This window comes from Ochotona curzoniae, unplaced genomic scaffold, assembly GCF_017591425.1.
Source record: "Ochotona curzoniae isolate NIBS_2020 unplaced genomic scaffold, NIBS_Ocur_1.0 contig_64, whole genome shotgun sequence".
In the NCBI taxonomy this organism is placed as follows: domain Eukaryota; kingdom Metazoa; phylum Chordata; class Mammalia; order Lagomorpha; family Ochotonidae; genus Ochotona; species Ochotona curzoniae.
The window spans coordinates 37,198,230-37,270,318 of NW_024466502.1; positions in this window are offsets into that span (position 1 = coordinate 37,198,230).

Consider the following 72,089-nt stretch of genomic DNA (forward strand, 5'->3'; position numbering starts at 1 on the left):
ATCTAATAATCAAACCTTGGTAGTATGAAAACACCTAATATTTTGTGCCACTTCTCTTTTCGTGCTAAAGTTAACATTGGCCATAGTAAACGACGTCTCTGTTGGACCTTCAAGCTGAAAGACAATTGAATCCAACTATCACAAGCTGAAAACATCATTCTAAAAACAGCTGGGACTTCTAGAGCAGTATTGCAATATTCCTAAATACTAAGCACTACTTGCCCTTTCAAAATTAGTTCATTTTACATTCGATTTTTTTTTCAGTGTATCAGGAGTCAGCTCAGAACATGCTACTCCTAAAATGACACTTCATCTTATTTTTTTGAGGTAGAAATTGAGAAACTATAAGCAACAGGAAGGTCCCTCTTTCCTCCTACTATTTTTCCTGAAACAGGTTTTAAAGCCTAGAAAGGATTGTCTTACTATCTATAAGAGTAAGTTATTAGATTCTAATGTGACAGGGCCACACTATTATCTATCCTTAAAAATACAAGGGCACAACAACAATTTTTTTAAGATTTATTTATTTTTATTGCAAAGTCAGATACAGAGAGAGGAGAGACAGAGAGGAAGGTCTTCCATCCGATGATTCACTCCCCAAGCAGCCGTAATGGCTGAAACTGAGTCAATCTGAAGCCAAGAGACAGGAACTTGCTTCAGGTCTCCCACATAGGTGCAGGGTCCCAAAGCTTTGAGCTGTCCTTGACTGTTTTCCCAGACCACAAGCAGGGAGCTGGATGGGAAGTGGAGCTCCTGGGATTAAATCCTGTGGTTATATGGGATCCTGGAGCATTCAAGGTGAGGACTTTAGCCACTAGCCCACTGCACCGGACCCACAATAGTCAATGTTAACCAATAGGCTAGGCTAAGCCTCACTCTGATTGGTATGAGATTGATAGGCAATCACATTTCCTCACAGTGTGATTAGATATCATTGTTTCTTAGTGAATCTCTATAGGAAAACACAACTTACTTTTCTTTTAGGTCTCTACTTCCTCATGAAGATCTCATACCATATAAAATATGTAATAAAATTGTAACTTGCATGCTTCTATTTCCTAGGTAGATCTTTGTTTTACAGTTTAATTTTTTCTTAACATGCCCACTGGTTCCAGGAAGTTGAGGAAAACTGTCTCCTACACAAACACTGATAGGAAACAGTGAAAATAAATGCAAAACAGTATATTGACCCTGGTTTAGCACAGTCACTAGCAACTTTTCAAATTGATTGTGTAGAAAAGAATGTTATAAACTTAAAGGGGAAATAGTTTATATCATCATGCATTAAGTATTAATAATATTCAGTGTCTCTAATTCAGACATGCTGTTTGAGAGTGAAAATATTGTTTATCTGACCTCACAGGACAATGTTAGAATAAAATCATAACACAAGAAATATTTCTTAACTATAGGCACATCAAGAATGTTTATTACACACAATTAAAAAGTATAATGAATTACATAATAAAATGATACTGTGTATTAACACATACATATGTTAACAGACTTAGTATAGTTAAAGGAAAAGGCTCTTAAATTACCAATTAGAAATGTGTTTTTTTTTTTCCTTTTGTTCACTTAAAAATTCTAACTCTTGGGCCCGGCGCGGTGGCGCAAGTGGTTAAAGGTCCTCGCCTTGCATGCCCGGGATCCCATATGGGCGCCGGTTCTAATCCCGGCAGCCCCGCTTCCCATCCAGCTCCCTGCCTGTGGCCTGGGAAAGCAGTTGAGGACGGCCCAAAGCTTTGGGAACCTGCACCCGCGTGGGAGACCCGGAAGAGGCTCCTGGCTTCGGACCGGCATAGTATCGGCCCGTTGCGCTCACTTGGGGAGTGAATCATCGGACGGAAGATCTTCCTCTCTGTCTCTCCTCTCTGTATATCTGCCTTTCCAATGAAAAAATAATAAAAATAAATCTTTAAAAAAAATTCTAACTCTTCTATATTCTCTGACTTTTCTGAGTTTTAGGTGAGTCAAGTTTAAGGCAGGATTTAAGGCACAAAGGTGAAGATGCTGCTTATGGTACAGACCTTGCATATGAGAATGGCCTTCTTCCATTGATGATTTCTGCTTCTTGTCATACAGGTTGTGGGTAGCAGCAGATGAAGTCCAACTTTCATGTAGGAATGCAAGATTGGGTTCTGGGTCAAGACTTGGGCTGACTCAGCACTGAGTCTCACAGACATCTGATGAATGAACACTAGACTGAAGATTTTCTCTCTCTCTCTCTCACATACACACACACATAATTATAATAAATACATATCTAAATTATCTGCAAAATTAATTCAAGGTCATCACAACACACCATGGAATACTCTTCAGCGATTAAAACAAATGAAATGCATTACTTTGTGGCCAAATGGCCAAACTAGAGACCATAATGCTAAAGGAAATGAGCCAATCCTAAAAGGTTAGATATCATATGTATGTGCTAATATCATATAATATGATGTCAAATGTAGAGGTATCATATGTAAATCTTACTCTGTGTTAAACAGTGTTACTTTATACTTACTTGTACCTAATGTAATAAGAACATGTGATATAACCCATTAATTAACCATCCACAAGAGGTGGATTGTTTATAACCACCTGAGATAGTCAGTGTCCACATATAACTGTTATTGGTATGGCCCATAAACAGCAAAGGCCTAATCCTCACTGTACCTATATTAGGATCCATGATACAAAAATAAACCTACAAAAAAAGTTATTCTTCTACATGTCTGGGAGATACTCCAGGTAAAGCATGATGGATTTGTGAAAATTCACGATGGGCACACATTATGTGTCACAAGTAATATGTTTGTAACATTCCAATTGTTCACATTAAATAGTTGCTCATCTCTGCTTAATCCTGACCACTTATGAAGGTCACTTCAACTGTGTCACTGGAAACTAACTTAGAGCTGAGATCATCATATAAAGTGAATAAATATTTCTTGAATTAATGATTGGAAATGTCACAGAAACCTCTCTTACAAGTACAAAAGTAACTAAATTATGTTGATATCGATATACAGAAATGGAAGAATGGCATAATTCATTATTTTTGTTCATTAATTTTTAGGCTAATTTTCTAAAGAATAATGAGCACTGAAGTCTCCAAACATGACCTGATGATTCAGCGTATACCTGGACTCGCATAATGCGTACTCTAAAACTGATTTCAGGTGTGAAAAATGTGAAAAACCATAAGATGTATTTGTTACATGAATATATATTAACTGTATGAAAAGATAAATGTGACATGAAAAGAAAAATACACCTTTCAGATAACTATTGCTTTGAGAAGATAAAAAGTGAAATCAGAATTAAAAAATAAAATATTTGAGCAGCAGCTAAAGCGTAGCCAGGGATTGTGACAACTGGGGTTTTAAATAGATTGGTTCATTGTACCTGACGGTGATGAAAACATAAGACGTGTTCTAAGAAATTTCTTCACTATATATCAAAACTCATAGAAAAAATACTTCAAACCAAACTACTTGGAGAGCTGCTTTTCCAGAACAATAAAGGTATTTAATGTGGAATATAAAACATGTAAGTCAAAGGGAAATCTACAATGAAAATTGACTAGAAACCTGACAGAGGCAGACAGAAATATTCTACAAGAGCTATTGGAAAAAAAATCTCTGATATTTTTCTTCATAGAATTCAGAAATACAAAGTAAAATTTCTAGGATTCTAAAATGACAAGACAATGTTGCCTTTGTCGTTTTTCTTTCATTTTCGATTGAATTTCTACACAGATCATTGTGTTTTATTCTGGGTTTCACAGGTATCCTAGTGAAAACTGAATATATTCATTAATTCAAATAAATGGATTACACAAAATTAGAACGATTTACTCACAAAGTTAAAGTCTTGTCTCTATATGTAATTTTAGTGATCTTTAATTATTTAATGTGAACAATTAGAATGTTACAAACATATTACTTGTGACACACTGTCCATCACAGGTATTGAACTGGTGGCAAAACTGAGATCTGAATATAGCACTCACAATTTCTATGTCAATGAAATTTATGTTATACTATTTTGCCTGCACCTTATAGGAAAACACAATGAGTAATAGAAACAAAATACAAAGTTTTTTTTTGTGAACAGAACATTTCAAATGATTATAACATTTCACAATGTTTTAAAAATCTAGGGAGGTTTCAAAAAGTTTTCAAAATTGTATTTTCTGGAAATAAGAGCTCTGTTTCAAAAAGTTTGGCACCAAATTAAACACATACTATTTTGTTATAATATTCTGACAGAATCTGGGTTAAAGTGCCAAGAAAGCGAAGACATCATGTAGAAAAAGAATCTATCAATGCAGCACACACTATGCTAAAATGGAACAAAGAACAAACATATGTCTGGTGTGTCTTAACATTATTGGTGCTTTACAAAATTTTTGTGAGAACAATACCAAGAAGAAACCTATAGTTGGAAAATACTTAATTTTAGTAAATATTGAGACAGTATTAAAAATGAATCTCGTAGTGGCAAGCTATCTCAATCTGTGAATAAATAAAACTAATCGTATTTAATTCTTAATTCAAGCAGACCAATGTAGTAACAGAGTGGCCAATACTGTGACCACCTCAACCAAGCGTGGCGACACTTTCATGGTTGTGATGGTGACCGTGATGTTTTCAGACCAATAATAGACACTGACAGGAGCCATGTGTTTACTCTTCAACTTTCTATAAGAATCAAGCCTTGGACAGACTTATGTGAGGAACTATGATTTTAGTCTGATCGTAGCTAATGTGTAGAAGAGACCAAACTGCCTGAGCTTTCCCTTGTTCCCTCTGCAGCCAGTGTGTATTAGAACCTGGCAGGACCAAGGACAGCACAAAGAGGTGCACTCAGGCTCCCAAATTGAATGCGTGCATCCGAAGCAGCGTCTTAAGCACCGTTCGAAACGTGTCTCATTGTGCATAGAAAAACTAAAGTCGAGCTAACTTCCTTCCAAATTGGAGCCCAAACTGTTGCAGGCTATAGACAAAAATCAGAGCTTTCAACAGAAATTGCTCACAAGTGGCATCAAAATTCTAAAGTATCTCTTCAAAAGATTGTAACGAAAAGCTGGAACATGATTTTACCAATATTATTCTGTAGACAAAGAATAATCAAAGCATAGACCATCAGGAGATGGAAGTGGTGCAGCCGAACCAAAATTGGTCAGGACAAAGGGTCATAATCACAGCTTTTTGGATGTTCAAGGCATTTTATTTGTTGACTTGTAGAGGGGCTAATATTTGCTACTTAGGTGAATATTTTGAGAAAAATAGTTAGTTTTAAGGAATAAAGAAAAACAATCTCAGAAATGTCCCACCAGAGATTCCTTGTCTGCCACCACAATGCTTCCACTTAACAATGACAACTCTGAAAGCTACAGTGGAAAATCAATAGATCTCCAAATGGCCGCTCTGATTTAGTTCCTTTTCATTCTTCTTAGAAGTTTTTGAAAATAAAATACTTATTTTATTTTTACCTAATTTGAACGGCAGAACAAGTAATAGAAGGCTGAGATAAATCTCACATTTCCTGTTTCATTCAACAAATACACATACTAGTCGAGGCTGAGCCATACTGAACCCAGCAGTTTTAAGCTCCATGTCACTTCCACACATGGGTGGGGAGACCCAAACATTTGATCCATCATCTGATGCCTTTCGGTATGATGTATCAGGAAGCTGAACTCTATTCAGAGGAGTCAGCACACATCTCACACTCTCAGATGAGCACCAGGCACTGCAAGAGGTTTACTCATTGCACTGACATGCTCCTTCCTTTTTTTAAATGCCTATTTAACTGTTTTTTTTCCTATCTACTTTAAATAAAGATGAAAGAGCAGCAGGGAAAACATTAATTGTTACAATTTCTTTAATGACTAGAATGTGGTGCAGCAGAATATACCATTGCTTGTGATGCCTACATCTGGAAGCAGAACCGTGGTTCTTGCCCTGGCTCCCAGTTAAAAATTTAACTCCCTTTTAGTGTACAAAGAAGAATAATAGAAGATAGCTTAAATGCATGGGGCCCTTTCAACTGTATGGGAATCCTGCATCGTGTTCTGTGCTGCATCCTGCTCCAGGCTCAGCTGCCATTTAGAAGTAAATCTACATGTACAAAACTCCATAGATTTCTCTGTGCATGTATGTGTGTCAGGGTGTGCATGTGTGGTTCTACTGCCATTCAAATACATCTGTAAAGAGCTAAATTTTGGGGAAAAATCCAAGTTGTTCTCTTAATAAAGCAAAAACAAACAAACAAAAATCACTCCTTTTACATTAAATTCTTAGGACTCATCATCAGGAATAGACTGGATGTTTGGTATTGCTTACACAAGTGACTTCAACTCAATAAAAGCTATATTGAGAAAAAAAAAAGATCACATTTTAGTTTATATGAGGAATGGAGGAAACAAATAAGGAGAGAAATTTCATCGCTCCTGTATCAAGAGGTCTGCAGTTACATTAATCTCAGGGTTTAAACCTGTCAGCAGACCACATATGAGGGGACAGTGTCCTTCAGACAATGAGAAGAGCTGCTGAGGAATGGCTGTCTTATTATGCATAAGTTACAAGATATAAAGGTTAAAGAAGGGGAGGGCAGAAGGACACCTTCAGCCAGTTCCCCCACCCACCTAAGGTGCTGTAGTTGGCAATAAGGCAGGTCTACTTCCCTTGATTTTCCAGTAATGTCAGAGGTCATGCTTCACATGTAGAGCTGGAAGCTGTGTCTCAGGTGATGGGCAGGTGAGCCCTAAGTCATGCCCGCCAGGTAGTAGGCAAAGACCCAGGAGCAATTGCCCACAATTTAATGTATCTAAGAATGTAGTACAACCTCTAAAATTGCTCTATCATCCAAAAAGTAGGTAAGAATGGTATTCTGATTCTCATCATTTGCCATTAAATCTCAAGTCACTTGCATTTCGGTAAAGGTTAGAATTTATAGAGTAATAATCACAATGCTGAAAATTCAGTCAAGAAATGACTGAAGATTCTGGGAGTGAACCAGTCCATGAAAGACTCTGTGTGTGAGTGTGTATGTGTGTGTGTGTGTGTGTGTGAGTGTGAGTGAGTGTGTGTGTGTGTGTATTTAATTATGAGCTTCAAATGAACCAATAAATATTTTTGTAATTCATGTTAATAGTCATTACAGTTAAATTTCTGAAAACTTGGGCCAGCACCGTGGAGTAGTAAGCTAACTATGCCTGGGGTGTCCACATTCTGTAGATGCCCGTTCATGTCCTAGTTGTTCCACTTCTGAACCCAACTCTCTATTTATGGCCTAGGAAAGCATCATGGGATGGCCCAAGGCGTTGGTCCCCTGCACTCATGTGGGAAACCTGGAAGAAGCTTGTGTCTTCCAGTTTCAGATTAGCACAGCTCTGTCCATGATGACCATTATGAGCTCAGAAATGAAAAACTGCTCTCTCCTTCTCTTCAAAATCAGCCTTCATTGACTTGACTGACTGACCACCAACGTCAAATGCCACATCCACTTTGGGTGCCAGTTTTTGTTCCAGCTCCTTGACTTCCCATGTAGATTCCTAATTATGACCCGGGAGGGCAAAAGAGGATGGACCAAAGGCTTGGGATACTGCACATTCAAGGGAGACATGGAGGAGACTTCTTGTTTCTGTCTTTGGATTGGCTCAGCTCTGGCTATTGTGGCCATTGAGTGAATGGACTAGCAGATGGAGAATCTCTCTGTCTTGTATTCTCTGTAAATATCCCTTTCTAATGAAAAATAAAAATAAATGTTAAAATAAAATAAAATTATGAAAACCAAATAAAAAGTGATTTTAAAAAAAGGTGTAGGCTTAGATTCTTGATTCATTTAAAGCCATTTTTTTTACTTAAAAAAAAACATTTATTGATTTTTATTGGAATGTCAGATCCACAGAGAGAGAGATAGAGATAAAGATTTTCTGTCCTCTGATTCACTTCCCAAGTAAAGCCATTCGTTTTTACGAGGTAATAGATAAGGGTCTCACTTCTTACTTCTACAAGCAGCTGTTCAAATATCCCAACAGGATTTGTTGAAAAGACCAATTTTTCCCTTTGGATTATTTTCATATCTTTTGTATATTAATTGGTTGTACATGTCTGGGCTCATTTCTGAGGTTTCTATTCTGTTCCTGTAACAGTACCAGAACCAGAACATTTAAATCACCACCGTCTTGTATTTTGTCTTGAGGTTTGTAATTGTGATTCTTCTGGCTATATTTTTATTCCTCAGGATTGCTTTGTTCTTTGTGGTCTGTTTGTTTCAGATGAACTTTTGTATCATCCTTCCTGTTTTGTGAGAAGGATGTTGCTGGTATTTGAGTGAGAACACACGGAATCTGTGCATTACGTTCAGTAATCTGGACATTTTGATAATGTTGAGTCTACTGGTGCAGGAACATTGTAAATTTCTCCATCTTTTAATGTCTCCCTCCAGTTCCTTTTGTTTTTAATGTGTTGTAATTTTTATTATAAAGGCCTCCCATGCCTTTGATTAGGTTTGTTCCAGATATTGAAGATTCTTATCTGCTATTTTAAAGGAGGCTGTATTTAGGAATTCGTTCTTATCCAAGGAGTTGTTTGTGTATACTATGGCATTCTATCTGCATTCGTTAATTTTGTACCCTGTTACTTTGCCAAACCCTCTTATGAGTTCTGGTGAACTCTTGATGGAGTCGTTTGGTCCAAACTTATGCACACAATTGTTTCATCTATATGATTTTAATTCCTTGTTTCTGATTTGAATTTCTGTAATTTCTTTGACTTGCCTAGTAGCTCTAGCAAAGACTTCCGATCCTATGTTGAATAGCAGTGGTGAAAGTAGACATTCTTGTCCAGTTCCAAAACTTAGTGAAAAAGCTTCCAGTATTTCTCCATTTAGTATGATGTTGGAAACGAATTTTGTATGCTGTATTGAGTGTGTTGTGAAATGTTCCTTTTTGTGCCTATTTTGCTTAGAATTTTCATCCTGAAGTGGTGTTGGCTTTTATCAAATAATTTTGCTGTATCTGTTGAGATGATCACATCATTTTTATTCTTCAGTATGTTGATGTATTGTTTCACATTTGTTGGATTTGTTTGTTTCAAGCCAACCTGCCTGCCTGGGATAAATCCCATCTGGTTTTGTTGAATGATGTATTTTGGGAGCATTTTGGCTACTACTTTTAAAGGATTTTTGCATCTGTGTTTATCAGGGTTATTGACCTCTAGTTCTCCTCTGTTGTGTCTCTATTTGGCTTTAGTTCTGTACTGATGTTGGCTTCATAGAAAGGGGTTAGAAGAATTGCCTTTGTTTCTACTGTTTGGGATAGATTGTAGAGGATTGGGATACATTCTTCTTGAAACATTTGATAGAAGTAAACAGCCATATATTCCAGGATATTTCTTTGGGCAGATTTAGTTACTGATTCAATACCAGTCCTAGTTTTAGAGATATTTAGGTTATTAATTGCTTCATGATTCAATTTTTTTGTGGATTGTATATGTCCAGATATCTATGTATTTCTTCTATGTATTCTTGCTAAAGACTTCTCAAAAATGTCATGAAAAGCACAATCACAATTAATGCACAGGGGACAACTCAAACTAAGAAGCTTATATACAGCAAAGAAATGGATGAACAAAGAAGCAATAAATAGAATGAGAGAAAATTCTTGCATACTTCACAACAGACTGGGCACTAATATCCAGGATATACAAAGAGTTTCAGAAACTCAGTGACAGTGAAACAAACAATGTTGCATAGTAATTGATAAAGGAAATGGCCAGACATTTTTGAAAAGAACAAATTTAAATGGTAAATAGATATATGAAAAGGTGTTCAGGCCTCAAGCTATCAGGGGAATACAAATGAAAACTCACTGAAGTTTTGACTAATTTCAGTGAGTTTGTGCTACATTCAGAATTCAACAACACCTGCTGGCATGAGACACATGCTGCTCCCATGAAGAAAGGTACCCTCCTTCCTTGTTGGTGATCGTGCCGGAAGTACAATCACTATGGAATTCAATATGGACAGTGATAAGATATTTGAAAATTCCTCTGCCATATGGGTAAAATTGAATGAAATCTGCATATGGGATTTACAACAGTTCAATCTACAATAGCAAAGACATAGAAGCCACCCAGATGTCCATCAGGATATCAGTGAATAAAGAAACTGTGGTAAATCTACTCCATGGAATACTACTCAGCCTTAAAAAAGAGTGAAAATAATGGACATATGACTGTCTACTAAGAACTATACCGTTGTAATGATATAGGGGAACTCGGTGAGGATGGAGGGAATTGGGGAAAGGATAAGAGAAATCCCAGGGCCTATGGAACTGTGTCATATAATGATAATAATAAAAAGAAGTGTAAAAAAAAACGGAGAAAAAAATGTGAAAATCTATCACTTGCAAACAAATGGTCCCAAATACAGACCATTATGCTCAGTGAAAAAAGCTATTCCGCAAAGGACAAATTTCACATGTTCTTTTTGCTATAAAGCAACTTTCATGCAAAATACAAGATCAACAGATAGGTAGACAAATAGGAGCACATTCAGTAATCCAGAGGAACTGTATAATAGAGATTGTCAAATTGAGATGTGAAGACAAAATGCACTGTGCATCTCTACTTCCGAATTAAGTTGAACTCTCAATGACACTCGAAAAAGAAAGCTTGGAGCAGATAAGAAAAAGCCAGGTTAGCTTTTCAAAAACCTCACTAGGTAGGATGCAAATGCAGTTATTTCTCAGTAAGTTACTGGAGATTTCTCTGTGCACCCCTCCTAAAACTATTGTACTCTTCTATTGTTAATATATAGTTTTAAGTCTGTTTTTATTATCCTAAAATGTCCAAAGTTCTGTAAAATCTTACTCAATTTCTATAAACTGCTAAACACACACACACAACAGGATGCTGGACTCTGTCATTCTTCATACCTACAATGTCAGGATACACTTAAATAGTAGAATGGTGGGTTTATGACTACCTTTAAAAGACTATATTATTGTAATACTTTAGGAGAAATCAGTTGGCAGATGGGATGGGTGGGAGAGGAGAAATCCCAGAGCCTTTAGAACTATACCATTAAAAATTAATTAAAAAATGATAAAACCAAAAATGAAATTGGAGCAAAAATTTCAGGTGATGGATAGAATGGTCGGCCCATAAAATATCCCCAAGAATTATAAAAGCAAAATCAAATTCCCTATACATTCATAACGTTTTTTCTTATAAGAGTAATTTCTCAAACAAACATGCTCACAGTGCCATGTGCTTATTTTGTGGCAAGAATTTGCAGATGGTTTAACTAAGCTTTGTCTCCATTACTTCAGTTTTGCATTTGATATGTGCATCTCAGACTATATCTACATCTTGTGTTTCTGAAAGTTTACATATACCTATCATGTATAAATAGTTCAACATGGGCCCAGCGCAGTGGCGCAGTGGTTAAGGTCCTCACCTTGCACGCCCAGGATCCCATATGGGCGCCGGTTCTAATCCCAGCAGCTCCACTTCCCAGTCGAGTACGGACCAAGGCTTTGGGACCCTGCACCCGAGTAGGAGACCCGGAAGAGGCTCCTGGCTTCGGATCGGCATAGCATCGGCCGTTGCGCTCACTTGGGGAGTGAATCATTGGACAGAAGATCTTCCTCTCTGTCTCTCCTCTCTGTTTGTCCGCTTTTCCAATAAAAATCAAATAAACCTTTAAAAAAAAAGAGTTCAACATATATTAGTTAAAATTGAGCATTCATTAAGATACAAACTTATCGGAATAGAATACTGCAGGCGTAAAACTAACCTAGTTCATTGTGGCTCCGACATTTCTTTTCATAATCAGTGTTCTCTGTTGAATCATGTTTGTGAGAGGGTGAGCATCAGTGTATCATTGCACCAGATCCATATTCAATCCACATCACTTATTTACTTACTTACTTATAAAAGTTACTTATAGAATATTACTTCTGTAATCTGATCCTCATTTTCCTGTTATATGTATACATAGTTACATTGGATCTGGACCAGACCATCATTTATTTTAAATGAGACCATTGCTTGATTTTCCAGTAAGAAAGACTAAATGTTACCATTCATATGATTGTGATAGATCATCAATTGTAAAATACATTTTGATTTTAGGCATACACTCTAAAAAATGAGAAAATTTCATATTTTTGTTAAATAACACTGCCAATGTAATATAAGTAAAATACATGATATGGTTTCTTTTTTTTAAAGATTTATTTTTATTATTTTTTTATTGGAAAGGCGGATATACAGAGAGGAGAGACAGAGAGGAAGATCTTCTGTCCGAAGATTCACTCCCCAAGTGAGCGCAACGGGCCGATACTATGCCGATCCGAAGCCAGGAGCCTCTTCCAGGTCTCCCACACGGGTGCAGGGTCCCAAAGCTTTGGACCATCCTCTGCTGCTTTCCCAGGCCACAGGCAGGGAGCTGGAAGGGAAGTGGAGCTGCCGGGATTAGAACCGGCGCCCATATGGGATCCCAGGCGTGCAAGGCGAGGACCTTAACCACTGCGCCACAGCGCCGGGCCCGATATGGTTTCTTAAAGCTTTCGAATATTTTCTTTATTTTAATTCATCTTCTATCAGGCTGTACTTACAATACTTTTGAATATCAGACTAAATATCCTTTATATGCATGGGTATACCTACAAATCCATTGCCAATTCTATTTTCTATGGTTATACCCAATGATCAGAACTTATGAACATTCACTCAAGCGCTGCTGTTCAATTTTGACAGGATGTTAGAGACTAATTCATTTTTTTGACATTCCTTTCATTGCAAAATTGGAAATAAATGTAATTTTCAAGAATATTTTTTAGGTCAATACATTAGGGTCCAAATATAGCAACTTTCAAAGTGGTAATGAAAAGATGCCCAATGCAAACAAAATCTATGCAACTTTGTTTATTCCGAAGCCTTTTTTTTTGGCCTGTGTGAGTGCCATTGAATGAGGAATTCACTCCAGAGAAAGACAAAGGCAAGGCGCTCAAATCATCCTATCATCCATTCAAGGTAAATTCTCTAGAGCAGCGTTTTGGCCAGATGGGAAATTTTTACTCTCTGTGCTATATCTTTTCAGTTGATAAAAAGAGAACTTTGATCTCTGAGACTGTCAATCCAATTCTTTTTATGAAAAATGTACTTAAAATAAACAGTAAAAGTAGCAAAGCTGTTATTTAAATTCCATTGGCAATGCTCAGGTTCCAAAATACAAAACAGAATGCCCGCTGATTATTACATTGTATTTAAGACTTGCCATGTTTGTGTTTGAAGTATAGCAATCTAGTTGCGAAAATTACAGATCTTTCTTTTCAAATTCTAATCATATTGAAAGAGTTAAAGTAAGATCCAGTAAAAATCCTTGCAGTGACATTTCTATTGATACACGTTCCCCGTCCTAAATTCTGAGATACATGCAGTCTCTAGAGTTTTGTGGATAGCTATAAAATATTACAGTTGAGCTTCAGCCACTGCCTGCCAATCATTTGAAATGCACACTGATCTGTATAATTCTTCCACATTTTCAAAAAGTTTGATATGCTAATCTACTCCTTGCAGCAGTGTAATCTTTTCTAAAAGACTTTTAGTCTCCTTGAGATCAAGCTCATCTTTTTATTTTAATAAGATATGCCCATTCACCTAGAATTTTTCAGATTGGCAATACATAATGCAAATTAAACCTCTTCCAAAGTCACCTGTTTATTGGAAAATCTCTTACGGGATTTTTTTTAAATTTAAAAGTCACAGGTATAGCAAGAGGGTGGGGGGGAAGCAGATTTTGCGTCCAGTGCTTCACTTCCCAAACAGCATCAATGAGCAGGGCAAAGTCATACTGAGTCCAGAAACCAGGGAATTCTTCTTAGTCTCTAACACAGCTGATTGCAGTGGTCATCTATGGTACTTTTCCAAGCCATTATCAGGGAACAACATCTGAAATGTAGCAGACAGGACTTGACCGAGAAACCTTAACAGGTGCTGGTGTTACAGGCAGCAGCTTAACTTACAATGCAACAATCCAAGCCCTTGGAAAATCACTTTAGATACAGCTTCATACTAGATGCAGTTCGTTTTTTTTCTCTTATTCTGCTTGAAATTTAGAAATAAAATTGGCAATTTGAAAACTACTTCTCATAAATTTTGTTGTGGATGGAGTTCTGCATCAGAGTGAACAGTTCATGTGGGTTGCAGAAGGCAACAGTAAAGAACTTGCCACAACAAGACCACAAGCAGTGGCTATTTAAGTAACTCTAAACTCAGCATTACAGTCTCTAAACACATAAAAATGTAGAAAATATGTAGATAAAACATGGGGGAAAAGTGGCAAAAACTGGGGTAGGTGCATCTTAATATTCCACCTGCAGCATGTGCATTCCCTATGGACACTGTCCAGGCCTGGCTGCTCCACTTCCAATCCAACTCTGTACCAATGGTTTGGAAAAGCAGTAGAGGAGGCTCCAAGGCCTTGACCTTCTTCATGACAGACCCAGCTTTACCCATTGTGGCTATCTGGGCAGGGAATCAGTGAATGAAATCTCCCTCTCTTTCTCTCTCTCTTTCTCTTTGAAACTTTTTTCAGTAAAACAACTAAGTATTTTTTTCCCCTTTAAAATGACAAAAATAGTGGAAATAACCCTGGGGATTTCACCAAATACAGAACATATAAATGAAACTAGAAGTTGAGTTTTCTCACTGGATTGTGAGTGAGAGATCTGAAAATAATTAGAAAAAATATGCAGAAATCATATAGAAAAAAAAAAAGGAAGTAGATGCAGACGACCCAGATTTGATAGTACAAATGCTGAGGGTGAGTAAGTATTGACAGTCTTTAATGAGACTCTCCAACCTTCCAAACCCACTAGAGTCTTGGCCATGTCTTCAAGTGGGTGGCCCAAGAACTGTACAGCAATTCCCTAACTGGTTCTGAAACTACCTGCAGGTTCCTGGCGAGGGATGGAAGGGTCAGGAAGCATTTAAAATCCTAAGACCAGTACTTAAAACAGTGGTGTCTCTCCCTCTCTCCTTCCAAAAGGCACCCCACCTCCCAACCCTCTCCTGGGAGGTGCTTTCCCTTCCACCCTTTCGTCCATGATCACCTAGTCACTTCACAAATAAAACTTCTCTGACTGCAACCAATCCCTGGCTTTTTATTTCTTTATTAAACTGAGGAAACAATCCACCAGCGTTTTCTGGTAATATTCACATTTAACCAGCAATGCAGAGCAATAAAATATTTGTGCAAACTGTAAGGAATCAGATGAACTAGCAGGCAAAGTAGACCGTTAGTCCAAGGACAAATGTATGAGGCCCTTTGAAGGCGTACAGGGTACTTGCTCTACTCAGGAATATGTCCTTACTAAAATTCTTCCTTGATGTGAGAAAAGACGTCAGAATGCATTTTTTTCTCTGTAACAAACCATGCATAGCTAGCTCACTGGGAAAAAAATTTGTAATTTTCCTAGACTCTTAAAAATACTTATCAAGATATTGGGAACTCCTCATTGTCTTTAATATTTTTATCCATATTCCATTAAAATTGTATATATATATTTATATTGTATATCTATCTATATTATATATTTATATATTTCTTAAATGTTATATATATTTCTATTATATATAAAATTGTATATATATATATTACTTTTTAAATGGTTGCTAACCAAGCTTATCTTTTGATTGCCTGGTTTACATATTCTCATTTGAGTTCATCATTGGGGATCCAGAGAGATAGCACAATTACGTGCTTCATTGTCTGCTGTAATAGTAACTGTATGGGGCACGGCGCGATGGCCTAGCGGCTAAAGTCCTCTCCTTGAAAACAGTGGGATCCTATATGGGTTCTAATCCCAGCAGCTCCACTTCCCATTCAGCTCCCTGCTTGTGGCCTGGGAAAGCAGTCGAGGATGATCCAAAGCCTTGGGACCCTGCACCCACATGTGATCCTTGGATGTGGCTCCTGGTTTCAGATCAGTTCAGCTCTGACAATTGTGGCTACTTGGGGAGTGAATCATTGGAGTGAACCCTTGAAGTAATATTCATAATTCAGAAATATTCCAGTCTTGTCAAATATTAAAGGAAATAGCCACTGTGATGAGCGCTGAAGAGTTTTCAGCACATTTAAAGTTAATTCACCAAATATTTATTACATGCTCATTCTGTAATAGTCATACTGCTGGGTTCAATGCTGCATGGAGTTGCTATAATTCTTGTTAATATTAAAATTTTTATTTGAGGGCAAAAGGGAGAGAGTAAAAATGTTCTCTGCTGTTTGGAGATATTCCGTCTCATGGTAGTATTCCACTGAGCTTATTCCTTTCTCTTTCTGCATAGGCTGATAAAAATGAACATTATGGTTTTGATGTTAACTTATTAACTCCAAACGATTGTCACTGAATCAAAATAGAAAAATATACAGAAGATTTCTTTCATGAAACTTACCCGCAGAGCTATTTGAATAGCAAATCATGTTATTATAGAGGCTAATAAATGGAATTTTTTATCTTAGGTCCTGCTGCAAAATAATTGATTATGAATGTAATGGTTGTTGTCAACTGGAAGTAACATATAATGTAGTTTGGCCTCTAGATATAGCAGAATTGAAACAAGAGGGAAAGAAAGTAATAATTAATGCAAGGTAAATTGCTGAAAGTTCAAAAAGACTGATTTGCCATGAAAATCTTATTCTAGTAAAAACAAAACAAAAAAAATTTACATTATCTTCCTATTTTATAAGTGTCTTGAAAAATTTTATCAGTATTACATTTTAAGAAATATGTGAATACTTTTATATATATAATAGTGCACTTATTCAGTACATTGCTAAATTACTCACCACTGGCTCTTGGAAGAGCTATGTTATGAATCCACTGCCTGAGAATCTATTAAGCAACAACCCAGATTATTGAATGCAAATTTTCATTATAGAATTACTTTGTGATTCATGTGCCGTATAGTATGTGAACAACTCTGTCCTAATGTAGAGTTCAGAGAATAATATATGTTTTAAATGTGCTGGTTTCCTTCGTTTATCATGTACTTACATAATCTTTGTAGACTTCAGATTTAAGGGAAAATAAAAGCCATTTTCCCCACATAGGTTTTCTCAGTACCCATTTGATACATTAAATGTAAAGTTAAGTTGAAGTATTTTTTTCAGAAATATATTTATTTGATTTGATTTCAGAGTTACAGAGAAGGGGGAGACAAAGAGGGAAGGATGGAGAAGGAGAGAGAGAGAGAAATCTATGATATGCTTATTCACTGGTGGCTGCAATGACTGGAATCAGGCTGATCTTGAAGCCAGGAGCCAGGAGCTTCTTCTGGGTCTTCCATTTAGGTGTGAAAGTCCAAGTCTGAAGTCCATCCTTCTGTTGCCCTCCAGGCCTCCGTCAAATAGCTGGATGGGAAGCAAAATAGGCAAGACAACAACCAGCAAATATATTTTTAGAATGTGGACACTGGAGGCTGATTATTAGCTCTTTTCACCACAGCACAGGATCCTACATCCTGATTTTGCCACACCAAATCATAGTTATATTTGCTTTGCAATTCAGTTGCATCTGTAGTCAACTGTTTGCATCCTTCATCTGAGTAGCAGGATAACCCATTAAATGGATCTTTGGCTCTAGGAGCCACTGCAGGTGCTGAAGTGCTGCCACATGCTCAACGTTCCCACAACTACATAGATGTTTGTATAATAATACTATGCAATGTTAATGCCTACAATTCACTCATAATTATTTCCTTTTGGCAATCTGTTGATTACTAGGACCACCAATTCCTGCTTAGACTTTAAAAACTTGACACAATATTCTGACATCTAAAGTACTTTTAGATCCCAGGAAACTCCATCCGGTTTCCCATTGTGAATGGCACAGGCCAAAGCACTTGAGCAATCATCCACAGTCTCCTAAGTGCTTTGGATTCCCATTATGAATGGCATAGGCCAAAGAACTAGAGCAATCATCCACAGCCTCCTAAGTGCTTTGGAAGAAAACTGAATCGGGAACAATGTAGCTGGCATTCAAACCAGCGCACTGATGTTCAAGGAGGGTGATGATTTAAGCCACTTTTCTATTGGAGGGTAGGTTGAGGTTGATATTTCTTTTCTGGATTGTTGCCTTTCATTTAAAGTACAGTTTGCAAACAGGTAAAGTTTATTTAAAAGTAAGAAAATTGTAAACACATGTGGGACACGTATGGGCATAGAGTTGGTTACAAAGGGAAACGCAGGAGATTTCTGTGGTTTTTGTGCCATGTTAACAGGAAGAGAGAATGAACCCCTGCTCAACGAGGCTTTTAAGGCGTCCAAAGGGGATGCGGTTCCATGACATCACCCCAGTCCAAAATGGAAGCCAGTGCCTCCTGGAAAAGAAATCGTATGACTGACAGGTAGACAGATACAAATACATAGGACAAATGGTGTGTGGCTTCCAACCTGAGAGGCTAAGCCAGATAATTAAGGTATCTCATGTCACTGCCACACCCAGTCCTGATAAATGCACTCCAATGTCAGACCACACATATTCTGATTTTCTCTGTGACCTGGGTCTGAATCCAGCATTTATTTAGAGAGTTCCCCAATAAACCTCTGCTGAAGTGACCTCAGACTTAAATCGTGTGTGTGCCTACCAGTGCAGGTTCCACCCATTGCCTGCACCAGCCATTGCACATACCCGTGGATGCAGCTGCCTGGTCAATGGTGTGACCTCCTCCCTTGCCACTAGGGACAGCAAACTGATAAACAGGGACAGTTCTTGATTACACTAACATAAGATACAACAGAATCACAGAAACATGTCTAACTGACTGAAAACAATATTGGTAAGGTATACTAAAAGAAAAATTTTTCTTTTAAAGAATGAGCATTGCTATGACAATAAAAAATTCCATCACAAAATAAGAGATGTTATCTGCAAGAAAAACTTCTGATTAAATATTTGTGTAGAATACACACACACACACACACACAACTTAAAACTCAACAAAGGGAGAACAAATAATTTTCAAAGGATCAAAGATCTAAAGAGACGTCAAATCAAATCAGAACATATGAAAATGTAGGATCAAAAGTGGTACAGAGCTTCCTGTGTCATTAGAGAATTAGCAGTTGAAACAAGAAGATTCTTCACATCATTTTGAAAAACTGAAACAAACAAACCAAAAACCTCACTGAAATATGAATTCTGGAAACTACATGGAGCAAAAAAAAAAAAGACAAAAACAAAACAAAACAAAAAAAGAAACAATAAACCCTCACTCATGCTGGATAGGGATGCACCTGGCTCATACACTTTGGGAAAGTTTGTTAGTTTTTGGAAAGTGAACCGTGTTTTTATAGTGTGATGCAGCAAATCTACTCCTAAGCATTTACTCAGTTTTGTTTATAATTTAACTGCCTACAAAAATCCACACAATAATGTTTTTAGTAGCTTTATGCCGAAACCTTTAGCAACCTACCTGAGCAGATAAATGATGGTAACCGTATTCAATGGAATACTGTTCAATAATAAAAATAAAATTATAGAAACACAAAAACAGAGAGGCCTTTAATGTATACTGCGAATGTAAAGTAAGCCAGTGTCATGCAATTACCTCTGCTATGACTCCAGCAATGTGATATTTGGAAAAGGACAAAATAGTTAACATCACAATCAATAGCTACGAAGAGTTTGGGGATGAGGGAGGGGCAAGTATGTGAAGAGGAGATTTATGTGAGTTTGGGGATGAAGTTATAATTCATGATTCAATAATAATAGGTACATGACTTACATTTGTCAAATTCCATACAAATGTATATAGCATAAAGTATAACTTAATAAAAGCTGTAATCTTTAGATGACAAATCAATATCAAGTCATAAATAGCAAAAAATATACCGTATGACGACAATATGTAAATAAGAGGAGACATGTTAGGTATATGATGCTGAACTTTCCTTTACATTTGAGATTTCTAGAAAAAATAAGTTAGATGAAATAAAATAAACAGCAGATCATATTTCTGTCTAGAAGGTAAGTGGTCAATGGGCATGAAATCGCTCTGGAATATAAAGAACGATGCAATAACTGAGAGAGGAGAAAGAGAGAAAGAATGAAACAGTGAGCCCAGCAGAAATCTTTCCTGATGTTAATGTCTCTTTTTTCTTATGTCTGATCCAGGGTTTTGATAGCTGTGTATTATTTTATAGTCTTGATATATCACTATCTGATAGAATTGCATTGTGAATACTCGTTCATGTTTAGATGTATCTGTTATTCTCGGATTCTAATTCACCCTCTACAAAAGGGAGAGCTCCTCGTTGGTATGACTCATAGCTCTTGCGAACCCAGAAACGTATTTCTTTGATTTGGTAGCAATCCTGTTACTGAGGAATTGTTTTTACGTTTGAATTATCTTTCCACTTCATGACAACATTATGGCTTGAAGACTTGGATCAGTCACTTTCTTCAGAAGGAGCCCTTTCCTTTCTATCCAAAGACATGTCACCTGCAGACCATCAATTATAGTGGATGGGGGCCAAGACCTTGGAATCAGACGATTTGTTTAATTGTCTATTCTTTCGGGCACCTCTTATGTGCCTTTGGGCAAAGAACTTCAGACCTTTAAGTATATGTATGTGCCAGCTAAACAATTAACTAGTTATATGGAGGCAGTATCGCTTCAGGGGTACTTCATAAGAACTGATCTTCCTCCATTTCAGCTTACACATACCATGTTCTTCATAAATGATATACAGTACTGCAACAAGTTATGCACATTGCACACTTCCTAACATAAGTATTCAGTCATGTGAATAATGCCCAACTTTCAGTTATTAAACTACTTAATGGTTGATACTTATCTTTGAAAGTTTCTTGAACTTCATGTTTTCCTTCAAAGTAAAATCTATTTGTTGGTACTCATTTCCGTACCTTCGAAGAGAAGTAATTAAAATTCTTTTTTTAATGTGCCAAGTTTCTTTGTTTGGTAACCAAGATTCTAAAATATCAAGCTTTATTTAAAACTTGGACATAATAAAGAAATACAAGCTTCATTATAAAAATAATGATCCTTAATTGCTGCTGCATTCTAATAATTAACACATGAAAGACTGCTCTTTGTGACTTAGAAAACGATCATTATGACAAAAATAGTCAATTACACTTTTTATCATTTTGAAAAAGAAAACCTTATTAAAAATGTTTCATTTCACATTAACAAATTCATAATAATAAGAGATATTCTGGCTTTTTAGTTTACAAACAGGAAAAGAAGGATTGATAAAGCACTACAAGCACAAATTCATCTGAGAATGCAACAGAGTGAGAGATCATATCATGTAGATGAATATGCATTTGAAGTAAATTATGGAAATCAATACATAATGGATTCAGACTCAGAAATCATCCACACCCTCACATGTAGTCTAAAACCCAATTGTATACGATACACATTTTTTTCTTAAACAAAATCACATATACATGCTTCAGGATTATTTACAGGTAATATTTTACCTTTAGATAAAGAAAAAAAAGTAATGAATGCTATAAGAGACAGCCAGTTTGAAAATATATTTCTTATTTTTTCACAGTATCTTTTTTGAAAGGCAGATTTTATATATAGAGAGAAGTAGAAACGGAAACAGAGGTATTTAACCTGCTGGTTCCCTCCTCAAAATTCAAACAACATATTTAAGTTACTGCTCAAGGCCCTGTGACCAATGATGGGCCTTCTCTAAGCATCACATCATGGCACTTCAATAATGGTGTGTACTTTTCATTAAAACTGAATGACAGTTTTGGCTGGCTATGGCTCGATTGACTAATCATCCACCTTCCAAGCTCTTGGATCCCATGTATGTGCTGGGCTCATATCCCAGCTGCTCCACTTCGCATCCAGCTCCCTATTTATGGCTTGGGAAATCAATAGAGGTTGTTCCAGGATACCCTTGGGACCCTGCTCCCAGGTGGGAGACCCAAAGGAGGCTGCTGGCTCCTGGACTTGAATCAAATCAGCTTAGGCCAATGATTAAGTTTCCCTTTTATGCTAAAAGCACAAAAGGAACTTTCAGCTCTCAGGAAAATGCAGAGTAAGGTAACTGTATACTAAACCAACAAAATTATGTTCTCATAATTTTCTCTTTGCCTTCGTATTAATTTAGTCTACCAATAGTTTATCAAGCACACTGTGTCAGCAGTTTTGGCTCCAAAGAATCTGATATCAATTGTATGGATCACATTGTCCCTCCTGAATTTAAGGTATTTTATGTCCTGACTTCCCAATTCTTCAGGGGGGGGTTCTAAAATATCACTAAATTTCAACGTAATTCTTCATTATTTATTGAAGGAATGAAAATTCTTCTCACTTTGTAGCTGAAACAGGAAACTTCAAATTGAGTTTTAAAGTATCATTTAAATGTTACCTACAAGTATTATACATATTTTAACTCCTGATTAAGTAATTTGTATTTCATCCTAAAAACAAGCACTAATTATTTCATGCCTATTGGCTTACATTTATGCATTAATTTATTCACTTATTTATACATTATTGATTTAAAATCTCATTTAGAAAGCAGAATTTCACTGATTTACTTATATTTGATCAATATTTTCATTAAGCATTTCATAATTCTTAATGTATATCAGTTAAAAAGTACATTTTACTTACAAAGAAAATTTTATTACTTCATAAGCAGTAAATTTGAAGAAATAAATCACTGTCACACAAAAAATATTTTAGCAAGAAACTGTTAATTTCTCATTTAAATATTTTGAGAATAAAGTGAATTAATCATGCAAAGCATCTTTTATAACATCTGTTTTCTTCCACTTGTACAGAAAAAAAAATAAACAATGAATTTGTTAGAATATTTTAAATTATTTTTTCCATTGCATGTGAATTACCCACATTATCCAATGTGTTTCATTCTGCACTTTTCGTTAAAACTAAAGCAGCTAAAGTTCTTGGGCCATCAGTTTACATGCTACATTTAATATGCAAACAAATTTTGAAAGGCAAGAGGCACCTGCATCACAGATTCCAAAGGAATTTGCATAATAAATATAGTACAGACTCAAAGCTTGCCTTGTAGAGGACAATGACAGATGTGTAAGCAGTTTTGTGTGAGAGCCTTGTATAACAAAATTTGCTTTATAGTTGGACTTCAGGGTCATGATAGGACAAGCAATCTGTTATAGGATAAACGTTGCATTTAAGCAAATATTCTAAATTAAAGTATCCAAGGTTTATTCTTTATTCAAACTGTGGTTGAGAGTGCTTTTTTTTTTTTTTCAAGAAATCTTCGATTCTCAACTTAAGAGTGTGAGTGACCCAAATTTGAAGACAAGACTGGAACCTCTTTTTAAACAAACAAGAGGAAAAGCATGGAAATGTCTGTTTTCATTGTTCTCTTATTGTATTTATTGTTATTAGTTATCCTAGAAATTGTTTTAAATGTTAGGTGATTCTGATAATCATAATATTGATGAACTAACAATAAAATTCTGCTTATAAATAGACAAATAATCTTGCCAAATTTTTTATTTCTGTAAAATATGAGCATTTATAAAACCAACTGAAATATTAAAAAGCTTTCTAGGACAACCCAGAAAAGAACTCATTTCTAAAGCACTAAATTTCATAATTAAATAAATCAAATAAATTTATTTATGATTCATTATTATAACCACTGAAAATTGAAAATAAAGAGTAAATAGCATTCTACATATATGCAAAATTCCAAATGCTCATTTAAACCTAGTATGAAAACCTCCTTAATTAAAAAAAAGCAAATATAGAAGAAATGAATACTTTCTGGATACATGTACTGTACAAAAATTGAATCCTGGGGCATGGAAAATCTGAACAGATCGAAGCCATATAATGAGATTAAAAGAATGATAAATGTATTATTAACAAAGAAAAGCCCCTTAAGATTAGGACTTCACTACTGAATTTACCAAAGCTTCATGATATATATATCAAGATTAGGTAGGTTTCTCTTCAAAGAAAAATTCATATGAATAGAATGAATGCTTCAAGTTATAAGATCATCTTACTGGGATGAGAAATAAAAGCTCTCAAAAAGTTGGGTACAATGTCAACTTATCTCAGGACTATAAGGTCTCTATATAGTGAAAAGCCTGAGTCGACCTTTACTGGGAAAATGAAATAATTTCTTGTAAGTTCAGAAATAAAGCAAAGATATGTATATTCACTAATCTTATTTAATGCCCTGACTGTTTTTATGCAACAGTACACAATAAGAAGTAGAAATAAAGGGCATAAAAATAGTGAAGAATTTGTGTTGTAGATGACATCTGTCTAACATGTTGTTAGACACTGAAATCTTAAATATTCTACAAAATATTAGAATTGACAAAAAATTTAATAATGTGAAGATACAAAATCCACACACATAATTGGCTTTTTAATAAACATCAATAAATTTACTGACAAAAATATCCCATTCATAATACAAACACAAGAAAGAAAAATTACAGGAAAAAAATTTAATCAAGAAGAAAATTGACTATGATGTGAAAATTATGAAATACTGATGAAAGCAATAAACAGAGCACAATAGTTTTCAGAATAGATCATAATCATGGTATCTAATAATCATGATATCTAAATAATCATGGTATCTAATTATGTTTTTATCTAGTTACCAAGATAATAATTTACTGGCACAAAGAGAGAAACAGATCAATGGAGTCAGTGCAATGGTTCACTTGGCTAATTTTGCATCCTATACAGGCAACATTTCCTTTGCTGGCTTCTCCACTTCCCATTCAGTCTTCTGCTTGTGGCCTGGAAAGCAACTGAGGATGACTCAAGGCCTTAAGGCCCTGTACTGGCATGGGAGAACCAGAGGATGCTACTGGCTCTTGGCTTCAAACTGGCTCAGTTCCAGGCATTGCAGCCATTTCGGGAGTGAAAGATCAAAAGGAATATTTCTCTCTATGTCTCTACTCTAAGTAACTATGCCTTTCCAATAAAATGAATAAGTGAATAAATATAAAAGTATATAAAGAAAGAAACAGCTCAATAAACAGAAATAAAGTAAATAAACCCATACTTTTCAACTGATTTTTGGCAAAAAACCGGAAGTACAAATGAGTATTTTGGAGAAATGATACTTTTTTTTTTAACAATGATAGAAAGAGAGCATGTATTCATACAAAGCAATACTGTGTCAAAAGAATATAGCTGAAAACATCATGATGCCTTAGCCCAAGACATACTAAAAGGCTGCAATAATCAAGACAACATGTTATTTGAACAAGGAAAGAAATATAGACCAGTGGAAAATAATAAAAACCTCAGAAGTAAATCTGTGATTTATAAATTATATTTGACAAAGGCAAAAATAAACATACTGGTGAAAGGAAAACTGTCTTGTATAAAATAACAAAATTGACAAAATTCAAAAGAAAAAATCTTGGACCATTTTAATTCACTTTAAAAAATCATCTTTTCAGGATCAAAGGCTTACATATGAGACCTAAAATTTTAAGATTATAAGAAAACAATGAAGGATAAAAATAAACATCAATTTGGTTAAAGATGATTTACCTATTTTTTATTTTGGATAAGACACCAAAGCAGAGGGAACAAAAATAGAAATTGGCAAATGACATTTATGCATTTAAAAAGCTTCTGTTCATCAAATAAAATTACCAACACGATGAAAGCAAAACTGATGGAACAGGCCAAAATATGCAGAAACTCTTTATATGATAAGATATTAATTTTTAGAATAAATAAGGAACTCACATAGCTGTAAAGCAAAGATGGGCAAATGGCCTGGGTAAAATCTAGATACATAAAAAAAAAAGGACTCTTCTCAAAATAGTATACAAAATTGTTCAACAAATATCTGAAAGATGTTGACTTTCTCTAAGTGTGTGGTAACTAAAATGGACACCAGTGGTGAGTAAAACACTCTAGTAAACGTACGTGTTGTCAGGATTCGACATTTTGGTGCCACTGATTAAACAGATATTCAGGATGCCAACATCACATATCAGAGTTACTTATAGGCCAGTTTGGGTCCCAGCTTCTCCCCTTCCAATCCATGTCCTTGCTATGGTTCCTGGAGAAGCAATCATTAATGGTTCAAATAATTGTACCTCTGACAGTCAAGTGAAAAATCCATTTGGCATTGTTGGTTCCTGGCTGCAACCTGGCCATCCCTGGCTACTGTTAAGCATTGCAGAGAAAGGTGAAAGCTTAATCACTATTGTGGGGATTTAAAATTATTTTGGTCATTATGGGAAATACTATTGGTGTCCTCTAAAAACTAGAAATACAACTACAGCAGTCACACAACAGAAAAGAAGTATATACACTAGTACATTTATTTATCTTTTAAAGATTTATTTATTTTTATTGAAAAGTCAGATATAGAGAGAGGTGGAGAGACAGAGAGGAAGATCTTCTGTCCAATGATTCACTCCCCAAGTGACTGCAATGGCTGATAGTGAGCCAATACGAACCTAGGAGCTAGGAACTTCCTCCGGGTCTCCCGCGCAGGTGCAGGGTCCCAAGGCTTTCCCAGGCCACAAGCAGGGAGCTGGATGGGAAGTGGAGCTGCTGGGATTAGAACCAGCTCCCATATGGGATCCCAGCGCATTCAAGGTGAGGACTTTAGCTGCTAGACCATCGTGCCGGGCCCTATTAATACATTTATTAAATGTACTGATAGGAATTGATAATAACAGAGGAAGCAGGATGAAGGATATAATAGAGCTACGTTTATTATTACTTCAAATTTATGTAAATTTAAATTATTTGGAAATAAAAGATTAAAGAGAATATTAAAACATTATTTTCTGTGTTTAGAAAGAAAGCAAATGCTTAAATAGGTTTTACACTGCATGAGATAGCCCAAAAACACTTGAAAGCAGACTGTGATTTGTAGAACATTTCTAAAATTTTGGGAACAATTGAGATAAAATCCAAGGTGTCATAATAAGTCAAAACTTAATTGCATGAAAGCATTAAGGAACAATCAGAATAAAACTAAAAAAGCAAACACACACACAGACGTACAGATTAAATTAAGAGAAAATAAAATCCTAATTAATATATTTTAGTCTAAAATCTTATGGCTATGTCTCAGTATATACAATTTAAGATTATATGAATGTTCAGGTAGCTTTTATAAATAAAATGAACAAAGCCTAAGGTAGCTAAACATGCAAAATTTGAAAAATACCACAAGTGCTGCTTCTTCTAGTTACTAAATATACTGGTTAGACAGACTAATTCTAAATTTCTCTCTACTTGGGTTTTTTTTTTTTTTTTGCCTTTTCTCACATGGATTTTTTAAGCAATGAAGATAGGCAAACAGCAAATAAACAAGTTAATAGAATGATCTAAATCATTAGCTTATAGCAAATACAAAAAAAAATGAAATGAAAACTATGAAAGAACAATTAGACTCAATTACCACAAACATATGAATCTTTTATGAGGCTATTGCTCATGAAGCAAAATTGTGAATATTATTTATAATATCATGAAATTTAAAATGAGGTTATTATTTCAGATGTTATTATTCTATTGTTTAGAAGATAGTTCTAAGTAAGAATGCACGAACTATTAAAAGGCTATTTAAAGTTTAAGCATCTGATCAACAGACATGGAAATGTGCACAAACACTCCTATGTACTGAACAATCCTCGCGTTTTGTCCTTTTACGCTTAGTATAGTTCTGCTGTCTAGTGCTTTACTTCAGTTGCATGAGTTTCAACTTTCATAACAAAGGTGGATCAAAAAATGATTAACCTGTTGTCTATGAGATCCAGTCTTTAAACGAATAAGATCTAAACCCAAGGTATGTCCTTAATAAAACAAAGGCTTGCGTCATAAGGCTTTTGTCTTCTAAAGAGCATCTCATGTGCTTGGAACCCTGCCCTTGTACTCAGACTTTCATTGTGTCTTTAGTGCCTTTTAATAGGTTGTCTATATGAATTGACATTATCAAGTATTTCCTCAACATTAGGCATCTTTTCTTCAGATTGCAACTCAGATTTTGCTCTTTAGTGATGTCATTTCTAAGTTCCCAGTGTAAATTCCATCCTTTTTATCACACTATCCTGTTTTATTTTATCAATGTCATTAATTTTTTAGAAAGATATATGCTTATATATTTTATTATAACTTCTGAGCACTGTTGACCAGAGGGAAAGTACCAAAACTCTAAGGATTCACATACTTTCCTAAAGTACTTAAAAGAGCTCATATTATTGAGTAGATATTCAAGATATTTTCAAGGAAAGAAGGGCTAGCTACAGTCACAGACTTTTATGACTTGGAGATTACATAAGAAATCACTAACCTTCAACTTAAGAAGATTTCTCTAGGCCTGGAACCACATTTAAGCATTTTTTTTTATATTTTATTAATTCTTAGCTGGACTGCTATGCTAGAAATATTCTTATACCTCTAGAAAATTAATTAGTGCAAGTCATGTCCATATTCATTACATGAATGATTGCCTGCTTTTTAACTATTTATCTATCTATCTATCTATCTATCTATCTATCTATCTATCTATCTAAAGTACAAACAGCAAAGATGTAACTGAATGGAACACACCCATTGGTCAGTTGACTAGAATTATTCATTGAATGATAGTAGAATACAGATTATTCTGAAACTGATATGGTACATTTAACATTATAGACAATATACTGGACCAGTAAACCCATCCTACAAAAGAAATGAAAAGGAGCCAAATGTGGGTGTGCCAGCCATGATAATTCAATTGTCATGACACAATGGCCCAAAGATCAAGAAAGAAACACTTTCTGCAGCCATATTGGGTATTTCTGCCTATCAATGGTTAGATTTTTGCAACACTGTGGCACTTGAGTGTTCTGTACTATGAAAAGGATGGCAGGGGTTCATGCCAATGTGTAGAAAGAGAGTGTTGGAAGTGCAGATCAGCCTGCCCTAGTGTCATGTTCAAGTTGTCAAGCAGGCGCTGACACAGAGCAGGTCTGGCTGCCAAGCTGGTTGGCTGGAGCTGCTGAATGATGGCTCACACTGATGCAAGGGCTTCTATGTCATGCTGCTCCCGGTTGTTTTGCTAGCCAGTTATCTCAGTTATTAAATCAGTTTTTCTGTTTGAGTTTTTTTCTTCATACAGCATTTATTGGTTTAAAGATTATCATCATTCTGCCTATACTGTATCTTTTATTTTTTGTAAGTTTTATAAGCTTTGGTGTATTGTGCCTTCATGGTTTTGGTCGGAAGACAGTTTTCACATCCCTTTTTGCTGTCCTTGGTGAACCCAATAGTTGATCAAGAACATGTTATTTAGTTCTTATGTAGTACTATTTTTTTCCTTCCCTCACTGTTAATTGTTCCCAGCTTCATTACCTTGAGGACATAAACGAACCCAGGAATGATTTTGATATCCTTAAATCTGTTGAATCATTTTTGAGAAAAAATATGCTATATTCTAAAGAATGCCCTGTGTGTGCTTTAAAAATAAACTTTGACTCTGAAGAGTGAGAACTGTGATTCTGCTTCCGGGCACAATGTTGACTCTGAGCTATTCCGACAGCTGAGGTCACTGGCCTGTGGTGTTTGGCAGTCAGTGCTACCAGTGTCCACAAAAGTGTGAGGGCTTCTGTGGTCCTACTATTTTCCTAAGCCACATTTGAGAGTGAAGGAGGATATTTATGACTGGAAAACTTGTCTTAGCTCTAAGCTAGCGCAGTGTAAGGAAAGAGTGCATTTTCTAGACAACCCTGTTGCATTTGTGTTTCCTTGGGCTAATGCAGCTTCATAATTGTATTGCATGGCTCAGCTAGCCAGTTGTTAAATTGTGGTTTTAGAGGAAAACAATGAGCAAGAACAGCAATGTTTGGGTCAACCATCCTGCTGATTTCATTGCATTAAAAAATGTACAAGTATATGCTGCAACTTCTGATGGCAAAATATGCATAATCATCACTTTTATGAACAGCAAATGCCAGTGGGACACTACTTAGAAAGTACTGCTAGGATTATGATCTGATTAATGTGGATCGCTTTTTTGTTATTTTTTTTAAATGTCAAATATGCTTCCTGTACAGTAGCTTCCAAAAAGTGCTTGAGTGTAACTACAGTGGTAAATTTTGTAGTTTTTGAGCATGTAGGAGACATGTTAACAAAAGAAGATTGTTTATTGAGTCTGTCAGATACAACCTTTGCTCAGGAGTAAGGTCCTTTGCTTGGGAGCTGGGTGAATTACAAGTCTGACAGCATAGCCCGGTTACTGTACAAGAAGGTTCTGCCTCCTGTTTTTTTTCAGTTTGAAAAATGAAGCCAGTCTTTCAGAAGAGCTTTGAGTTTGCTATGTGTTGTGTGGGCAGCATCAATTTGCCTAGAAAGCCTTATGTCATAAGGTACATAAAGTGACCAAAAAAAAAAAATCATGAAGTTATCCTACAGGGAAATAAAAAGACCTGCAGCAGAAAATCTTGTTAGGAAGATCTGCTTTACAGAAATTAAATTGACTTATATTACCCAAACAGTCCTGGTTTGGAAAATCTGTCCTAAGCACTGCAGACTTGGTTGTAAGCATATAGCACACAGAGTACTTGATTGAGAGATAAAAACGATGACGAATCAACCTATCTAAAGTGAACTATGAATCCTACGAAAAAATAACCCTTCATGCACACACACACACACACACACAAACACACTTTGTTTTAATCTATATTTTCCCCCAAATTTTCTTTGCTTAGGAATATTCTTTTTTTTTTTTTAAGATTTGTTTATTTTTATTGGAAAGACAGATGTGTAGAGAAGAGGAGAGACAGAGGAAGGTGCTCCGTCTGATGATTCACTCCCCAAGCAACCCCAACGGCCAGTGCTGCACCAATCCAGAGCCAGGAACTTCTTTCCAGGTCTCCCACACGGGTACAGAGCCCAATGTTTTAGGCTGTCCTCGACTGCTTTCCCAGGCCACAAGAACGGAGGTAGATGGGAAGTGGAGTGGCCGGGTCTAGAACCAGCGCCCATATCGGATCCTGGCACATTCAAGGTGAGGACCTTAACTGCTACACCATCGCGCTGGGCCCAGGAATATTCTGGAAGCAAAAAAATTTTTTTCTTTCATATCTGAGCCATTTTCATTTGACAGATAATAAGTCTTTCAAAACATATCCTGATTTAAAGCTATCAGAAAAAATGAAAAAGATGACATAATGAAATATTATGTTCATGCTATTTTTATTTTTCAAGTTTAAAGGCAATTTCTGATTCTTTTTTCCATATCTACAGAAACTTGCTATGTAACAGTTTACTAGTAAAGCAAATACACACACATACCACGGGTTCTAAAATATTGATGGAAAAGCAATATTATCTATTTTTGTGTCATTTATTTATTTATTTGAGACAGAGAGAATGCTATCATCTATTATGCCACTCCCCAAGTGTCTGTGTTTATTTTTCAAGTTTAAAGGCAATTTCTGATTCTTTTTTCCATATCTACAGAAACTTGCTATGTAACAGTTTACTAGTAAATCAAATACACACACATACCACGGGTTCTAAAATATTGATGGAAAAGCAATATTATCTATTTTTGTGTCATTTATTTATTTATTTGAGACAGAGAGAATGCTATCATCTATTATGCCACTCCCCAAGTGTCTGGTGTGGCCCGGTGCTGGGCTAGTCAAGCCTAGGAGCCTACTTCTGGGCATTATGACCATCTGGGGACTGAAGCAGTAGATGGGAATCTTTCTCTCTTGATTTCTCTCTCTCTGTCTGCCCTTCGAATGGATAAAAAAAATATTTTAAAAAATTGGAATAACTGAAGTGAAAGAAGGACTTGATGACATATTAGAGCCAGATTTCTTATAAAAATTTGCTTTAGTGTTGAAGCATTGCACTAAAGAAAGGGCACACAAATCAGAAACAATATAATATTTGGTACCAAGATTTTGGCGATGGTAGCATTGAGATGAAATGAGCTATCCTGACACGTTTGTAAAACTGCCTTGTGATACCTTAATAAACCTAAATGCCAGCTCAAATACTATCACTAGTATGAATCATTTTTTAATCCCAATTTAAGTATTTAAGTTGAGATCCGTCACGTCTAAGCACTATTTTCACGCTATGTCCTTTCAGATGAAATTTATTCTTTTTTTTTGGTTTTTTTTTTTTTTTTTTTTTTTTTTTTGGTCCTGGGCAAGGTATTTTTCAAGTGAGAATGGATTGTTAATGATTCACCCATTATTTTCATGCAATATTGTCTGCAGGAAAATATAAACTCTGTATGTCTATATGGAAACAGACTTGAAGGAATCGGAAAAAATTTGTGTAGTACTGCAAGCAATTAAGTTAAAATTCATATAATTGCTGAATAAATTATAAAGAAATCTACGAATCATAGGGAAAACTTACATAGAAGATGGGATCATACTGCAGGTGATATATTATTTTAAAGCAAAAACTAAGCCGGAGCCATGCATAAATATAATTGCCAGTGTGATGAATCATAACTTAGGACTGCATCCTCTGAATTACTTCACAATGAATGACAAGTCTTAATTCCTTTTCAGTAAACTTGATTTATCTTATACCTATTTTGCCTGCCAACAATTCTACTTCCATTTCTTTTTGAAATTCTTTTATTTGCAGTATAACTATATGTATATGTATGTATTTAGTTATAGGCATTCAAATCTTTAATATGAAATGCATAGTAATATTTTAATTGTTTTTATTTTCCCTGTTGGTAGGTATTCTGAAATTTCATCCTCCCTCAGAAATGCCACATGTATATTGGTAGTGACACTGTGGTCCTTACAACACCTATTACACCTGATGATATGGTAGCTTGCATGAGGACGTCTTGTATAATCCCATTTGTGGAATGATTGAGTGAGAAAGGTCATGCTCAAAATTAACTGTGGTTTTCCGATCATTTTTCATGAAACCATAAGAACCTCAAGGACAAGGGTAATAAAGAATACATATCTTTTATTTCCTGTCATCCATGAGTCACACAGTGATTAGAATTCAAATGGTAGAATATACATTTGTTACATGAAAGCTTTGAACTCGGAATACACAGGAGGTTTCCACAGGAAGGAATTTGTCACATATACAAACTAACGTGAATTAGAACATTCTGTAAGTCTATATGGAAAGAGATTTGAAGGAATCGGAAAACATTATGCAGTACTGCAGGTGATTAAGTTGAAGTTAAAATGAAAAAAGAAAACGAGTTTGTGACTGGAGGATGGATATTGTTTCGTCAGAAGTTGTCACGTGTGTGTCCTACTGTTGGAAATATGTGTTTAATATATTTTGCGACAATGCTAACCCTAGGAAATTTACACCAACTTTAAAAATTACACACCTACATCAAATAAGACTTTCAAATCTTTTGTTGTTGTTGTTTGACGTTATCTGGAATGAAATGCATGTATTTCTTCAACTCTATGCATATCTGCAGATTAAAAATCGGTAGATGCAGAGTTCGGATGATGAAATATGTTAGCATTAGGTTCAATAGTGTTTTGCAATAAACTATGTTAACATGAAATACAAAAAGCTTGTACAATAAACACATATAAAATAAAATTAGCTGAATTCAGTTTAACACCAATTGGTTTGTACAAGGCATACCAGAAAAAAAAAAAAAGAAGAAAAGAAACTGATCATTTGTCTAAACTTTTATTTCAAAATCATTTTTCTTGTAGGCACAGCGCGGTAGCCTAGTGGTTAAAATCCTCGCCTTGCACGTGCTTGGATCCAATTATGGGTGCCAGTTCTAATCCCAGAGGCCCTGCTTCCCATCCAGTTCCCTGCTTGTGGCCTGGGAAAGAAGTTGAGGACTGCCCAAAGCCTTGAGACCCTGCGCCTGTATGGCAAACCTGGAAGAGGCTCCGGACTCCTGACTTCAGATTGGCGTAGCTCTGACCCTGTTGCGGTTGCTTGGGGAGTGAATCAGTGGATAGATCTTCCTCTCTGTATATATGACTCTAATAAAAAGAAATAAATCTCTTAAAAATCTGTTTTAAAAAAGCATTAGAGTAATTATAAATAATATAATAACAATACATATGAATATACATAAATAAAAAAGAAGAAGCATGGACTTCAAGAGAGGTTGTACCGACTCCAAAATGCAAATGGAACCAAAATATGGATATGGGTTTTATATGAATTCATACTAGTAGATATGCGTGTTTTATATGTTTGATTTTTAATAGAAAGGTGCTGCCAGATAGTCTATTTCCGGGGTTGTGGTTTCCTAGGTTCTAATCAGTGGCATTAGCAAATGTTTAGAAAGTATGTCTTACTGGATGACTAGTTAGTTTCTGGAGCTGTGAAAGAAAGCATGATGTGGTATTCAGGATAGCATTGACTTGTGTGTGTTGAGACAATACCAATGGGTAGTGTGTGGCGTAACTTCTCCCGGCATCCACTTTGGGGCACGCATGTCTACCCAAAGGCTAAAGATAACTGCTAAGGCAATTTTTCTTCTGCTATTTCCAACTTCCTCTAGTTCCAAATTATTTTAGCACTATTGCCAGAATGTGGTGAAGTTTATGGTTAAAATCAAACTGCTAGGAAGGGAAATCTGTGAAGAGCTGATCTTGCTTTTTTTTTGAAAAATGTTTCTTTTCTCTTTTGTTCATTCTCTTAATTGGTAGCATTGCATGTCAACAACATGTTTAATACAATTTCAAATATATTCATCAATTTGTGTGGCCACTACCACAGTGTAAATTGATATTCAGAAGAACTCCAGGGTGCACAGTAGATTTCAAACTTCATTCATTCATTCATGAGCCAGTAACTTGAATATGTTGTTTGAACATTTTTTCTTTCAGATTCTATATCTTTGGAATTAGAGCAATGCTGAAATCCACTACTGTGGGTGTCGATGATGAGCAAATGAATTAAAAATACATGAGGCACTCAAAAAAGAGCCTGGCAGTAATTAAAAGAAGTTAAATCTATATTAAAATTGTTCTCATAATATAAAATGTACAAAGGGAAAATAAAAAAGAAAGTTTGAATAATTCTACTAAAATAAGGAGTGGAGCAGAAGAAATATAATGCAGATATTAGAAGAAAAAAATCAGACAGAATTTATTCAAAACCACATGAATCTGAATATATCATGTATTCTTTCCTTTGATTCACTCATTTATTGTTTTATTAATTTAAGAAATATTTTATACTTTCACTACTTCTAGATATGAGTTCTCTAGGTACTATATTGTAAAAATTACTAATTCACACAAAAAATTCCTTAGTACCATGAAAATTTGAACTAAACGGAGGAGATAAAGCTATGCTACTCAAAACAATAATCAATGGCTACAAATAAAAGCTAAATTTTATAAAATAACTTAGTGTCCTAGTCTCACTAGTTGCATTTCATGTCTGTAATTGACTTGTAGTCAGTCAATGGCTATTAAAATGAACAAAGCAGATACACATTTCAGTGACTGCAGCACCCAGTTTCTCTGATACTATTAGAGCAGAGAACTACCACAAAAGGCAAATTATAGGCATATATGTGGGTTGCGAAATAAATAAAGACAATCACAAAGAGAACACCTGCGAAATAAAACAACAAAGGGTAATGAAGCAGTGGTACAGCAAGTTAAGGAACTCTCATACAGGGTGCAAGCCTGAGAACATTCTGCACGCTTATAGGATGGAAGACAGCCCAAGTGCTTGTGCCTCTAGGTCTGCATGGGAGACACAAAAGAAGCTACTGATTTGTGACCTTGGCCTTGCCCAATCCTAGCCATTGTGGGCATTTGGGGAGTGAACCAGTGGATGACAGATCTTTTTGTAACTTGGCCATTCAAATAACTAAATGAAATCAGAAAAAAGGAAGGAAAGAAGGAAAGAAGAAAGGAAGGAAGGAAAGAAGGAAAGAAAGGAAGGAAGGAAAGAAGGAAAGAAAAGAATAAACTATAGCTAGTATAATGATAAGCAATGGCATTACAGAATCAGTTCATGAAAAGGAAATATTATGAAAACTGAAATCGGGATTTTAAGACCATGTCATTGACATTACCAGCCTATGGAAATTTATACAGACAGAAATTGTTACCATGAATAATATCTAGCCATAGGACTCAGGGAGGTTAACAATAAAAAAGGAAATTATTGAAATATAGGAATGGTAAATAAAGGTGAGAGAATAGATACATAAAGTTAGAAATGTAGGGCAATGTTATATCAGTCAGGCTGTGATGGTTCAGAATAAAGGATTTGGTTGTAATTCTCAAATTCAAGTTTCGTAGGTGGGACAGGGAGGAGAGTCCTGCGGTTCAGCAGAAAGAGATGGCTTCCACCCGAGTGTGACCTAGCACAGCACAGCTTTCAGATGTGGCTGCTTCCCATCTGCTCTCCTGACCTACTAATGCTACCCTGAAGGCAGCAAAAGACAGCCCGAGTGCCTTTGTCCCCTTCATGAGAAACCCCTATGAGGTCCAACAATCATGACTGTTTAAGGATTGAACCACAAGTAGAAACTCTCTCGCTCTCTCTCTGTCTCTCTCTCCTCTCTCTTTCCCTGTCTCTGCAACTCTACCTTCGACATTTAAAAAAATATAAACTAACTAAATAAATCTTTAAAAATAGTTTTAGTGACTACAGTATTATAACAAGCAAACAAATAAAAAATAAACTTTCACCTTGTCATTTTTTTTTAATTAGGCAATATTGTATTTCAAAAAGTTAAGATAAATATGTGGCACAGCTGGTATAGCTTCTACCTATGACTCTGGTATCCCGTATCAGGACCTGCTTGAAACCCAAGTTTTCTAGTTATGATTCAGCCCTCTAATGCTCCTGGGAACCGTGGAGGTTGGCAGAAGCACCTGGGCTGCTGCTCCCACAAGGGAGACTCAGAGGAATCCCCTGGCTCCACGCTTTGGGTTGCACCAGCACTGACTGTTCATTGGGGAGTGATTCAGTGGACAGAAGATCTGCCCCACATCCCATGTTAGAGTGCTGCTAAGAGCCCTTGCTGTTCTGCTTTCACTTCAGTTGCTTGTGCCTGCTTCTGGAAAGCAAGAAGCAGTGGCTCAAAGTCTTGAAGGAGGCCTGGAAGAGGATGCGTGGATTTTACCTTCCGGCTTCAGCAAATCAGTCCAGGATTTATGTCCACGTGGCGAGGAAGTAAATAAATGGAAGCACTCCCTGTCTCTCTCTTATAGCTCCTGAAATTAATTAAACAATTAACAGAAGAGTACTGATAGAAATATTGTGAAGAATAACCGAAAGGTAACTCCTTAGAAAATAAGGAAAATCAATACTTTATAATAGTTGTTAAACACTGTGAAAATCATCAAGATTTCCCCAAGTATTCCATATGATGCATAGGTAAGAATTGCAAAAACTAATTTGAAATACAAAACTTTCAACACATGATCAGGGTAAGACATGTCAAAAAGTGATAACATTTACAGAATTTTTAAAAGATTGATTGGTTTCCAGTGATGTCATATGAGTGGACCTTAATCCAGGGGAAAAGATGGTCTTATAAAGAAGATCAGGACACAGCCATGTGCACAGAAGCTAAAGAGAAAGCAGTCAGAGTAAAAAGAGCCATCTGCAACCTAGGGAGAGACTTCAAAATAAACCAATCCTTCTGACACTTTCCTGTAAAGCTTGGAGCCTCCAGAACCACAGGGAAATGAGTGTTGTTGAAGCCATCCACTTTGTAGCACTCCACCATGACAGCTCCAAAAACTACATACAGTACTTAACCATGCTTCAATTGTTAGAAAACCTTGTCCAGTCTTCTCCAATTGCTACTGTTAGTTACAGCTTATATATATATATATATTACAAATATATAATGAAATAGAAGTTGTCAGAAAACATGTCTAAACTCTGACAATGACACAAATCTTCGCAGACTAAGCTTTAAAAGTAGTAGTGGAAATTATAAATTTAACTAAGTACAAATTTGGAATTAGTCCTTTCAATTTTGTTTGAACCATTTAAACATTAGGATAATTTATTATTATTATTCAAGTATTATTCATTGCAAAAACTTCTTGGAATAATTTAGCACTTTTCCATTCATGCCCATTTCCATTCATTCTTAAGCTATTCTGTTTATTTTAGGACAGTTAAAGCATAAAATCCATGGCTACCTCCATTTTACCTGTTTGAAACTAAAATTCAGCAATCCTAGAAAGTATACATATTCTAATCCATATTTAATAAATAATACTTGGGTTATTTATTTATTTTTATTGGAAAGGCAGGTTTACAAAAAAAAAAAAAAGGAGCGACAGAGGGAAAGATCTTTCATCCATTTGTTTACTCCCCAAGGGTTTGCAAGGGCTGGAACTGAAGTGATTTGAAGCTGGGAGCCAGGAGCTTCTTCCAGGTCTCCTGCATGAGTGCAGGGTTTCCAGTCATCGAGCCATGCTCTGTTGCTTTTCCAGGCCACAAGCAGGGAGGTGGTTGGGAAGTGGAGCAGCTGCAACACAAACTGGTGTCTGTACAGGATGGTGCTACTTAGAGGTGTAGGATTAGGCAGCGGAGCCAAACTGCTGGGCCTGGATATGTTCAATTTTTAAAATAGCCAGACCTTAACATTAATAGGCTGTATTGTTCCTAAGTTGTTGTATTTTGTTACTTATGGTGTTCTCCTCCTTCTTAAAATCTAATTTTAAATTTTGTTTAACAACAAATAAAATCATATATTTGTGTGGCACACAAAATAACATTTCATATATACACATGTACATACCATGAACTGGCTAAATCAAATTACAATACTGATTTCTTAAATGCATTTAAGTAATTGTCAATCAATATTTCCTTGGTGTGCCAGTATTTCTTTGGTGTACTTTCCAGTTGAAAGCCCAAAGACAGAATTACTTGGGATCAGAAAGTCTTCAAGAACAAGCGTGTCATTCTTGTTCAGGAATCTAAATCAAATCCCAGTTCCAGATGGAACTCAGGAGAACCTGTGGAATCACCTCGCATAGAAAATATAACATATTGCTTCCTATTCATCCTTCATAAGAATGCATTAAAATGCTGTATTTCACTGCTGCTTCAAGCAACTTATGTTTGATTCTGAAAAAAACACTATTTGATGTTTATACCTTAAAGTACATAGATAGATGGAATACCAAAATAAACAGAAAATAAACCGCTACACAGGTTTATGCGTGGGGAAACACATTTTTGAGAAGTCTGTTGTTATCATTCACCCTAATTTTAACTAAGATAAGCCCCTTGAGATAAAATAGGTTCATTTGAAAGTCAGATGTCACATACTTATTAATTTACATTAACTTACAATATATGCGCTGAATAAATTATCATAAAATAAACTTAGAAGGGAAAAACAAATGAAAACATGAAAGATGATTTCACTTTTTGGTTTCCATGAGTCAAGCAAGTTACTAAATGTGTATTTGCCAAAATGAACACATATTTGTTAATGGAGCATCTGGTAACGCTCTATACAAGCTGTGCTCCAGAAATTAATTGTGAATATTAAGGATAGATGTGACCTGGGTCACAGCTGCATGGATCTGGTTTTCCCTCAAGACATTTATCAGATCTGTCCCCTCGTCTACCAAACCCCAAAGCAGGAGATCTCCAAATTCATGATGAAACACCCGCCAACATATTAGGAACCTACACAAGTAAGACATCTGTTTAAAAAGCCGTGCTTTTTTGATCTTTCATGATTGTAATCTGCCAAATTATGAACATTACATGAAGCATAAAATCACTCTGACTCACATCCCTTTGCAGGTAATTAGAAAAAAAATACATCTTAACTTGATAAATCAAGTTCATAAAGTTCTGTGAGTACTGTGACTATGGCAATCAGAATAATCTGGTGTATGTGCCAGAATTTTGTATGAGACATGCTGTCTTATGGTGGCACTACAATCAATCTGAAAAAAAAAAATTCTGGTGATTTTTACCAACTACTTTTTACCTTCATTAATATGCTTTTTAAACTTCATTGATCATAAAGCTGTTAACCAGTATTTTTCCTAAGAGATTTATAAGAACTACATCATTTTAATTTTAAGGTACTGATTATTTTACAATAATATGATTATTACAGAGTAATATGCTGTCTTTCAAATCGTGAACTTCAACAATATTTCAACATTGCCTTTAATTTTTCATTTGCAAAGCAAGAATTATTGTGTTAAGTCAATATGACCTTTCTAGGATACAGTAATAATGAATAAAAGCATTATGGGGTCCTTCTGCCTCCACTCATCTCATGGCAGCAGAGGGGACAACAGATTGGGCAGCCTGGGTGCCAATGGCTCCTGGGAAAAGCCTTCAGGCCGCCCAGTGGTTACACAATTTAGGGACTTGGGCGTGGGCATACATGGGGTATGGGATATGATGAAAATGAGGCTGAGCAGGGATCACAGGGTTCATGTACAGGGGAGAAGTGACTACTGAGGGACATCCATGGAATGGACACTGTACTTTCAGGTAAGCGAGGGTGCTGAAACCAAGCAGTTTGTAACGTGGAACGGGAAGATCTTTAAAGATTGGTCTGTAGCAACAGCACATGTGGGACACCTGAGCTGGGGTGGTTAGAACCAACCATCACCAAGAACCGTTCAACTGGCACATACTAAAGCTCAGGCTGGAGATCACCTGAAGGGCAAGATCGCAGTAATACCAGTGAGAGTCAGAACAGGGGAAGGGTGAAGTTAGGATGGGCCATGACAATAACTGGCATGTGAGAGAATAGGTTCTGGTGGCAGAATGTGTGGGGAAATGCCTGGACCCGCCCTTGCGGAAATGCAATCTCTTTTGGCTTGCCTAATATGGCTGGGAACAGGCCTGGCTGGGGAACTAAGGGAACTCCCCAACTGGGTGGGTGTTCCCACTGGTGAGCACACAAGAGTCGGAATGAGGGCAGCAGCCTGCAGTGGACATGGCTACAACCTCCCCTGGCACAGGTGTTGCCTGGGTTTGGAGAGTGACATACTGGGCTACACTCAAGCATCCACCGGTACTCATGAGAGCCAGGGTGGGTGTAGATGGGCTGAGCTAGGTCTTGATTTCTGCTAAACCATGTAAAAGTTGTGTCTGGCTATGGATCAGGAATACTGGGTTTTGATACTCAACAGTAAGGACCAGAATAGTTATGGGTCGGTTGAGCAAGGCCAATGTTCCTGCAAGGACAGGAGGTGAACAAAGTCAATCCAGGCCAAGACTCACTGGAGTGTGAGAGATCTGACAACTGGGAGGAGACCAAGAGAGGAGCTTGGGGAACTCCATCTCGGTGCAGTCCCAGCAGGTGAGCTGAATAACCAAGGCCAGGAGCATCCCAGTCCATGCCAGGTTACAGTACCCACTAGCATACATGTGAGTCAGGTCTTGATTGACAGATAGTCTGGGCCAGTTCATAATATACACTGGTAGATCTGAATACCAGGTCAGGGTGAAGGAGGGGTGAGGTCAGGTTTAAACCCCATTCGTTCACACTGGGGCCAGCACAGGGTTGTTCTGACTGTACTGGACTAGGCTGCAGTGCACACCAGCAGAAGCTGGAACTGGAGTCCTGCTTGACTGAGCCAGGTTGCACAATGTGCCAGTGGATGCTGAAGTGAGGCAAGTCATATAAGCCTAGGGTCAGTGGGTGCCAAGTTTGGGAGCCTTAGGGGTAGGGGATCAGACAGATAGGGAATCTGGAGGGGCTCGGGTCACCTGTTCTGGGTTCTGGTGCTTGCCTGCCTGCAAGCAGGGTGCTTGCTGGCTTTGTGAGCCTTGTGGGGCCAAAGTAACCTGCCTGGGTCCTTGGGCTTACCTGTGTGGGTGTTGCTGGGTTCATGAGCCCCGGGGGAGGGGAGATGTATCCGGCGGGACTTGGATTGCCTGGCCTGGATCCTGGTACTTGCCAGCGATGTGGGTGCCGAATACATGAGCCCTTTAGTAGGGGATTCAGCAGGGCTCGTGAGGTAGGTGCCTGGGTCAACATTTGGCCGGGCTTAGGTCACCTGGCCCGGGTCCAGGGGCCCGCCTGTAAAGGGGGTGCCAGTTTTAAGAGCTCCCCGGGTTGAGGGATCTGACTGGGCCTGAATCACTTGGCCCTGGTCCTTGGACCTGCCTGCAAGATAAAAAGGTAGAGCAGTGGGTGCACACCCCGATACACGTGGAGAATGTGGCAGCCCGTTTTGCACCATAGTAGAGGAAGAACAACAAGGCAAATTGAACAACTAGTCCAGCTAAATGATTACCGCAAAAATCTGGGTGAATGGAGATTTCAGGTTTACTATGTCAGCCAATGGACACTGAGAGGTTTGCGTCATCTTGCATCGGTGAAATTAGCAGCATTTCAGAACTATTCAAACCACTTGGGCAGAACCCTCAGAACATGTACCACATCACAGCCCTGGGTTGGTATCGGGTGGCCATTCCTCATCCCTGGGTACCGGAACTTTTGGGAGACTGGTGTGGCTTCTGCCTTTATCTCTCCCCTTCCCCCAGAGACAAGAAAAAATAGAAAATTTGGAAATAACGATTTCACCCACTTTTCCCTAACCCTTGTTCCTTCTGACCCTGAACAAACATGTAATCATCATAAAAATTTTAATAAGAATAATAATAATAAAAGAAAACAAAGCATTGATGAACAATAATTCCCTGCATAGCTGATAGTGTATTTGAAGACATTAGAGAAACATTTTTAAAAGTGTGGTCACTGATTTCCTTAAGCTGTTAAATCCACGCACATAACACGCAACATAGTGTTACAAAATACATGTTGGCAGCAACATGATTCTATAATAAGCCAAATTAACATGTCCATTGTGCATGTGTAATTGTGGGAGGTGGTTGTGAGTGAGTGTATATCAGACAGGAAAAGCTAAAATGTTTTCACTCTGCAAAAATTCCAGCTACGACACATTATTGCCGAAGACTTCCTATTGTGTTAATCTTTTAACTTGTTCCGATTACAGACCTGCTTTGACTTACGTCTCTCACTTCTGTCCTTCACTCTGCCTCTGCTTTCTCTCTCTCTCTTTCTCTCTCTCTGTGTGTATTTGACTTTTACAAAGCAGATTGAACATACAAGGAAGATCATATAACATTTTTCTTCCTGTGTTTGGCTTTTTCCACTAAACATCTTGTCCTCCAGTTTATCATATTGTGGCAAAGGACAGGATAAACTTTTACCTTCAAGCAGAATGATATTTTATTGCATCTATGTTCTTTTTTAAAAAAAGATTTACTTATTTTTATTGCAAAATCATATATATACAGAGAGAGGAGGACAGACAGATAGAAATATCTTCCATCCAATGATTCACTCCCCAAGCGACCGCAACAATTGGAGTTGAGGCAATCCGAAGCCAGGAGCCTGCAGCCTCTTCCAGGTCTCCCACGTGGGTGCAGTGTCCCAAGGCTTTGGGCCGTCCTCCACTGCTTTCCCAGGCCACAAGCAGGGAGCAGGATGGGAAGTGGGTCTGCACGATTAGAACCAGCAACCATATGTGATACCGGCACGTTCAAGGAGAGGACATTAGCCACTAGGCCACGGCACCAGGCTAGCATCTATGTTCTATGATTTATTTTTCTATAATTGCATTAATCTATCTTAACATTAGCTATTGTGTGTAACAATATAGCCTAATTGGAGTCATACATACTGTTCTGAGATGAGGATAAGATTCCATTTCCTGAAGCGATTTTGCTAGATCATATAGTTTTATTTCTTATTTTTTTCAAGAATGTCCATATGGCCATATCCTCATCAATAAAACACAAGTTCCTTTTTTATGCCAGCATTAATATCTTCCATATTGTTGGAATTATTTTTATTTCAAATGCATATTTTACAGAGAGAAAGAGATAGGTTTTGTGTCTGCTGGTTCCCTCCCCAAATGGCCTCAATGGTCAGAACTGAGACTTTCCAATAAAAATAAGTGAATCTTTAAAAAAGAGGAAATTGGAAAAAAGCTAGATTTGTTTCAATACCTGGGACCAACATATCAATATGACTACTTTTTAAAAACAGTATGACTCTTTTAAGATTTATTTTTTGTTACAAAATCAGAGAGGAGAAGAGACAGGAAGATTTTTCGTCTAATGATTCACTCCCTAAGTGACCGCAACAGCAGGTACTGTGCCAATCTGAAGACAAGAGCCAGGAAACTTCTCCAGGTCCCCCATGCGGGTACAGAGTCCCAAAGCTTTGGGCCATCCTCAACTGCTTTTTCAGGCCACAAGCAGGGAGCTGGATGGGAAGTGGAGCTGGCAGGATACAAACCAGCACCTTTGTAGGATCCGGACGCATTCAACTCAAGGACTTTAGCTGCTAGGCCACCGCCTAGGGCCCAATATGACTTATTTATGAAAGAGCAACAGGGCAACTTCACCTCTTTTCACAATTTTTGTTTCATTAATTTTAAAATATCTTGAAGTAAAATTGTGAACTAATAAATGAGTTCATAGAAAAGGTGAATGATTTAAAGAAACATCCTTATGGAACAAATTGGAGGACTGTACTCTTCATGGAAATGTCACAGAAATGAACATGTTCATAGGCAGAAACAAACAGAAGTAAGTCCTCACACATGCACCATGGGGATGGACTCGCAGCAATATGACTGACCATCTCCTACATTATTGGGAGACACCCCAGTGGCATCATGACGGACTTGTGAAAATTCACAAGACACCCATTGTAAGACGAGAGGGGAACAGAGGAGGGAGGAGGGAACTTATGGGAGGCGAAAGTTGATGCCAACTAAAGTATATCAAAATACAATTTTAAAAAATCAAAATTATTTCAATGGGTGTTTTTCTTAAAATTATATCATTCAAGCTTCCTGAATGACAAGTGATGAAAATGCTTTAACCTCGCCCAAATAAGACAGTGTAGAAGGAATCAAAGCAATGATAGTATTTATTGAAAGAGAAAAATTCTGAATATTTTTCTGACAATCAATTGGCAGCATTTAAGTTTCCATGCTGAATTTACAATTTATATCATAAGTGAGTCTTTGTTTATCAGATTGACCTATACTCTGTTTGAGCTTCTGAAATGGAAAAATGAAGTGAGATAATCAAACATAAATTTATTATCCAAAAAAGTTCCTTGTGGTTGAGCACTTTTGGTTGCATATTAATGTGTTTCTCTTTAAATCATTAGTGAGTAAAAGTCTCGCAAGAATTTTGAAATATATTTTTTGTTCTTTTTCTGTTCATTTAATGAAAATACATGTTGTAATTACATATTTTATTGTAGATATTAATAAAATTATAGGTAGCATACTCAAAAGGGTAGCAATCAAACACACCGCCTTTCTAATAACGATTTAATAAAGTTTTAAAAAATGTTTCAATGTATGAAATAAATTTTAAAGGTTTAGAATATGTATCCCTTTGATTTGAAGCTAAAAGAAAGTATTAATTCATCAAAAAGACACTTTGTTTATTGCAAGTTCTTTAATTATTTTAGTACAAATTTTGACACTGTTGGGACAAAACAACATCTAAAAAAAAAAGTTGGAAATTCTGATATATAGAGAGGAGGAGAGACAGAGAGGAAGATCTTCTGTCCTCTGGTTGACTCCCCAAAGTGACCACATGGCCAGAGTTAAGCCAATCTGAAATCAAGAGCTTGGAGGTTCTTCTGGGTCTCCCACATGGGAGCAGTGTCCCAAGGCTTTGGGTTGTCTTCAAGTGCTTTCCCAGGCACAAACAGGAAGTTAGTTGGGCAGCAGGGCTGCCAGGATAAAATGCCCCCAAATGGGATCCTGGAGCACGCAAGGAGAGGAATGGAGCCCACTAGGTTACAGCGTCAGGCTGAGAACAATAGTTTTTTAATGTATTCACAAAATACTGCATTTCTCAGTTAACATACAAATTTGTGCTTAAAAAGGCTCATTAATTAGGATGCCTAAACGGTGGTTGATTCTTAAGAATATTTAGGATTTCCAGATATTGCTTTGATACGTTTTTGAATTATGACCCTTCTTTATTTCTATGTAAAAGATAATCCCATAAACTTTAAACTATGTAATTTATAGGAACATAATCGTTTAATAAAGCAGGGTCCATCTCAGGCCCAATATTATCCAAGATAAATGTCTGTGACAACTGAGGCTAAAATAGCGATTGACTTCAGTGTGTTTCTTACTTGATATTTTGTTTCCACTTACACTCTTGTACAATTGTATTCAATATGAATAATAAATCTGTCCCACAAGTCTCAAACATTTTCACACAGTAAGTTTTGATTTTTCAATATTGCTTGTAATTGCATCATTATCCAAGCTTGACTAAATACAATTTCATTTGACTTTAAAACTGGAGGTAAGTTAGTAGCATCATTATAATGGTAATACTTACATTATATGCATTGCTACATTATAGTCAGTAATAAAAATGTGTTGAACTGTTGTGAAAACTCTTCATGCCTATGTTATGTTAAGATCTTTGATAACCTTTATTTCTAGATGAAAGTAGTTTATAATACAGTATCAGCCATAATGAACTCCAATAAACAAGCTGCTATGCCAAGGGTGAATATAACTCCAAGCAATAAAATTGAATATATGACACTGTATCTTCTACACTTCATTTCAGATTCATTAACTATTACAGAGATCAATCTTCTTTGACACAGCAAATTTCCAACCACATTTATGCCAGAAATGTACTCATTAGCATATTTGAAAGCCATAGCAGAAATGACAGTGTTTCCCCTTACTTGGTAATATTACACAAAATTTGAAAAGAAGTCTTTGAATAGTCTGACGGCTTCATTGCTTAGGTGTATTGCTTCACTATACACATACATACACTTTCACACACCATATATATTTGGTAGTTGTATTAAATTAATAGAAATGTATTTAAAATTTGGAGCAAAGAAAAACAATAATACACGACTCCTACATAGGAATTTCTAAACGCATTATCATATGCTTATTTCACTTCTAGATGTATAATTATAAAACTGCATTATAAATGTAAACATAGAAATGCATATGGAATGAAATAAGATTTTCCCAAAAGGACAAATATCATAGAATCTCTTTGATATAAGGCAATGTTCATGCAAAACACAAAATAAATTGATATATAGGAAACCAAGTTAATATATATATATATGTTTTTAGAGATGAACTGAATAATAGAGAGTAATATGGTAAGAAGTGAAGATATGTAGCAGTATGCATTTGTTCTCCTGAACAAAAGGACTCACAACGGAACAGCTAAATGTAACTGACAGAATGTTACTAGATTTTCTACCTTTGTCTATAGCTACAATGTCATGATATATTGAAATAGCAGAATACTAAAGATGTAACTGTTACTAAGGGGTTATCATACCATGATACCATAGGGGGTGGGGTTGTGAGGAGCAAACAGGGAGGGAGGAGAAGAAGGAGAAATCCCTGTGCCTGCAGAGAAACTGATAAACAAACAAACAAACAAATCGTGTGTAGATGATTAAAGCTAGAATGAGTTACCAGATTTATTAGCTAAATGTTTTACTAAACTCACAGTTCTTGCAAAGATCACGTATTAAAATTTATAAGGTTCTTTCTAAATGTCATCATTAAGTAATGTTCTTTAGGCCTAGACATTGTTACATTTACTACTGACGAATAAGGCTAACAAATTATTGACAATATCAGAATACATTAAAAATACATTTCTAAGAGAGTCAGACTCCCAAATTTCCTCTTTTTCTGACTAAAATTAGCATGGCCCCTCATATCTTCTTTTCACTAAATAAATGGAGTGGTTCATACATCATTTCAACTTTTTTGTTAGTTTTTAAAAATGTTCTTTATTTTTTAATCTACTATGTGATACAGAATTAGAGACAGAGAGGAAAAGAAAGGGAGAATTTTCTTTCACTGATACATTTTTCAAATGCCTGCAACAACCTAGGCAAGGCCAGATCAGAGCAAGCAAACCTTAACTCAAGCCAAGTTTACTGTGTGGGTGATGGAGACCCAAACATTTGTCACCCAGGCATAGTAATGGGAGATTGCAGTAGAAGCATGAGCTAGGTAAACAGAAAAACCATTTCTCTGATAAGGACATGGGTTCCTAAGGCAGTGATTTAAATCATTGTGTCCAAATATTTCAGCCCTTCGTTTTGCTTCAGTGATTCTAATGTGTAACATTTGCTTGGAAAAAAAAGTTTTGAAAATCCAAGCGTTTTGAACACTTGTGAACAGCGGAAGAAATACCACAGAAGAAAAGTAAGCGGAGTCTTGCTTTGTGCAGCAAATTTTATTATTTTCCATTCCAACAATCAAAACTCATAAAACTCATTAAATTGATTTGATTTGATAAATTATATAATAATTTTTAATAAAAATATTTCTGCCAACTACATGGAGAGAAAGAGAATGAAATCACAAGTGCAAATTTGCAATAAAAATGCTTAAGTAAATTCTGAATTTTAATTTCTCATTCTTTTTATTGCATTTAGTTATATTGATGGATAGACTCCTTTACTGTTAGTAGTGTGTAGATTATTTATCATAGTAAGCATAATTTGAACTGATGCAAAAGGAATAGTTAAACCACATTCTTTCTGGATATAAAGACAACATATTTTCAATACTTTTCAGAAGTTGTGCATATAATATATCCGTCTGACAAAATTTCCTTAGAAAATCTATTCATTTTAACAGTTATATACTGAAAAGCTCTATTTCCATTGTTTTTCAATAATGTATAAGAATCACATTAATAGTTTATTTAAACTCATAAAATAGTTGATGAGAAATTAAATCTTCCAATCTACTTATTTGAGATAAGGAACACTAAACACTGCTTTACATCTTGGGGAAAAAAAACAAAAAGCATACTCTTTGTGATGATTAATTCTAAATGATTTAGAACTGAATCTAATTAAACATAAATAAGAAAACAAAAAGTCCATACCCACCTACCATCCATCCATGCTTAACTGTAAAATGGAGAATGTGTGGTCCAGCTTACTAAAAAGCAATGCTGATGCTTCAGTTGGAGAATGCAGATCAATTATCAGTTAAAAGAAAAGCCTTATTCAGAAATATCACAGAGAATCAGAAATTCTACAGAAAAATCTCAAAATTATTAAACATCAGAATCAGAGGAAGGGGTGTAGTTGACCTTCAAAGATGATTTTTGGCAAAGAATACTTTTCTTTCTAACACCATATGTATGAAATTGTCAGAATAAATTGTTTTCTGAGAATACAAACTTCAAGCCATTGATTTAAAGAATAGCCAACTATCTGAAATGGTATATTATACTTTCCTACCTATCATTAAATATTGGTAATAATTTAGGAAAACTTTGCCTTAATAACAATGACAAATTCTGGTGTAGAATAAGTGTTAGCAACCCATACTTCTATTTCATTTTTTTTTAGGACGCTGAGGAATAAATTGACATCTGGTCTATGTTATTATTAAAAGGATCTGAGATGACAACTGCTTTCCTCCTTGTTAGAATGTAAAACTGGCTCCTAAACCTGTTCTGCCATTCTGTTTATTCATCTAAAGAAAACTTCTAATAAGCTCTTTTTTGAGTTACAAAAGTATGGTTCAAGGATGATCAATAAGATAGAAAAACAGCCTTTGTCAGAAATAAAAGCAAGAAAATAATGACATAAATATGAACACCAATATCAGACACATAATATAGATCATAAATGCTAATGACTAAATAAAAGAGAAAGTATTGTTAAAAGAAAATATTATTCATCAGACTACATAATAGCTTACATTGAACTTTTCTTTGAAGTATAGAAATTATTTTTTGAAACTGGAGCAATATCATTTACTATTAAAATGTTCTGTATAAAATATGAATTCATGAAATTTTATTTTATTTATTCCACTATTTGAAACAGGTAATATCATTATCGGTATTATTTTGAAAATAATGAAGAAAATATTACTGAATCTGTCTTGGATACTTGCTTCTCAAATGATGCCCAAAGTATTAAGTTCCACTATTTTACCAGTGAAGCAATCTACTAGTGGTAAATCCGTAAGGGTTTGGGATGGGATGGAGAAATCATTACATTTAGAAAAAAAAATAAGCTCAGAAATTTAAGCACTATTTCTATATTTGTATACTTATGATCAGACCTTAGCTTAGGAAATAACTCACTGAAATTTTACTCCCAAAGAACTTCCTGTCATACTAAAAACAATAAAAGATGTTTTATATAAGTTAATAATAAATGCAGAATTAATTAATACAGGGCTGAGGCAGTAATATTCTCAGGGAATAAAAGTCTTCTAAAATCACCTTAGTCTGCATAAAGTGAGCTCTAAAGAACAAAATGTATCATATTGGAAATACTTGTGTAACTCTTATTAAGTATTTGATTTGACAGGTTAGCATGTGGAGTTTATTCAATTAAATAATTAAGATATAGCTAAAGAAAGAGTATTAATTAGATATTAAATTTAATTGCAAATTTAAATCACGTATGCATGTATAAAATTTCAAAATTACTAATGAAATCCTACTTTCTTAAGGCTAACGATTGACCAATAAACTACAATAATAAAGATCCAGAAAATTAGGAAGTCTAACAGGAATTTTTATTCAAAAATCTGCAGCTAGTTTTTGTGATACCTGCCTGTCGAAGATCATGATACTGTTTCCGTTAGGTCAAGCACACCGAGAAGTTCTTTTCTTCACATGGACCTACAGGAAAATAGAAACAGAAAATTTCAACAAGCTGGTAATTTGTAAGATTGTCTTCAATGACGAGGGCTTTACAGTCAGTCACCCCTGAATATTTTGCTCTGTCATTCTTCCTTTTGTTTTGTTTGTGTGTCTACAGAATTTGATGCACCTCAATGTCAATGGTGGGGAGGTGGGTAATGCTTGCCTCTCAGATTTGCTGTTTGAGGACCAGGATAGAATGCATAAGCCTTTAGTAATAATGTGTTTGTTTCTTCTACATTTCTCACTTGTTCTTTCCAACCTATAAGGTTTGGAAGTGGTAAGGTAAAAATCAAAGATACCTTTTTAAGGAGGAACTTGGGATGTGCAGCCAGTCCCCTACCCCAGCCCCACCTTTTCTTGATTAAACACTTTCTAATAATGGGAGATATAAAATCTGATTCTGGTGCTAGGACTATGTAGCCCTTTCTTATACAGATAAAGCCCTATCAGCCATTCTAATATGATCAAGTATATAGATTATTTTGTTCCATCTAATTAACTACATGCCTAATGTTTCAATTGAGTGAGAACTTTTATATAAAAATGAGCTGGCAAACACTGATTATTAAGAGAAACCCAAAAGGCAGTGGATTGACATGTATGCCTGAGGAAATATAAAAGAAAAAAAATGGGAAAAATAAAAACAACAGAATGTCTGGGATTTTTCATGTTGCTCTTGTGTTGGGACTCCAGTGTGTTATTTGGGAACTTTGGCTTTTGCAGGTTCTAAGAATATAAATCAGGCCACACAACAAGCTTTGTGAAAAGCAATTCAGTCTTTGTGCTTTCTAGGTGAATTGGCATAAGCATCAGATCACATTTTATGTCCACCTTATCCGTTCACCACTGGTTATGCCAGCCAGCTTGGCTCACTGGCAAGTACCCAAAATCAGTGAAGAAAGGAATCCACATGGACATTGCAGATATCAGCTGCAAGACTCAGTAAAGTGATGGAGTGTCACTCAGGCCTCAGACACATGTGCAGCAGGCATTTGGAATTCAACAGATCAAGGGACAGGATATTTCCTGACATAGTCTAATCAAGTAAGTGACCTTGATTAATAATAACCCGCTTTAATCCTAGTGAGAAAGCCTAAGAAATCCACACAGATGATCATACACACCATAAGATGTAATTTGTTACAGACTAAATTTGAAGCAATATTATATTTTATTTATTTATTTAACCAAAGAGCTCACTGAAACACCTGTGCAGATTTTGGGTCAAGGAAGTTTGCCTGCAATGACAGCTGACAACAATGGAGATGGTAGACATATTTTGAACATGATAAATAATACATTTTTTTCAGGCGCTAGACACATGCATGACAGATACTGCACTGTGAGTGGTCTCAAACCGGCAGTGTTTCTTCAGAAATGTGAATTACGTAGAGGGTAGGGCTGTGAGGCATGACGGATGACAGCCAGAGGTGCCATCTGTGCTCATCAGTGTCTTAAGACCACATAAAATATGACTTTCCTGTAGCACCTAATTTTACCTTTTTAAGAGTTATGTTACTTCAAAGAATTTGAGAGAGAGAGACACAGAGAGAGAGATAGATAGAGACAGAGAGAGAGAACAAGACAGAGTTCCCTGCCCAAATAAGTCATTATAGCCAGGGCTAGGACAGGCCAAAGACAAGAGCCAGGAGATTCTTTCAGTTCTCACAAATATCTACAACAAATCAACAAGTCTGGAAAACCTCTAATTCCTTCCCACTCACTTGTACCAGTAGTGGCGCATTCAGATCTAGAACGCTTGCCTCATGCGGAATTCAGGCATTACAGGTGGCATCTTAATTTGCTATATGACAACATAGGCTCCAGTTTTATCTGTGTGGAGCTATTGAAAGTCCTCTTAAGAATGTTGCCATCTCTTAATCAAATGGCTCTCTATGAACTTTCAAAGGTCCAGAGCTCTTTCCTTTATCCTTGCTTTTTAGGTCATAAGACAATAGATACACAAGTCAATTCAAGATATAGCTCTAGTATTGGAATAAGACAAGGGAGAGAAGTGCTGGAGGAACATTGCAAAATCAGTAGCTTTTTAATATATTCTTTTTGTTGTTGTTTTCATTTCTTTTTTTATTGATTATGTTTCATTTTGTGACACAGTTTCATAGGCTCTGGGTTTCCCCCAACCCCTCTCCAGGCCCTCCCCTCATGGTGGATTCCTCCACCTTGTTGCAATATTACAGCTCAAATCCAGTCAAGATTCTTTCAATGCAGGCATATACCAAGCATGGAGTTCAGTATCTTATTTTAATATATTCTTAATATATAACCTGCATTTGTGTTCCTTAATTTCTAATAATGTGATATCTGAACTTCATCTGACAGTACCAATTTCATTTTAGTAACTTGCAAACATGATGCTCATGGGGTACAAATGTGTGGTAGAATGTGGGGAGCGAGTTTGTGGAGAAAGCTAATGTGCAGGTTTGTGTTGGAGGAAAAGTGTGATGTGTAGCAGGAGAGGTTACTTTCACACTGCTCTCCATGGTCCCAGGGATATTTGCAATGAGTCTGGTACCAATCCTCCTCTCTGCCTGCACTGCTGTACCTGCCCATCAACACAGGAACCAGGGCTGGGGATGCGCTAGGCCTGACCACTTCACCTACTGACACTTGTGGGATCTGGGGCTAGGGGTGAGCCTGGTCAGGGTCTTGGAAAGGACACCTCAATTACTGACTCCAGAGAAAGGAAAAAGAACAGACCCAGAGGTACATGGTAGATAAAATAACTGTCTCCTATCATTCAACAAAAGGCCCAAGGTACCTGTTCAAATGGTGGAGACAGAAGCAAGTACACAACACTTGAGTGCATCATCTATGGAAAGCAACCAGGCCTGTTGATACTCCACGACATGGACAACCTGCGGGCCTCAGAAGGCACACACAGAAAGGCCGATGAAAATGTTTCATTCTTTAAAAATAGATCAACATACATTTCCCATTGAAATGTAAAATGTAAAATCATTCAGAAACAGTCTAATTCATTGTAGCTTTTGGTCCTCAATTGTGAAAGAAACTTGTATATCTATATGATAGAACAGTATTCAGCAAGAAAAATGAAAGAAATATTGATTTATGCAAGTTTGGATGGAAAGTGATAAAAAAGGGGAAAAACTTACACTGCTTATTTTGACATAGCAACATCTGTGTAATACTATAATTATAAAGAAGGAGAACAGAGTAATGACGATAAGAATTTGATCATGGTGGTAGACGGGATGGATGCAGTTAGGAGTAATAGAAAAGCCTTGTGTCGGGCCGGCGTGATAGCATGGCGCAGTGGTTAAGGTCCTCGCCTTGAACGTGCCAGAATCCCATATGGGCGCCTGTTCTAATACTGGCGGTCCTGCTTCCCATCCAGCTCCGTGCCTGTAGCCTGGGAATGCAGTCAAGGATGGCCCAAGACTTTGGGACCCTGCACCTGCTTGGGAGACCTGGAAGAGCTCCTGTCTCCTGGCTTTGAATCGGCACCGCTGCATCCATTGTGGCCACTTGGGGAATGAACCATCAGACGGAAGATCTTCCTCGCTGTCTCTCCTCTCTGTATATTCACTTTTCCAATAAATAATAATAATAATAATAATAATAAAGCCTTGTGACACTGTTGATTAATTTGGAGTAATAATGCAAGGCTAAGCAAGAGATTAAATTCTGTGGTATCACACACACATGTGTGCAGGCATAATTGTTGAACTCTGAACAAGCTCTATGGATGGCACTACATGAAATGATATTTGAGGGATTTTTGTATTTTACTAACTTAGGAAGTTTTTACTCTTTTAGTAGTTTAGGAAGACACCATTGCAGGAGCAGAGAATAGGATGTAAGACCCCACCCCCAACCCAGTGTAAGTCAAAAAGGCAGAGCATTGGACGCAGACCTGACACACATGGAGAATGTGGCACCCCATTTGGTCCCATAGCAGAGGAAGGAGAACAGAGAAAATTGATCAACTGCCCCAGCCCTACGATGACAGCACAATCTGGATGAATCGAGACTTCAGTTTGACTCTGTCAGACAATGGACATTGGGAGGGCGGGTCAGCAAAACTGGCAGCATTTCAGAACTCTCCAAACCACTTGGCAGAACCCTCGGAAAACAGACACACCGAGACGCTGGGTTTCTATCGAGTGGTGGTTCCTCACCCTGGATACTGGGACAGTTGGGAAGCTGGGTGTGCTGTCCCACTTTATTTCTCTCCATCTTCCCAAAAGAAGAAGAATTAGCAAATTTGGAAACAATGATTTCACCCACTTATCCCTAGCCCTTGATCCTTCTGAGCTTGATCAACCATGTGATTATCATGAAAAAGAAAAAAGCTAACAGTAGAGAGAATGCAAGACAAATATAGCAACAAGAAAGAATGATAAAACCTTAGTTGAAGGTGGGAATAATTATATAGTACAATTACAATGAATGAAGAATTTAGACTATGTAAATAAGCAGGTTATATTTTAAAAGACTAAAATGAATCAACTTTTAGTAAAAGCTATCCACATAGCGTTCAAGCATTTTGTTTGGATGGTGTCCATGATTATTTTTAATTCTAGTTACAGGAATATAAAAGGACAGCATTCAAATAAGAACAATTTCAAGAAAACCTAAACATTAAAATTTTCAACCTAGAATTATACTTTGAAAAAATGACAATATATAAAATGGCTACCCTTGAAATTAACTGTAGTCTGAATATTAAATATTTGGCAATTTAGTAAGTACATTTTATAATAATATCTTTTAGTTCAATTAACATATTACTTCTTAAAATGTTATATCATCAATCCAGCATGAAAACAAATCCCACTTTTTGACATTTATTTGCAAGGAATTTTTAATAATGTTTAATTCATTAATTTTTAATAAGAAATAAGTATTAGTAGGAAAGCTTATATCTCATAAGATGATTTTTTTATATTTTTAATCATAAAAAGATGTTAAGATATTGTGAAATTAAAGATGACATAGTTATGATGAGGGATAATAAGGCTTATATTTTGAGATAAATTAAATCTGTAATAAATGATTTAAGGTTAAGTTATTAAATGCCTCATCATTTGGTAATAAGGAACAAATTAGTATAAATTATTTCAATGTAATATACTAATTTTCTGGAGTACAGTGATTTCCTATCAAAAACAACAAGTTATTTGGCAATTATTACAAGTGCAAAATGATATAAAATTTTCACAGCTCACACATGAAAATAAGTGAAGGGATTTGTTTTTATTCTTTTTTGCTTGGGGAGGTGTTCATAACTGTAGAAATAAAAAGTAAATTGTCATTCAATGCATTTTTCTTTTTAAAAAGGGATTATAGAAATCATCAACTTGCATTTATTTAATTCAAACTTTCCAGACCACCAAAGATTATTAGAAATGTTTTAGCACTCCAATGCATGAACATCACAATATGTTATTAATATGTATATAGATGCTTGTTGTACAAATTATTGAATTACCTTGTAATAACAGTCCATTCAGAAATATTTCCCTTCTAATATGCTTAGTGGAAGGAATATGATGAGCATTGCTGAGATGAACACAACATCAAGAGTAAAGAAGTAAACATTCCATTAATTTTATAATGGAGGATGGGTTCAAGTCCTTGGGACCCTGTACACATATGGAGTATCTGGAAGAAACTGTTGGCTTTGGATAGGTTCAGCTCCAGCCATTGAGTCTCTTGGGGAGTGAGGCCCAAGCAGATACAAGATCTTTGTCTCTCCTTCTCTTTGTAAATTTCCTTTCTAATAAAAAAACAACTATGGGCCTAGCACAATAGCATAGTGGTTAAAGTCCTTGCCTTGTACGCGCCAGAATCCCATATGGGCGCCTGTTGTAATACTGGCGGCCCCTCTTCCCATCCAGCTCCCTTGCTTGTGGCCTGGGAAAGCAGTCGAGGACAGCCCAATGCCTTCGGACCCTGCACCCGCATCGGAGACCTGGAAGAGCTCCTGTCTCCTGGCTTCGAATCGGCACAGCTCTGGCCATTGTGGCTGCTTGGGCAGTAAACCGCTGGATGGAAGATCTTCCTCTCTGTTTCTCCTCCTCTCTGTATATCTGCTTTTCCAATAAAAATGAATAAGTCTTTTAAAAAATCAATTTAAAAAATAAGGAACTATTTTAATAACTTATTTAACAAATATTTTATTCTCTTGGAAAAATTTGACAATTCTCCCTCAAATATATATATATGTATAAAATGTTCAACATATTGAATGCAATGATAATTTTAATAAAAATGTTTATTTGTAACTCTCTGATCTCCCTAGGATTATTGTTCAGTTTACTGCATTAAAAACAAATTTCTTTATTGGTAGATGTTTGGTTATGCATAGCGTGGAGAAGAGTTTTAGTTAAACATAGATCCCTAACATTGCGGAAAAATGAGAATAATGGCATAAATTGTGGATAATTCAGTACAAAATGAATTTAATACACATAAGGTTAGCAATTCATTCTCTAGTTATTTTCTCATAGTCAGAATTTTTTTTTAATCCCCAGCTGAGAATTTTATATCCAGTGTTACAGGATGAAACATGTTTCTAAGAAAAGTTGACAGATTTTAAATAAATTATTCAATAAGACAAAGTTGTAAGTCATCAGTTGGAATAAAATGCATAACTAAAGATTGAATTTCAAATCAATCCCAGGATTAAAATTCTTAAGAAAGAAAACTACAACCAATTGCAATTCAAAAGTTACCTTAGATGTTTGTATGTATAACACACATGAATAAATTACAAAACATACATGCAAAAAGACATAACTGCATACTTTGAATTAATTATATAATATACACACACGTTAGGCCATCATTTCACTTTACAATTATAGTGCTTAAATATCTAAATAATATTTCCTTAATCTTGCTGGTATTGTTTTCCACAAAGAAAAATATTCTGTCCTTTTTAGCATTAACCCAGTAGAATGTAAACATCCACTCCAGATTTTCTTTGATGTGAAATATGCCTCTTTCTCCTTTTTGGTGTTATCAAACTTCCAAATAAAATCAATTTTTCCATATCATGCTATCTATATTGTACAGCAGTCCTACTTGAAGAGATAATACTTCAATGAGAAAAGTAATTCTATATAATGCTACTTTTTGACAGTTATCTAAAATTTTGTTTAGCAGAGTTAATAGTTACTCTTAACATATGGCAAGACGAATGAATATAATAACCTGCATGGTTTCAGCAATCTAATCTCATAAAATCTAGGTGTAAGTAAGAGTTATCATTGCATGGCTTTGGGCCATCCTTGACCACGCTCTCCCAGGCCACAAGCAAGAAGCTGGAAGGGAAATGGAGCATCCAAGATACAAACCTGCGCCCACGTGTGATCTCGGTGCATGCAAAGCGAGGACCTCAGCCACTAAGCTACCGCACTGGGCCCTCATCTGTAACTTCGAACTGTAGATTAGTAGGCAAAAAGAATTGGTGCCTATCTATAGCAAAACAAGTAATGTAATTATTGATTTTGTGTAATTCATAGAAAGGAATTAACAAGGTATCATAATTCAAGAGCAAACAAGAAAATGAAGGAATCAGAATAATTTACAACAGTTAAAAAGCAGCAGTAAAAGTAAACCATTGCAATTGAGGACATTCAAAGCTTCTTTTCTTTTAGATAATTTATTTTTACTGGTAAATCAGATTTACAGAGAGGAGAGACAGAGAGAAAGATCTTCCATGTGCTGTTTTTACTTCTCAAGTTGCTTCAACAGCTGGAGCTGAGCTAATCTAAAGCATGAGCCAGGAGCTTCTTCTGGGTCCCCCATGTGGGCACAGGGTCCTAAGGCCTTGGATCATCCCTATTGCTTTCCCAGGCCACAAGCAGGGAGCTGGATGGGAAGTGGAGCACCCACTACACAAATCAGAACACGTGATATTCCAGCACATGCAAGGTTAGAATTTAGTCAATGAATCATCGTGCCAGGTCCTGTAGCTGCTTTTCAAATTAGCTTTGAAATTTTGACCTAGATTACATTGTCTAAATTTTGGTTTCCTTATTTATAAAATGAGAGCTTAGCCCTAGCTAATTTCTGAACATTATTTGAAATGTTGTTGCTGATGGCCATTCAGATGACATGATGGTAGTCAGTTGACCCTTACATGTCTACATCTCTGTTTAGAACAGGAGAACTCAGCTGGAAACAGTGTGCAAATATTCCAGAAACAAAATGCACCTGTTATACATTGGAGCTTCTGTTAGTGATAGGACAGTGATTACCACATCAAAAACAGTTCCAGCAGATTCACTTGTCTCTGACACATCAAATAATCGTGTTTCTTTAGGAATAAGAAAGATTTTATACTGAAGTGCTTGAAAGTAACACAGTCTGATTAATCTTTACAGATTTTTTTATTCTGAATCTAACTCCTGTCCGTCTTATCCTCAGAGAACATCAAACATTTTTTGCATGATACTTCCGTTTTTGTTTTGCTGCAGCAATATCTTCAGAAATGCCAGAAATCACACACTCACACACATACACACACATTAGTAAATCTCACTTCTATTCACGTCCCTATACACCTAGTCCTGATTCCATTAAATGATTTTTCCTATTTTAAAAATATGTATTGATTTGAAAAGCAAAGACACAATGACAGCGGTGGGGTGAATGATTCCTCTATCCACTGACTGACTCGCTGCCCAAAGGGATCCAAGCTGAAGCCTTAAACCAAAACGCACCAGAGTTTCCCATATATGCGCTAGGGACCAAATCCTGAGGCATCTGGTGCGTTCTCACGTGTATTACCAGGATCATAAACGAAGCTACTGGGCTGTTAGCAGGAATTTAGAGATGAAATACTGGCATTTCACTAAAGACGTGTGAACCATAAACTGCCCTGATTTACACCTTTTAATATGTGTTTTCTGATGTTTTTATGCATTTATAATCTATATGAATATATAGTCAAACATAATACACTGCTGCTATTCCACACACCTGTCGACATGTTATTCTACTGCATATCACAGGAAAAATCAACAGTTACATTTCTCCAGCTATTTATTTTTCTTTTTACCACAAACCTAGTATCAAGCTCCAGAACAGAAGCTTTAATGAATAATACACCATCATAGGATACCTGCCATGACTAGAGCTTTCATGGCCAAGCTGAAAATTGCTGTGGCCAAGTGAACGAGTGATTAGTCAGGTACTGGCAATGTTCCTGACATTGTTGTTCGATGCTGTGGACTTTATCACCACTGCCCATGTAAGCTACTCAATCTATAATTGTATTTAAATAAAAAATTAACCTTATATTTCAACAGCTCTTAAATATTATAAGCCTTTTTTTCCGTTTAAATTTAAAAGACAGAGATATAGAGAAAGATACAGAGACAAACAGGTTTTGCGTTCATTGATTCACTCCTGCTGTGCCTGTGTTAGCTAGAGCAGGACAGGTTAAAGCCAAGAGCCTGAAACTCAATGTAGGTTTCCCACATGGGTGATAGATACCAGCTGAGTATGTCAGCCATCATTTGCTACCTCTTAGGGTGTACATCACCAGTAAATTGGATTGGTAGTGGTGCAAGACTTAAGTCACTTTCATATTGGAATTCAGACATCCCCAATGGCATGTTAATTGCTGACCCAAACACACATGACCCAAGTTAAAAACAACTATTTAAACTTCCTCTTTAGTAATAATATTTAATGTAAAACACAGATATATAACCATACAACATGGTTTTTCTTTAAAATATTATAAGCATTGGGCCCGGCGCGATGGTGCAGTGGTTAAGGTCCTCGTCTTGCACGCCCGGGATCCCATACTAATCCTGGCAGCCCCACTTCCCATCCAGCTCCCTGCCTGTGGCCCAGGAAAGCAGTTGAGGATGGCTCAAGGCTTTGGGACTCTGCACCCGCGTGGGAGACCCAGAAGAGGCTCCTGGCATTGGATCAGCATAGCATCGGCCGTTGCGCTCACTTGGGGAGTGAATCATCGGACGGAAGATCTTCCTCTCTGTCTCTCCTCTCTGTATGTCCGCCTTTCCAATAAAAACAAAATAAATCTTTAAAAAATATTATAAGCATTTATCATTTTTCTAAGAATCTTTTTTTTAAACCATTTCTTATTAAAGTTTAAGAAACAAGAGAAAGTGTTGCACTTGGCAACTGAGGTGCCACTGTTCCATTGTATCATAACATTGGAATTTGCTGGCATGTACCTGATTTCAGCTTTATTCTATCACAACTTCCCAGGGAAGGCAGTAGTGACAGCTCCAATGGCTGTACCCCTCCCATCCAAATAGATTTATCTTTCATCTTTCATCGTTGCCCTGGCTTCTTTTTCTTCAGCTAATTCAGAAAACATGTGCACTGAACTGGTGCATTGAAATTCTTTTCTTTCTTCTCTCTAGTTACCTCTTAAAATTAAATAAATTAAAATAAATAAATAGAGCCCAAATTCCATCTACAGAGTGTCAGAAATACAGTATCATTGTCTTACTCATCCACATCATCTTAGTAATATATATTCATAAGCATGTGTGAATAAAGACAGCATATTTACATAAATTTAGGAATTTGGACAGTACCTAGTAAGAGTGTAAACCATATGACACATATTCCCATACAAATGGCCCGATTGTCAAAATATTGTAGAATGTGAAGAAAAAAAATTCCGCCACGTGCTACAACATTTCTGAATCTTAAATACCTTAGGCTAAATATAAAAGGAAAGACATCAAAAATCAAAATTTGTATGAATCAACTGTGTATCTAGAAGAGTTCAATTCACAGAAGGAGAAAGTACAGTTATGACTCCCATGAGCTAGGCTAATGTGGAATGGAATCATTTTGTTTCAATCACTTTGGTTTCAGAAGCATTTTGTTTCAATTTTGCAGCATGATAAGATTTCTAGTTGGATGATGATAATGGCAGATCAACACTGTGAATATAATCAATGCTAGTAACTTTATACTTAAAGTGATTCAAATGTGCAATGTGGTCATGTAGATTTCACTTCTATAAAATAACTATTTCCTGTGGAGTAAAGGCTATATATCTAGCTCACCCAGGTATCTGAATGCTTTTTTTCAAACATATGTGTTATTTCATTCCCTGTACAGAAACTCTTCTGGAAGCATACTTTCTAGATGATCAGACTCAGTATACTTGTTCTGTAGTTCTACTGTTATTCAATTCATTGTTGAAGAGTAGAGATATGTTACTTTGCAGGCTGTCACTCAGCATGGATCTGCTTGATGCTTCTTAAAACTTAGTTAAATTTATGCACTTTCTTTTATCACTAACACTGCAGAGGAAATACAGTGTCCTTCAAGAGACACTTTACATCGTTGTTACAGGAGAAATGAATCATTTCTTCCCCATTTCTAATTGTAAGAACATGAGGAATTGTTTCAAGATGATGTTTTTTTCAATTTCATTTGCAGATTACTTTTAAAAATGTTCATTTATTTATTAGAAAAACAGAGTTACAGAAAGAGAGGAAGAGAGAGATCTCGTATTCATGGATTCACTCCTCCAAGGCACAGTCAAGGATTGGCCAAAGCCAGAAGCCAGGAGCTACAGCCTGGTTTCAAAAGTCAATGGCAGACAACCAAGTCCTTGGGCCATTTTCTGTTTGCTTCCAGGACACATTTGGTGAAAGAAGGATTAGATCTGTAGCAGTTGGAGCTGAAAACAAGTGTTCTGACACAGTGCAGTAGCATGCAAGCAGTAATTAACCAGCTATGTCATCACAACGACACTACCTCTTGTACTTTTTTCTTCTTTATCAAATTCATTCTATGAATTGCACACTAAATATAAAGATATGAGAATCTTTTCCAAATATTCATCCCGGTGAAACCTGCCAAAATGTTATTGTCACTGAGCATTTGTGAAACTGAAGCCAGTTTGTTGAGCCATACAGACTACTTGACTGTTGAGAAAAATTTGAGTAGAAATTAAGGAATTGCTTTTAATTTGCATACTGTTTGGTTATATCTTGCAGTAAATTTTCAGTGACTCCCTTATAAATATCTGACACTCTAATACATTGCATTTTCCTTCCATGGTATATTGACAATGTGAACAATTGAACAGCCAGTGAAGACACTCATTTCCATTGACCCCTACGAAGAATTTTTAATTGGATTTTCTTTTTAGTTCATTTTCACAATGTGGTAAATTTTCTGCTTTCACTTGCTCAGCATGAGCATGTCTGGGTTTCTAAGCTTGCCTGTAAGACACAATAGATCATTAGCTAATGACTGTAGTTTCCTGGGATACTTGCTTTGTTGCAATGTAACAAAAGGAAGACACTAAGTACAAGCACAAAACAATCTTAAAACATGTCCTTAAAATATATATATGTCCTATAGTAGATCAATATATGTAGGCTAAAGCAGCAAAAAAAACAAAGTGAAGATATCTTGTAGGCATTAGTAGTCAAAGATAAGCTATTTAAACAACATGGCTATAAACATTTTTAGAATTGAGGGTTTAAAAAATTAAAAGGAAAAATTATCACAATTATTATTAAAAGCATATAGATATTTAAAAGTGAAAGGGGAAAATAAAAGTGTATGTTTAATGACTTTTAAAAATTAGACTTCTTGGGCCTGGTGTGGTAGCCTATTGGTAAAGTGCTTGTCTTAGATGTGCTGTTATCCTATAACGATGCCAGCTCTTATCCCTGCAGCCCCACTTCCCATCCAGCTTCCCACCTGTGGCCTCGGAAATCAACGAGGATTTGCCAGAGCCTTGAGACTCTGAGCCAGTGTGGGAGACCTGGGAGAAGCTCCTGGTTGCTGGCTTCGGCTCGGCTCAGCTCCGGCCCTTGTGTCACTTGGGGAGTGAACCAGCGGATGGAGGATCTTCCTCTCTGTTCTTCCTCTTCTCTGTATATTTGACTTTCCAATACAAATAAATAAATCTTAAAAATAAAACTTTAAAAATTAAAAAATACACTTCTTGAATTTTCTGTATAAATAATCATAAGCTCATATGAAGCAGATTATTTTGATAACTTTTCCACAGTGTATGGGTCACAATTCAATGAATATATACCAGATGAAATAATAATGTCCCTGATTTGTGATTTTCCTGACTTTGAATCATATTGCTTTGTAAGGCAGAATGAATTTGTTCTTCTTTATGTTTTTGAGTTTTGTAAGCCTTCTTTAACAAAAGATTTATTTATTTTTATTTGAAAGGCAGATTTTTTACTCAGAGAAGCAGAGAAAGATCGTGCAACCACTGGTTCATTCCCCAAATGGCCGTGATGACCAGAGCTCTCCTTATTTCAACCCAAGAGCTTGTTTAGGATCTTGCAGATAGGTATAGGTGTCCATGGCCGTGGGCCATCCTCCATCGCTTTTACAGGGCATTAAAAAGATTAACTGAAACCTGAGCAGTCAGGACAAGAATTGACAGCTATTTTGGACAACCAAGCTTGCTTAGACAACAAGCTGGCCCCCTAAGACTGATTGACTTTCTTCCTTTCTTTGTTTCTTTCTTTCTTTCTTTCTTTTTCTTTCTTTCTTTCTTTCTTTCTTTCTTTCTTTCTTTCTTTCTTTCTTTCTTTCTTTCTTTCTTTCTTTCTTTCTTTTTCTTTCTTTCTTTCTTTTTCTTTCTTTCTTTCTTTCTTTCTTTCTTTCTTTCTTTCTTTCTTTCTTTCTTTCTTTCTTTCTTCCTTCCTTCCTTCCTTCCTTCCTTCCTTCCTTCCTTCCTTCCTTCCTTCCTTCCTTCCTTTCTTTCTTTCTTTCTTTCTTTCTTTCTTTCTTTCTTTCTTTCTTTCTTTCTTTCTTTCTTTCTTTCTTTCTTTCTTTCTTTCTTTCTTTCTTATATTTTTCCTAATCCTAAAGAGAATTCTAGCTGGTTTGTTTGTTTGTTTGTTTATTTATTTTAAAGCAAACATCTGGGTTAAGTAGACAGCCCCACTGATAATTGACATGGACATGATGGAGAAGGAAAGATCACATATTGGAGAAAATATACTGATATTCTGTACTATTCCAGTTTGAGCAATTCCATTCCCCAAATAAAGAAGCAGAGAGGGGTAAGGTAGTCAGCCTCCTTGAAACATTCTAATGGCAGACTTCTTGGAATTTAATCATGGTATTTACTGACACTGTTTTTTTGTATGGAAAATGACTATCTTGACTAGCAGAGTTTTTGATAAATAACAGAAAATGAAGATTTACAGTAAATTAATCACTTGGAAAAGTCCTATTTAATCTGGAAATATAGTTAAGATATTTCAGAAATGCAATATTCTGTGTATGCAATCCCACTGTGCATATCATTTAGAAACATAATATATTATTCTGATAAAATGCATACTAATATGACCGAAAAAAAAAAAGGTTCCTGGGTGAGCGGATAGCCTGAGATCTTACTTTATTTCATGTGTAACTTCTAGTTGTGTTCTAGAACTGATTACGGAAGGTTCACATTGGCTAAAAATTGTGATTCATGTGAATCTGGCTTGATAATTTAATTCTTTCTATTATCCCAGATATATAACTTCACAAATTTAATAATTTCTCTTGTCTCAGATATATAACTGCACACATACAAAAGGTAATACATAGTTTCACTTATGTATGTACAGCATTTTAAAAATAAGAAATGCATTGTAATATTGATTTAGCTAAGTTTTGATTACTGCTAATGGATAAAATGGTATTCATTATAAAATGTTATATACTAATCCATATAACATCTTGTGAAATCAAAATACACATTTCTTGGCCATCTACTATGAAACAATTCTATTAGTTTGCCTCTTATGTTCTTTCTGAAAATATTTTTTTTTAACTTGGCCAGTATACATTTTAAACCAAAAGAAATTAGTATTTATATAAACACAAAATTATATGATGCATTATCCATATTCAACTTTTTCAAATTCCCAAATAAGACATTTATAACTCTTTATACTTTTCACTAATGAATTCAAACAAATTAAAATCTGAAGATAAACCCATACGCTCATATAGGAGAGATATTGAAAGATTGCAAATCATCAAATTTCACAGTCACATTTTTTATTTCTTTTTCTCTTTTCCTTTTACAATGTTTACTTTGTTTCCATCAGGATTCTCTTGCATTATATAAACATGGCTTACATTATGTCTACTCTTTGGAATTGAAAAGCAATAATGCTTCTCATGCAAAAATTCCATCAGTTCTCTTGAAGCTTCAGCACTGGCTGAATATATCTCATGGAATAGCATTTCTGAAATGATCATGTTGTTTAGACCTGTGCCACAGTTGTGTTCCTTGAGTAAAATGCGAAGACATTTTAACTTACATCATACCATGGAGAAACGAAAGTAGTGGCTGTAAACAAGAAAAAGATGTTCAGCTACATTTTGAAGCAGTGAGGCACAGAAATCGCTAACATAGCTGTTCAGACTCTATTCAAGGAACCCACATCTCACATGGGAGTTCTTGGGATCAATAACCTGACTCCTGCCACCTGTGAAAATGAAATATGAGAAGCACAGATGATGGCTCAATTAAATAGTCTTCTAATGTGTCATGTGGAAGACCAAATTCAAGTCCTAAGCTCCCAGCTGAAGCCCAGCATAGCCCAGCATAGCCCCAGCCCTTAAGGGAATTTAAAGAATAAAATAGCGAAAGCCAACCCTTCCTGTCTCTTTCTTGCACACTCTGATTCTCCAGTTAAAAGTCAACATAATGCAAAAATAAAACTCTAAGCAATGTAAATAAGGCAAAATTGAGCTGACAACATACAGGTGAATAAATATTTTAGAGCAAGAAACTCACTGTAGTTGAGGAGAAAAGGATAAAAATACTTATGTTTACTATACTATTCAGATAGCCATTAATTCCCCTAATAGATTTATATTCAACTCACAGTTTTAAAAGTCTTACAGTCCAAGGCGGAGAAGATTCACTGTTGCCTGAAGAGGGTGATGGTCTGCAGAACGAATGTATTAGACAGCTGGAAAGCAGAAACAATATAGCTGTGCTGAACTCAGCTTAGGGATGCCATGTTCTTATGAGAACTTCCTTCAAAGTCAGTACCCAGGGACTTACGAATCTCCCACTAAGCCTGCTCCTCAGTTAAAGCAATTGTGTCCGCTTTATGTCAACTATCTGTTAACTGTAAACAGGATACTTTGAGATTTAAATGTGCATTCGTGAGAGAGTTCTATTATGTTAAACGATAGCATTACGTATTTGCATATCATGGATAATGGTAAAGATAATTCAGAGTGAAGCCAATATCCAAAATGTGCAGTTTAATGATTAATACCTATTGTCATAGATAGAACAAATTATTATTTCAATCTTTAAAAAAACATAGCTATCATTTATTTTGGTTTAGAAAGCATATTTGATATGAAGTATTGAAATATTCCAGAATTGACAGCCTCAGTTTTAAGGAGTACAAATCCCAACATCTAAATTCCATTTTTGAACCGTGACTTTTCCCACGATGCTGGGAAAGGGGCAGGCTTCTTCTAAGAAGCTCTATTTTCAAATAGACTGGGCTAGAAAACCGCTTCTGTTGTAAGGTCTTCCCTCGGTGATTGGTGCCAAGCGATCATTCTTCTACCTGACTTCACCAATTTCTCATCTCTTGCTCATGCCCTGCTTGCTCTAGGTATCTATTTTTCTCTGATTTCTTAATGATGTTTATCTTTCTGCTTCCTGTTTGTGTAACTGAAATCTTGTCCTATCTCACATTATTTTCCTTTCCCAATGTTTCAAAGCATGAACTTTGATTCAATCTTCAGATGAGCTCTTCTGAAAACATTTTCAACAATTTGAAACAAAATTGATAATAAGAGTTTCTGATTTAGTGTTTTCCCAGCAATGACTACAAACCCCAAAGCAATATTAAATTGTCCTTAAATATGAATTATAACTTGTGCATGTTACCCAAGTAGTCCTCCAGTTCAGAAGTTGATGGGTATACTCATTATGTCAGACATTTGAAAATTTTTATATTGTAATGGTTAGAAATGACATTTTTGCATACTTTCACATATTTGTGCTAAGGTTCATTCTATAAATTTCTGTGACAATAAATGGTAAGAATTCATTTATTTAAATGTTTGTTTATTTTAATTTACTTAAAAATAAGATGTTTCACATTAATATTGGAATTATTTTTCAAAATTTTTAATTTTAATTTTCTTTGGTTCCTGGGTGCATCATTATTTCCAGCTGTTTTTCAAATTTTTATACAGTTCAGAAGTAAATGACCTATTAATTATTTTCAGTTAATACTTACCTGGTTGTTAGTGTTCATGAACCTATATAGATGCATTGATCACATATTTGAACTTCTTTTTGCACTAGATATTTCTTTGTAATTTACCTAAAGCATATACTGAAATATTGGGACAGATTTTATTCACATGAATAACACATGAAAATGAATGTGTTATAGACTGAGTAAAATACTAACTGATTATCAGAAATGTTTATCATAAATAATTTTGGCACTAGCACTGTGGCACAGCCAGTTAAGCCACTGTTCTCGTTGCTGGATCTCAAAGCTGACGACTGGTTTGAGTCCGGGCTGCAATGCTTCCCATCTAGATTTCTGCTGATATGCTCTGGAAAGCAGCATCAAACAGCCAAACTGCTTGGGCTTTGCACCCGTGTGGCATTCTCAGATGGAATTCCTGGCTCCTGGCCTCACAGCCATCCGGAAACTGAACCAACAGCTTTAGTACCTTTCTGTATATATCTCTGCCTTTTGAATAAACAAAGGGAATCTTCAAAAAAATCTATGCTTTTGACTTGAAGATGTCATTTTATCTTTTAACATATGAATATATCAATGCCTTAATTACAAATTTGTTTATGTTTTATCTTCACATCACAGTGCACTGTATATATGGTATTTTGACATCAAATAAAATATATGCATTTGTATGTGCAAATATATAATAAACATTTAAATTTCATACACTTAAAAATTGATTTATTCTGCACTCATATAATGACATTGAAGTGGTGGAAGCAAAATCTAGTTTTCATTCAAGGTCCTTGCCTACTACCTAGAGAAGCATTCCAAGTACAGACTTGCTCGGTGCATGGTGTAATTTCTCATTTGAAAAGTGAGAAAGAAAAAAATATGGGTGGGCAGAGGTGAGAAGTGAAGGGACTAGAACAAAATGAATGCTGGGGTCCATGCAGTAGGTGTGAATAACACAAAGATGTGAAGAGAAGAGCTGCCCTGCTTGGCAGGCCCGGGGGAGCTTCCAGCTGTTTGGCAGGTCCAGCAGATTTATCTTTTCCACCTTGACGCAGTCTCACCACATTTTTGCATGGACACTCAACTACCCCACTAAGAATTCTGTAATCTATTGAAGCATTGTTTGCCCCTGTGAGATGGTTTTTGCAACCAATGTAAGCTTGAGAGTTACTGTTATTGATAATGTCTTGATGAGTGGGCCTTTAACTGTGCACAGGAGCACAATTAAACTCATGCCGTTTCTGGACACCTTATTATGTGCCTACCCATTGCCCTGAAATATGGCCCACATGTATAGCATGCCTTCTGGGAAATGGCTTGATAAGAATTTTACAAACTAATGGAAGTGATAGGAGTATGGGCTGAAACTGCTATGACAAAAAATATAGCTAGTGGGACCCTAAAGGCCATCCTGCTATGACAAAATATATAGTTACTGTGACCTCAAAGGTTAGCTTGTCTTTTTAACTCTTTAGAACATAGAAAATGTTGCTTTAGCTGCTTTCATAATTTTTTAACTAGAGGAAATATCAGGTGATTTTACAAACATCGTAAAGATATACTTTTGATTATTGTTTGAATCTTTATGAGGTTGCAGAGCCTGCAGTTGTAGGGGGATTTAATGTTTGAAACTTTTTGTCTTAAATCTTTATGCTTTTTTCTCTTTTGATGTTTTTCTCCCATTAAATGATGGATAAGTTGTAGAATAAAAATCGTAGTAGGAGTGTATTACTGATTAAGATATGTTGTCTACTGAGGAATTCCTGGCTGCAACGTCAAAATGGATTACACCCTGTCTTAAGCTAAAACAATTTGCAGAGTTATCTTTGAAGGCACCCAGTTGTCTATTGTAGAGTTCAAACCAAAATGGAATAAACATGGCTCATTGCTAACTGCAATTCTTTTCGCCGTTATAACTACTGCTTTACTTGCTTAGCTAACAAACTGTGTGAGCTTGCAGGTTCAATGGACAACTAATGCCAATGACCCCAAACCCCATAAACCAAGGTCCCAGCCTTACTAACCTATAGATATTCAAGGTAGGGGTCTGGTTGTCACAGGCGGCACCAAGGATAGAACCCAGACTTGAGGCGAGCAGGTGGGGGCTGGCAAGCCGAGATCAGCAAGGAATGTGTAAACCTCCCTCATTTGTCTCTCAAGCTGCTGTAAATTGTGCCCCCAGAGACTATGTCAAATTGCCCCTAAAAGAAAACCTTGTACTGCTTCTGTATAAATAAAGCAGACAGCTTTCTCGCATGGTCCATGATGATCCTGGAATTGTAGTGGTCCGTTTCTTCTCTCTACGTCTATTTAACGCACGCTTCTTGAGTTCCGAACTCGGCTGGAGCTGGACTCCGGCAAATGAGAGTGGGAAGGAGAGTAGAGAGAAGGCATCTTGACCATCCTCTTTCATCCTGGCTCACCGAGAAAGAATGGGTGCCTTTCCCAAGTGCTATCCTATTTTATGAGGTCACAACGAGAGTGACCATGTTGATGGCACCTCCTATCCAAAATCCCACATAAAGGAAATGTGCCAGTTTAACATATGTGTCAGTATTATACAAGTTTGTGGCTTGCTGAAAACACTTTTTCCATGATCACATTCTAGTGCTGAAGATACACTGATGTTTCAGTATGTTACAAATATTATATCTCTATTTCTCACCCAATATTAAATTGTTTTATTTATGGTTTGGCCAAAGAGAAGGACAAAGTATATTTAAGTGTAGATGTTCACGTTATTTTAAAATAATCCACCCTAATTAGAACTAGATCTGTGAATGTGGTGACATTTCTTTCAAAAGCAGTTCCAATGCATCTATAATCATTTCCCACAAATTCCCACTAAAAATTTAAAATTTGACAATCTTACTATGTTGGTGAATATCAGCACTATTTAGTCCATGTTGTCTTGTATCGTTAATTTAATCAATCCTTCCTATGAAGCATCATCATCCAGAGGAATAGACTGAGACAGGCACAACAGCTTTACTGGCTAATGCTCCTACTTGCCGTGCCAGCATCTCATAGTAGCAACAGTTTGTGTCCTGGCTACTGATTTTGGAATCCAACTCCCTGCTTTTAGCCTGGTAAAGCAAAGAAAGATGACTTAAAGTTTGTGTACTGTGCATGTATGTGGGAGAACTGGAAGAAGCCCCCTGTTCCTGGCTTTGTGTTGACCGAGCTCTGGGCTTGGTAGTCATTTAAGGAGTGAACCAATGGGTGGAAGATCTTTCTCTGTTAATCTGACATTGCAGCATGTATACAACCCTGTTCATCAAGAATATCATTCTATAAGTCTATTCCTCTTTTGTATCTCTAAGAGTTCCTCTCTATTGTTTTGAATAGTCTTTAGAGTATAGGGGTCGATTCTTGCAATGTTTGGTTGAAGTCAGTAGTGAAGCTGTATTGGTCTGGGGGCTTTTTTTGGGAGGAATTTAATTACTGATTCAATCTCCATCCTGATAAAAGTTCCGATTCGGTTTTCGATTGCCTCATGGTACATTTTGATTAATTGTATATGTCTAGAATTGTATCCATTTCTGCTAGATCTTCTGACTTGTGGGGATCTAGCTACTTGTCACAGTTGATCATCATTCTACTTATTTGTGAGGAATCCGTTTCCATTTCTCCTTTTTCATCTCTTATTCATGCATGTCTTCTCTTTCTGGTTACTTGTGCTAGTGGTTCATCTATTTTATTAATTTTTTTTTTTCGAAGAACTGACTCTTGCGTATTTTTCTTCTTTCTCTATTTGATTATTTCTGCTATTGTTTTATGTTTGTTTCTTTGTTGTGTTTGTTGTTTGCTTGTTTCCAATCATGGAATTATTTTGCTGTTGCTTGTCAAGCTTCTCCAAATGTGTAGCTAGCTTCTTTAACTGGTGCCTTTCCAGGTATTTTACATAGCCGTGCACTTTCCTTTTAGCGTTCCTTTGGCTACGTCCCTCTCCTTTGCACGTGTTGTGCTGATGCCTTCATTTGTTTCCAGGAATGTTTTTCCCCTTTGCTTTTTGGTAGAACCCATTATTTGTTCAGCAGCATGTTCTGCTTCCAAGTATTTGCATAATTCTAAGGTATTTTGGCTTTCTGGTTTCCAGTTCACTCCACAATGGTCA